Source organism: Scleropages formosus, chromosome 10 (assembly GCF_900964775.1).
Source record: "Scleropages formosus chromosome 10, fSclFor1.1, whole genome shotgun sequence".
Lineage (NCBI taxonomy): Eukaryota > Metazoa > Chordata > Actinopteri > Osteoglossiformes > Osteoglossidae > Scleropages > Scleropages formosus.
In genome coordinates, this window is record NC_041815.1 from 13047114 (window position 1) to 13119202 (window position 72089).

The window sequence follows — 72089 nt, forward strand, 5'->3', positions numbered from 1 at the left end:
TGCCGCACGTGTGACACATGCTGTTCCATGGATTGGGAATAGATCAGAATATCATCTTGGTAGACCAGAACACCATGATTCACCAGGTCTCTTAGGAGATGGTTAACAAAGGCCTGAAACACACTGGGCGCATTAGAAAGACCGAAAGGCATAACCAAGTACTCGTAGTGACCAAGGGTGGTACTGAAGGCGGGCTTCCACTCGTCACCCTCTCAGATCCTGATTAAGTTATAAACACTTCGAAGGTCCAACTTCGTGAATCACTTGGCACAGTGGACGTGTTCTAGAGCGGCTGTGATTAGAGGCAATGGGTGTGGGTACCGGACAGTTATACGGTTCAACCCCCTATAGTCTATACAGGGATGGAGGCCACCGCCTTTCTTCTCAATTAAAAAGAACCCAGCTGCAGCAGGAGAGGTGGACGGACGCATTATACCTGCGGCCAGTGCCTCGGTTATGTATTGCTGCATGGCCTCTTGTTCAGGCAGAGACAGGGGGTAGACCCAGCCTCGAGGGGGGGGGTGGGTTGTAGTCCCCGGGACAAGGTCAATGGCACAGTCCCAGAGTCGGTGCGGATGTGGTGAGGCGGTAGTACGGAGGCCTGCTCCTTCCTAAAGACCTCCACCAGGTCTTGATATTCCCTCGGGACGTTCACCTGCTGGGGAGAGTTCGAACACTCGACAGAGGTGGCTCTGCATGGCAACCACAAACAGTTCTCATCACACTGAGGTCCCCAAGCCACCAGTTCCCCTGTACTCCATCGGAAGATGGGGTCATGCAGGGCGAGCCATGGAAAACCGAGAATAACTGGTACCTCGGGCAAAGCGATGAGATAGAACTGCAGATTTTCTTTGTGGCAGGCCTCCACCTCCAAGTGCAAGGGCTCGGTCCAGGTATTGACGAACCCTTGTCCCAGTGGCTGCCCATTGAGCATGCTGACTCTCAGCCGGACATTCCACCAGCGCCGGGGAATGCTGTTTTTATTCACAAAGCCTGCGTCCATGAAACAGCCCTCAGCTCCCGAATCAACGAGGGCGTGTGTCGTAGCAGTGCGTTCCCCCCAGGACAAGACTATGGGAACTGTGAGACAGTTACACCGCAATGTCCTATTCACCTTAGGCTCTGAGCGGGCCGGACAGTCGGCACAGAAATGTCTGGAGCTCCTAAAATAGAGATATAAACGGTCCCGGAGTCTGCGCTGTCATTCTTCAGGGGTGATTTGTCCGTGCCCGACCTGCATGGGCTCCAACTCAGCTCGGTTAGTGGAGGACCCTTCCATGGCCGGCTTCGGACGAGGGCTTCGATCCTGTGTGAGATTGTCCGGCATCGCCACCGTCTTGATAAAGCGATCGAGCATCCAGTTTTCTCCACTAAAGGCCAGCTCCCTTTTCAACCCGGGGTTCAAGCCGTGATGGAACTGGGCTAATAGAGCAGTTTTGATCCAGCCACTCCACTCAGCCAAGGTCCGGAATTCAACCGCATAGTCAGCAACACACCGGTCGCCTTGACTGTGCTCTATGAGGCGTTCACTGGCGATCTGGTCTTTGTTAGGAAGCCCAAACATCACTTGGAAGCGTGCCTTGAAATCCTGGTAGGAGCCCTTGGAACAGCTCCCCCATGCGGCAGTGGCCCAATCCAGAACTCAGCCAGTCAGGAGAGAGGGAGATCATGTAAGTAATCCGGCTCTGGTCAGAGTGATAAACCTGTGGCAGACTGACGAAGATGAGTTCACACTGCATAAGGAACCAAGAACAACAAGACGGGGTGCCATCATACCTTACCGGAGTTGCCAGCCACGTATTTTGTTCTGGAAGCCGGGGGGGGGGGGTTGGTGGTCATTCCAGGCCAGTTCTGGTGGTAGCATCAGTATCCCCCATTCGTGTAAAGCGCTTAAGCGCTTACCAGATCCTGAAAGGCTTCCTTCAGGTGGTTTAATGTGTCTGACCGTGTGTTACCAGCAATGCCCTCTGGGAGGCAAATGCATGCTGGAAGCGCTCTTGCTCCGCTGGGTCCGAAGCTGGGAACCTTCTGTTATGTTTTCCTCTTGGAACTCAGACGCCTGGCCCAAGTACGGGGCTCACAATGTTTTAATCAAGGAAAATACAAAACTCATCAAAAAACAGGCAGGGGTCACCAAGGCACGAATGTAGGCAAAAGGAGAATCCTGTAGGCAGGAGGTCGAAGAGATACCAGGAGGACTTGAAGAGACGGGAGACGGGTTCGGGAACAAGGGTAAGGAGATTGGGAAACAGGGGTGAGAAGGAGAGCACATGCAATACACAGATGACTAGCAAGGCTGAACTAAGGCTTTGCGTCTTGTTGCGCTCTGAGCTCACACTTATGCGGGTGTCCCATGATCCACTGCCAGTGTTCCTTGTTGCGTGGACATGGAGGGTGTAACAGTTGTTAAATACAGTTTTGTACAACCCCAATTCCAAAAAAATGGGACAGTATGAAAAAAGATAATGAAAACAAAAAGAGGTGATTTGTAAATTTACTTAGATTTGTTCTCAAACAAAAACTAAAAAGATAAGGTATTTCATGTTTTACCTAATCAGCTGCATTGTTTTTTGAAGATATACGCTTATTCTGAAATCGTCTGCAACACGTTCCAAAAAAATTGGAACAGTCGAGTGTTTACCTCTTTAACATTATAATGTCTTTCACACACACACACACACATTTTCAGAACCACTTGTCCCATACAGGGTCGCGGGGAACCGGTGCCAGTCCGTTGCAAGGCACCCCAAGCGGGACTCGAACCCTAGACCCACCAGAGAGCAGGACTGTGGTCCAACCCACTGTGCCACTGCGCCTCCCCTCTAATGTCTTTCAGTAACACTTATTAATGATTTGGGCACTGAAGACACCAGTTGGTTAAGTTTAGCAAGTAGAATTTTGCCCCATTCATCCATTATGTAGGTCTTCGGCTACAGTTGTACAGGACTTTCGTTGACGTATTTTGTGCTTCATAATGTGCAGCACACTCTCAGTCGGAGACATGTCAGGAGTGCAGGCAGGCCAATCTAGTTCTAGTACTCTGCTTAAGAAGCCATGCACTTCTAATCCAAGAAGAATGTGCTTTGGCATTGTCCTGCTGGAAAATGTAGGGACGTCCCTGGAAAAAAATGGCATCGGGATGGCATCGGGATGGTTTGTATTTTTCTACATTAATGGTGCCCTCATAGATACAAAATTTACCCATACCATGAGCACTGACACATCCCCATATCATGACATGCACTGGCTTCTGAACTGCTGATAGCAGCTTGGATGGCCCTTTTCCTCTTTGGCCCAGAGAACATGACAGCTGTTTTTTTCCAAACCTATTTGAATTTCTGACTTGTCAGACCACAAACATGAGTGTACTGCGGTACTCTCTGCCTAAGATGACACCGAGCCCAGAGAAGCCAGCGGTGCTTCTAGGATTTATGGCTTCTGCTTTGCAAAAAACTGCCAGAAACACAAATACGTACTCTTCATTCTGACTCAAGATGTTATCCAGGACATAGAGCTCCCAGTTCCAAGCCAGTCCTTCAAAGTTGAACTCTTGTTTACTCTTGTCTTTAACCAGAGAGCCAGCAGTCTACCAAGGGAATACAGAACAGCAGATTTAAGCAGCAGGAGGTCAGACTTGTTGGAGTTTCAGGAACCTGAAAGTGAAGAAGGCTTTGGTTTTGGACTGTATGACCTACAGCATTCAACAGTGGAACCTGGAATGTAAAACACTTTTGCCATTTTTTTATTTCTCTCTGTACGAAAAAGAAAACGCATCATGCTCTTTGTATGATTTATTTCTTGTGAATTATATAGATTGCAAGATCAGATATAAAAGGAATCCTGGGCTGCCTTTTCAGAATCATTAATATTATCAATCAATAATCATTTCAAAACATAATTATTACTTAGATCAGTAAAGTTTTTAACTTTTTATAGTGTTTAATATGTATGTATCATGTATATCAATGTTTGGGTACATGGCACTTAAAAGTAGCGGAGAAAGTTCTGCTGTATACCTGTAGTTAAAACTTGAACATGCACAGCTGTTTGTGCTTTATGATTTACATTTTGAAATAATGCTTCTCTTCAATACATGAAATAAAGTTACTGCTAGATACTAATTGAAACATTTACTTTCTCCCATTTTCTAGGTGTTTTTGAAAGTGCCACACTGTGCAGCAAGATGTCGGAATATGCAGCAAGAAATATCTCTCACACGGACTTCATACTAAGTGGCTTCTCTGGATCCAGAGAGTGGAAACAACTTCTCTTCATCCCATTTTTCCTCTTGTTTGTAATGTCAGTCACTGCAAACTCCATGATTATATTTATAATCTTATCGCACAGGGCTCTGCATTCTCCAATGTACCTGCTGATTTGTGTGATGGCTTTTGTTGATTTGGTTATACCAATATTCTTTGTTCCAAATATGCTTCTTAATCTCCTGTTTAACTGGAACCATATTTCTCTGATGGGTTGCCTGGTTCAGATGTTCTGCATTCTCTTTTTTCAAACAGTGCAGACTACTATCTTGCTGTGGATGGCCCTGGATCGTTTCTACGCCATCTGCACTCCACTACATTACAATGAACACATGAGATTCTCTGCATTCCTGAAATTTGTTATTATATTGTTGCTCAGAAATGCAGTTTTCATTTCAGCAATAGTTGGCCTGGCTCGATCTTTGTCATACTGCCAGTCCAATGAGATTAAGCACTGCTTCTGTGAACACATGGCATTGGTCACCCTTGCATGTGGTCCCATATATGTTAACAGTGTTGTAGGACTATGTGCTGCTTTCTTCACCTTAGCAGCTGATGTCCTTTTTATTGTGTTTTCCTATGTTAGAATATTTGTCTCTCTGTTTAAATCAGGCAGACCTAGTCAAAAAGCACTCAGTACATGCATCACTCATATTATTGTCATGTTTGTGGGTTTAATTTTTGCCTTAACATCGTTCCTTTCCTACAGAATAAAAAATGACATGTCATCAAACAGTCATATGACGATCAGCACAATGTATTTGCTTTTGCCTGCCTGTTTAAATCCAATAATTTATGGTATCAGGACAAAAGAAATAAGACAGCAAGTAATAAAAGTAATGAAGTGTGGAAAAAAGTCCCCATAAGACTCAAGTAAGCCAGCTGAAATAAAAAGATACTGATTTACAAACATGTATCTTAACTGTATTTCTTAAATATCTTTTTAAGATGCACATGTTTGGTTGGTTATTACATACTGTTAACTTGAAATGTTCTCATGAGAGAAATAATCTTAAAAATGATTTAAATGTATTTCTTGCATAAGTCAATGGATCAAAACAATAAAGCAAGCTGTGACACATCCTGAAAAAATAGTTTTGCCATTTTTGTCATATTTCTGGGAACTTTCCATTTTTTCAACAAAACAGAAAAAAATACAACACATCATTAAACATCACAGTGTTAAATAATGGTTACAACACCAGCTCATTCTGTTGCACAGATGATTAAGCAAAATAGTAAGAATGTTATATTGTAAAATACAATACAGGCAATCAATAATACACAGAGCAGTCAGGAAACTTAAGTCAATAGCTTTCATAAATTGAAGTTCATGAACTACGGGTAATTTTACACGGTGCTGTTTGGTCGAGGAGGCATGCTGTGCAGCAATGATCAGGTCTGTCAGCAGCATGTATGGAGATGAGCTGACCATCCTTTTTCCTCTGTCTGTTGTGGCTTAAGTTTGTAGCTCTTACACAAGGTTGTCAAGACGAAGGCTGATGGAGTTATTTAATAGGCTTATTAATATGTACTAGTAGTTGAATGCAAAGGTTGCTGCTTTGAGGGTACTTAGCCAAAATTGCTCTAGTAAAATTTTGTTGTTGTATAAATGGGTAAATAGTTGTAGGCTGCTTTGGAGAAAAGTGTCACACAAATGAATAAATGTAAATGTAGTTATGCGGCATTTTAAGACGAGATACGGATTAACGCACATCTCAGTTGTGCTCAGGCAGGACAATCCACATGCTGGATAGTTTCCCTGGTGATGAAGGAGGCATAGTATCAGGCAAAGGAGCAATTTTTGGGTACATTGCTTAGGAACGCTGGCTCTTTCATTCATTCATGTCAGACATGTTCGAAAAAAAGGAGGACAGGCAGATTGAATTGGAAGACAAGGTGCCACTATTATTCCCCACCTCTAACTCCAAATTACTTGCCATGTTTAAAGGATCCTTCGCAGTCACACAGTGAGTAAGGGATGTAGATTATGAGGTCAATAAGAATGACAGGGTAATAGTTGGATCATCTCACTTCGTTAAAAATCAGTATAGCTGAATTCACACATTCCTTGCAATGCCTAACTTGGACAAAGTCGAACATGGAATACTGGCTTTCCTCTCAGCACAAGCATGATTTACTGACATTCTGGAATAAGCAAAAACAGAATTCTAGTGTGTTAAGTCTCGCATTTTACTTCGATTTCTAAAACACTTGCATCTGCACTGGACTATGCATCTTGTTTAATATGGTTCAAATCTCAACGTAGGTGCAAAAATAGGCAAGTGGGAGAAGTCATGACCACGTATGTCTTATCCTCTATCTCCCCACCACAACCCCACATTATTGAAAGGTTACACGCTAAATCTCAGTGTCAATTTTTTTCTCTGTCAAACACATTTCAGATAAAGAAACCAAAGTGACATGGCTGAAGAAATTCATCAAAACAACTTGTCTTTCTACCTGGTAGGGAGCATTAGATTTCTATCACATAACATCAGCATTGACATTGCAACAGACATTAACATCTTTTTAGGTATAGGTATACTGTACATAATTTTTCCTGATACTGTGAACCCCATTATTTGAGTCTGGACCAAGGAAATAAGGAATGTCATTCTAAAAATGTTCAAGGTGAGGTCACATAAAATGAAAAATATAAATGTGTCAACAGTGAAAGTTTAATCTTGGTGCATCAGCAACTTTTCCCAATGAAAAGCTTCAACTGATAACACACACACACACACACACACACAGAACCACTTGTCCCATACGGGGAGCCAGAGCCTAACCCGGCAACACGGGGCGTAAGGCTAGAGTGGGAGGGGACACACCCAGGACAGGACGCCAGTCCACCTCAAGGCACCCCAAGCGGGACTCAAACCCCAGACCCACTGGAGAGCACAACCCACTCCAACCCACTGCCCCACTGCGCCACTGCACCACCACACCACCGCACCCCCTCTTCAACTGATTACACAATGAATATAATCTTACAGCACAGTTGAAAGTTCAGTAGGAGCTGCGAAAGAAGTTAGTCAGATTTCCACAGTATATTAAAAGAATTCATTCTTTTACAATGGCTGGTCATTTGAAATATACAGTATAAAGAAAAAACACGAATATTAATAAAAAAACATGAATTTTCAGGAGGAAAACATTTTCCAATGCTGAATGTGAATTATTATGTGATCATATATTAGAAAACGTTGACAAAATTAGCTAGAGCAGAAACTCACTCGCATTAAATCAATGCCTTTACATTTGTACAAATTTTATTTGAAGGCCACAGCAAGTAGCGCTGCTGTCTCACAGCGCCTCGGTGGTGTGAGGGGACGTGGGTTCGATCCCTGCTCAGTCTGTGTGGAGTTTGCATGTCCCCCCCTGTCTGCATGGGTTCCCTCCTACTGTCCAAAGACATGATGTTCAGGTTCTCCATAGTGTGAGAGTAACACAGAGAGAGTATGTTCCACTGGTGTATGGAGGAGTGACCCATTGTTAGTATTGTATCTAGCAGTGTAAGTAACCTTGGTGAATAAGGTGTGTGGCCTGATAACACTACATAGAGTTCACTGGAAGTCACTTTGGAGAAAAGCATCTGCTAAATAAATGTAATGTATTATGATATGGCTTTGGCTTTAATTTCAGCTGTAGGCCTAAGTCTGAATAACACCTGTATTTTGCAAGGTGAACCATCAGAAGAAACATCTGTTGTGAAAAGTCAAAAGTTTCAACTCAAGCTCAATTTTCTTTCAAGCTAAAGTACCATCTTCTGGTGAAATAGTCTGAAGAAAAAAGATATTTTTTATAACACAAACATATTTTTAGCTCGTTTTAAGAACTTGTTTAAAGCCCATCATGTAAACTTAAAAATGGCATTTTATTTTAATGTATAATATAACAATGAAGTCTGAAACCATTGCTCAACTTCCAGGCATGCAGGGCCTTTCTGAGAGCAAAACTGTCCGCTGTCGATGAATAGGATGATGGTCCTGTGTTTCTGTCTGAAGCTCCTCTTCTAGGGAATACCATAGGTAATAAAAAGGGAAATCTTAGGGACTCAATGCACAGCACACAACAGGTACGTAATGAGGACCAGTGATAAACAAGGATGTGTCCTAATCACTTCTTGCACCACTGTTAACACAATTAGGCTGCAACTTTTAAATGACCAGCAGAAGGAGAAACAACACTCATGGGCAATCTTTGAGGGCAGAAAACTACTTCCATCAAAACACACACACACACACACACATTTTCAGAACCGCTTGTCCCATACGGGGTCACGGGGAACCGGAGCCTACCCGGCAACACAGGGCGTAAGGCCAGAGGGGGAGGGGACACACCCAGGACGGGACGCCAGTCCGTCGCAAGGCACCCCAAGCGGGACATGAACCCCAGACCCACCGGAGAGCAGGACTGCGGTCCAACCCACTGCGCCACCGCACCCCCTTCCATCAAAACACCTGAGCCTAATTTTCTAAAACCCTTATACATTAATCAGGGAACACTTGTTAAAGGGAGTACCAACTTGGGAAAAACGAAACAACCCAGGAAATCAGGACAATACACACAGAAACACAGATCAGGTTCTTCTTTTCATGCAGCTGTAAGTGTGATCGGTGCTCAGTAATTTTATGGCTTTTAACAGTGTCATAAGAGTTGTGTACAGACTAATACCAAAGTGATTTTACTGCGTAAAACTGCTGCCAATTGTTACAACAAGTGGCAAATTTCCAAAGATATAAATATTTCCCAGTTTCCTGCTTTCAGCTGTATTTTCTTCACTTTTCCCTTCATTTTGTTCAATGCATTTTTGTTGTGTAACAAATGTCACCAGTGATTACAATGCTAGCTAGTTTTTGTCAATAAAACAAAATAAAACAGGAATGTAGGACTTGCTCCACACGTGTCAATCAATAATGAGACAGAAAAACTGCCTGTTTGCAAGATGATTCTCTCAACAGTGAGCATTAAACAAAACCAGAGATAATGCCTTTTTATTTTCACCTACTTTCTACTGGTTGTAATCTTAATGTATCTCAAAGTCCATTTACATATTACAATGAGCCTTTCAAAGTATACTTGTAGCTGCAGAAAGATTTACAGAACTTAATCAGATCTATAAATGAATTCATCTAGTTGATGCTATTCTCCAGAGTAATAAGCTGGTGGGAGGTACCACATGAGCAGAGGTTGTCTGAAAACTGTTTTAGAGGACTGCGTGGGAAGTGGTTTTTGGTTTTTTACAGGTTCACATGAAAGGGTTCTCTTGGTTTAACTAAATCTTCATTATAATTATTACAGCTGCTGTTGAATGTAACTTTTGGAAACATGGGGGCAGTTGATAGTGTAGTGTAATACGTTGCTCCGTTTGGATATGAAGGATGCGGAATCAAATCCTGAGTACTGGTGTAGTATACATGACTGGATTTAAATTTAGATTCTCTGTATGCCTTTATAAGGGCGGTGGTGCAGTGGGTTGGAGCGGGTCCTGCCTTCCGGTGGGTCTGGGGTTCAAGTCCTGCTTGGGGTGCCTTGCGACGGACTGGCGTCCCATCCTGGGTGTGTCCCCTCCCTCTCCGGCCTTACGCCCTGTGTTGCCAGGTAGGCTCCAGTTCCCCACGACCCCGTATGGGACAAGCGGTTCAGAAAGTGTGTGTGTGCGTGCCTTTATGTGTACGGATAATTAAAACTTCAAAAGTGCAATATAATGCAGACAATTTTAAAGTGAGAGCAAGTAGTAAAGATTTTCAGGTTTTTCCAAGCTCCCATTACTCTTTTGAAGACGGCAACTGTCATGACCACACCCGCACTTCAACCAGTAGTACCTGGCTCTGATTAAGCACCTGGCACCTTCAATCAGAGCAATCAGCTACAAAAGACACTTCTCAGCCTCTTCCCAGTTGTGGAATCTCTTTGAGACTACTGTCCTCTCTGTGCTCATAGCACTCACCATGGTCCATGTCCTGTTCCCCTTCGTCCTCGACTCCCGTTCTTCGTTCCTTGGCTCCTGACCATTCACCTTGTTTCTCGACTTGATCCACGGCTCTTCGCTTTCACCCTAATCACCAATCAACCGACCATTCACCTGTCCTTGATAATAAGAACAAGTCTCTCCACTTGGCCTTAAATGAACGATCCTGCAGTTGGGTCCTGCCTTCCCCATGTCCTTTGCTGTGCAGGACAGTAGCAACATCAAAATCACTGTTGTTAAAATCAGCATTAAATGTGTCTTGTACCAAATGTCTCACATTATACAGCTATTTTTACATACACGACAACTTGTATTTGGCATTGCAAACAGAGGAGGCTGAACCCCAGTGCAGTGCCAAAATTCCACCAGCATGTTGATTTCGCAGTCCATGGCACAAACACCTTAGAGCTTGTTTACACAAACAGTCACGGTGCTTACAAGGCTTTTTGAACACACAGACTGGAAGATGTTCAGAAAGGGTACTACATACCATAATATCACGGACTTGAGGAATACACAGAATCAGTGACTGGCTACATCAGCAAGTGCAAAAATGATGTGACTTCCTTGAAGACAATCGCCACACGTGCAAACCAGAAACTGCGGGTGACTGTTGAGGTGCGGTTGCTGTTGAAAACCCGAGACGCTGCCGTCAGGTCCGGCGACAAGGCAGCCTACTGCAAGGCTAGGGCCAATCCGTCTCGGGCTGTCAAAGAAGCGAAGCGCAACTACGCAGGAAAAATCTCCTGTCACTTCCTAAATTCCAAGGACACAAAGCGCATGTAGCAAGGCATTCAGGCCATGACAGACTACAAAGTTACATCACTTGTCTGTGATGGTGACGGCTCGCTCCCAGCCGTGTTGAGTGTTTTCTACACACGGTTTGAAGCTCAGAACAACATGCCAGCAGGTGAGACCACCCCAACTCCCACCAACCAGGTACTTTGTCTGTCTGCAGTAGACATCAGGAAGACTCTGTCCAGAGTTAACTCACGGAAAACTGCAGGTCCTGACAACATAACTGGCCAGGTACTCAGGGAATGTGCTGTTTAGCTTGCAGATGTCTTCACGGACATCTTCAACATTTCCCTGACCCAAGCAGTTGTCACTGTGTGGTTCAAGACGACCACCGTCATCCCTGTGCCGAAGAAATCATCTGTGTCCAGCCTGAATGACTAACAGCCGGTTGCACTCATACCTATCACCATGAAATGTTTTGAGCAGCTTGTCATGAAACACATAACGTGTGGTCTTCCCACCACACTGGACCCATTTCAGTATGCCTACCATCCCAACCGTTCAACGGAGGACGCCGTACCTGCTACTATCCACCTTTTTCTGACCTATCTGGACAAAAAGGACAACTATGTAAGGATGCTGTTCATAGACTTCAGTTCAGCATTCAACACAATCATCCAGTCCATCAGGATCGGCATCTCCACCTCCAGCACCGCCACACTGAACACCGGCACTCCCCAGGGCTGTGTACTCAGTCCACTGCTGTTTACCCTGCTGACTCATGACTGTGCTGTGCAGTAAAGTTCAAATCATATCATCAAGTTTGCTGATGACACTATAGTTGTGGGCCTCATAAGCAACAATGATGAGTCAGCATACAGAGAGGAGGTGAATCAGTTCTCAGAATGGTGTAGAGACAGCAATCTATCTCTTAATGTGGATAAGACTAAAGATGATTGTCAACTTCAGGAAAACCCGAGTAGACCTCTCACCACTGCACATCAACGGACCAACTCACATGATGGCGCCGCGGATGGCCGCCTCGGTGTGGAGCTCCACAGTTGTTTTACTGTTTTTGTTAGTTTGCCCTGTCTTTAGTTATACTCCGATAATCAGTTTTACCAGGGAAGAACTGCTGAACATTCGGCAGTACACACCACCCGACATTTTACTGGTTTTCGACTATTCTGACGTTTTGCTGGACATTGTAGTCGGAAGTGCAGCTGCGCTACTCAAGCGCTCCAAGCGTGGAAAGCGAGCCGGCGCGCTTGTCAAGCTCCGAAAGCGCGGCTTTAGAACAGCGCTGCCTAGTATTCATCTGGCGAACCTCCGCTCCTTACCCAACAAAATGGACGAACTTTTCCTCCTGTCCCAAAGAAACAAGGACTTTTTCAACTCTGCTGCTCTGTGCTTCACGGAAACCTGGCTGAATGAAGCCATCCCGGACAGCGCGCTACATCTGCCGGGCTTCCAGCTGTTCAGAGCGGATCGCGACGCGGAATCAGCGGGGAAATCACGTGGCGGTGGGACATGCTTCTACATCAACGAAAGGTGGTGTACAGATGTAACAGCGTTGAAGAAGATGTGCTGTCCCGACCTAGAAGCGCTCTTCATCAACTGCAAGCCTTTTTACTCGCCGCGGGAGTTTTCCTCGTTCATCCTCGTAAGTGTTTACATTCCACCGCAAGCGTGTGTGAACGCAGCGCTGCAACAGCTGGGTGACCAGATCACTGACACAGAGCAACAACACCCGGACTCTGTTATAATCATTCTCGCGGACTTTAATAAAGCAAATCTCTCCCGTGAACTGCCAAAATACAGACAGCATATTACATGTCCCACCAGAGACAGTAATATTTTGGACCACTGCTACACCACAGTAAAGGATGCATATCACTCTGTTCCACGGGCAGCTTTGGGGCTCTCTGATCACTGCCTGGTTCATCTTATACCGACCTACAGGCAGAAACTGAAATCAGCTAAACCTGTAATAAGGACTGTTAAAAGATGGACTGGGGAAGCTGAGCAGGACTTACAAGCCTGCTTCGAGTGCACTGATTGGAATGTTTTTGAGGCTGCTGCTAGCGATCTAGATGAGCTCACAGACTCTGTAACATCATATGTCAGTTTCTGTGAGGATATGTGCATCCCTACCAGGACTCGTTTAACATACAACAATGACAAACCGTGGTTCACTGCAAAACTCAGACAGCTTCGTCAGGCCAAAGAAGACGCCTACAAGAACGGGGACAGAGTCTTGTATAAACAGGCCAAAAATACACTGGCAAAAGAGATCAGAGTGGCTAAGAGAAACTACTCTGAAAAGCTGAAGAAACAGTTTTCAGCCAACGATCCTGCGTCGGTGTGGAAAGGCATGAAAGACATCACAAATTACAAGACACCACCCCCCGGCACCGTGTCAACTCAACAACTAGCCGACGATTTGAATGAGTTTTATTGCAGGTTTGATAAACCCTGTCTCACACCCCACACCCATTCAGACCCTCTCTCCACGAATCAATTAACACCTCCAGTAACCCCCACCTTCCCCTCTCCTGCACCTTTGATCTGCGAAGAGGAGGTGCGTCGGGTCTTCGTCAAACAGAAGACAAGGAAAGCACCAGGCCCAGACGGCGTCTCACCGGCCTGCCTAATAACCTGTGCTGACCAGCTGGCCCCTATCTTCACAAAGATCTTCAACAGATCACTGGAGATGTGTGAAGTTCCTTCCTGCTTCAAACGCTCCACCATCATCCCCATCCCAAAGAAACCCAAAATCACAGGACTTAATGACTACAGACCTGTCGCCCTAACGTCTGTGGTCATGAAGTCACTTGAAAAACTGGTGTTGGACTACCTGAAAGACATCACTGGACCCTTGCTGGACCCCCTGCAGTTTGCTTACCGAGCAAACAGGTCTGTGGATGATGCAGTCAACATGGGACTGCACTACATTCTACAACATCTGGACAAACCAGGGACTTATGCGAGAATCCTGTTCGTGGACTTCAGCTCAGCCTTCAACACCATCATCCCACACCTCCTCCTGTCCAAATTAACCCAACTCTCTGTGCCCACCTCCATCTGTCAGTGGATCACCAACTTTCTGACAGACAGGCAGGAGATACTGAGGCTGGGAAGATTCTCATCCAATACTCGCACAACCAGTACTGGATGTGTGCTCTCCCCACTGCTCTTCTCCCTGTACACCAACGACTGCACCGCAAAAGACCCCTCTGTCAAACTCCTGAAGTTTGCAGACGACACCACACTCATCGGCCTCATCCGGGATGGCGACGAGTCTGCTTACAGACAGGAGGTCCAAGAGCTGGCTGTCTGGTGCAGTCATAACAACCTGGAGCTGAACACGCTCAAAACAGTGGAGATGATCGTAGACTTCAGGAGAAACACCTCAGCATTATCCCCACTCACCATCATGAACAGCACTGTGGCAACAGTGGAGTCATTCAGGTTCCTGGGCACCACCATCTCACAGGACCTGAAGTGGGAGCTCCACATAGACTCCATTGTGAAGAAGGCCCAGCAGAGGTTGTACTTCCTTCGTCAGCTGAGGAAGTTCAACCTGCCACAGGAGCTACTGCTGCAATTCTACTCTGCAGTCATTGAGTCCGTCCTCTGCACCTCTATAACTGTCTGGTTCGGCTCAGCTACGAAGTCAGACATCAGAAGACTGCAGCGGATAGTTCAGACTGCTGGAAGAATCATCGGCACATCCCCCCCAGCTCTCCAAGAACTGCACTCGTCCAGAGTCAGTAAAAGGGCGAGCAAAATCATTCTAGACCCCTCACATCCAGGCCACTTCCTCTTCGAACCCTTGCCATCTGGCCGGCGCTACAGAGCACTGTGCACCAGGACAGCCAGGCATAAGAAAAGTTTCTTTCCTCAGGCCATCTACCTCATGAACACCTAAATCTCTCCCCTAGAGAGTAAACCGTGCAATACATAATGCTATTTATATTTATAACACGTGCTGCATAGACGGTCTAAGCCATTTTAGATTAGCTCAGACCAACCTCAGGGAAGGTGTTGCAGTGGTTTTTGAGGTTTGCAAACTTTTACCGCTGTTTTATTTGGGGTTTCAGCTCAATTGTGGCCCCACCCACCTTCTGCTTTGTGGAAAGAGAATCCGGTCCGCATGGTCCCCAGAAGCCCTCGATGCCTTCCGGGAGTTAAAGACCTCCTTCACAACAGCTCTGGTGCTCTAGCACTCTGACCCAACTCTACCCTTCATAGTGGAAGTAGACATCTTGGTTAATGGGATGGCGGTGGTCCTCTTCTAGCAACAGGGAACCCCACGGAAGCTTCACTCATGTGCTTGTTTTTTGCAAAAGCTGTCACACGCCGAATGCAATTATGACATCAGGAACCAGGAACTGTTAGCCATTAAGCTGGTCCTGGAGGAGTGGCGGCACTGACCGAAGGGGGCCACTCACCCGTTCTTGATCCTAAAAGATCACTGCAATTTTCAATTCTTGCGGATGGCCTGCAGGCTAAACCCCAGACAGGCACGATGGGCACTGTTCTTCAAGAGGTTTAGGTTCACGGTGTCCTATTGACCTGGTTTCAGTGATATTCAGGCTGACACCCTCTCCTGAATTCATGACAGGGATCTGGTAACTGCTGCACCAGAACCCATCTTGCCAGAATCTTGCTTCATTACTCCCGTGCAGTGGCAATTCCTACTGGAACTTCCAGTTGCTCAGGACAAGGAGCCAGGACCCAAGGAATCCCTAGCAGGACTGGACTATGTCCCGGCGAGAATGTGGTCTCAGACGAATGAACAATCCTGCACCTGGGTCCACTCTCCAATGCGCCGATGTGCCAGCGTCACACACACATATTCTCAGTCGGATACAGGTCAGGAGTGCAGGCAAGCCAGTCTAGTATCCCTGCTCTCTGCTTATGCAGCCATGTACTTGTAATCCAGGCAGAATGCGGTTTGGCGATGTCCTGCTGGAAAATGCAGGGATGTACCTGGAAAAGGCAACGTCTGGATGCCCATGTATGCTTTTACAAATTTACACTTATTTATTTAGCAGGTGGGGGTGCGGTGGCGCAGTGGGTTGGACTGCAGTCCTACTCTCCGGTGGGTCTGGGGTTCGAGTCCCGCTTGGGGTGCCTTGTGACGGACTGGCGTCCCGTCCTGGGTGCATCCCCTTCCCCCTCCGGCCTTACGCCCTGTGTTGCCGGGTAGGCTCCGGTTCCCCGTGACCCTGTAAGGGACAAGCGGTTCTGAAAATGTGTGTGTGTGTGTGTGTGTGTGTATTTAGCAGGTGCTTTTCTAAAAAAAAAAGAGACTTCTAGTGAACTCCATGTAATGTTATCAGCCCAAACACCTCATTCACCAAGGTGACTTACACTGCTAGGTACACTACTTACAATGGATCACTCATTGATACATCAGTGGAACATACTTTCTTTGTGTCACTCACACATTATGGGGGAGCCTGAAGAGCATGTCTTTGGACTATGGGAGGAAACTCACGCAGACAAGAGGAGAACATGCAAACTCCACACAGACTGAGCAGAGATTGAACCCATGCCCGTTCGCACCACCCAGGCACTGTGAGACAGCAGCACTACTCACTATGCCACCCAATTTCTAATGATTCTATATTAATGGTGCTCTCACAGATGTATAAGTTACCTATGCCATGGGCACTGACACACCCCGATACCATGACAGACACTGACTTTTGGACCTGATACTGATAACAGCTTGGATGGTCCTTTTCTTCTTTTGTCCGGAGATCACGACGGCTGTTTTTTTCCAGAAACTATTTAAAAAGTTGGCTCTTCACACAACAAAACACGAATTCCCTCTGCTACTATTCATCTCAGATGAGACCGAGCCCAGATAAGTTGGTGGCACTTCTAGGCAGTGTTGATGTATGGCTTCTGCCTTGCATGGTCAAGCCTTAACTTGCATCTGTGGTTGCAGCAATGAACTGTGTTGACTGACAAAGGTTTAAAGAAGTATTCCTGAGGCCATGCCATGATCTATTACATATGCATGACCGTTTTTTTAAGACAGTGACACCTAAGGGATTGGAAATCAGGAGCATTCAGAAAGAGTTTTGAGCCTTGCCCTTTGTGCACCAAGATTTGATTGGATTCCTTGAATCTTTTCATTATGTTGTGCACTGTAGAGGATGAAATGCCCAAAATACTATCAATTTGTCTTTGGGGAATATTGGAGAAAATTTGGGGAATACTGACACATCTGTTGGCAAACTGATGACCCTTGACCTACCCTTGCTCTTCAAGGACCAAGCCATTTTTGTAGTCTCCTTATTTACAGTAACATGATTGCCTCATCCATTTAACATCACCTTGTTAATTAATTGTGTCACATCATTATTAGTCCTGAACAACTCATGTACCATTTTTTTTGGAATTTGTTGCAGGCATCAATTTCAGAATAAACATATATGTTAAAAAACAATGCAGCTGATTAAGTACTACATGAAATACCTTGTCTTTATACTGTTTTTGTCTGTATACAGGTCAAAGTAAATTTTTATATATATATATATATATATAGTAGGGGGGCGCGGTGGCGCAGTGGGTTGGACCACAGCCCTGCTCTCCGGTGGGTCTGGGGTTCGAGTTCCGCTTGGGGTGCCTTGCGACGGACTGGCGTCCCATCCTGGGTGTGTCCCCTCCCTCTCCAGCCTTGCACCCTGTGTTACCGGGTAGGCTCCGGTTCCCTGTGACCCCGTATGGGACAAGCGGTTCAGAAAATGTGTGTGTGTGTGTGTGTGTATCTATATGTATATCTATACATATATATATATATATATGAATAATGCAAAATTATTTTTTTTATTTAAAAAAATGTTAGCATTTTTCCATAGGTTCCCAGTTTTTTTGGAATGGGAGTTGTATATTCTTAGTTAAATGTATGTCAGATGAAGAAATACAGCTTAAAAAGTCACCATAAACACAAGTACATGTTCTTCTTTCTCACTCAAGATATCACCCAGTACATAGAGCTCCCAGGTTCAAGCCAGTTCTTGAGAGCTGAACTCTTGTTTACTCTTGTCTTTAATCAGAGAGCCAGCACTCTACCAAGGGAATACAGAACTGTAGATTTAAGCAGCAGGAGGTCGGACTTCTTGATGTACCTGATTGTTTGGAGCGCTTTGGCTTTGAATTGCGAGACACACAGCTTTCAACGGTGGAACCTGGAATGTAGAAGAGTTCTGCTATTTTCTATTTCTCTCTGTACGAAATAGAAGATGCTTAATGTTCTTAATATGATTTTTTTTTTTTAGGAAAATATATAGAAATTGTAAGATAATATATTAAAAATCCTTGGTTGTTTTTTTCCAAATGATTAATATTACATATTAATAAATATTTTAAAATGCATCATTATATCTTAGATCAATATATTTTTCAGTTTTTATAGTGTTTAATATGTCTGTATCACGTATATTGATGTTAGGGTACATGACACTCAAAAGCAGTGTAGAAAATTCTGTTGAATGCATGGACTGGGTGGCATGGTAGCACAGCAAGTAGTGCTGCTGACTCACGTTGCCTGGGTGGTGCAAGAGAACAGGAGTTTGACCCCTGCTCAGTCTGTGGGTAGCTTGCATGTTCCCCCCTGTCTGCATGGGTTTCTTCCCACAGACCAAGGACATGCTCTTCATGTTCCACCATAGTGTATGTGAGTGATGCAGAGAGAGTGTTTTCCATTGATGTATGAATGAGTGACCTGTTGTAAGTAGTGTATCTAGCAGTGTTAAGTCACCTTGGTGAATAAGGTGTATGGCCTGATAATACTACATAGAGTTCTTTGGAAGTCACTTTGTAGAGAATTGTCTGCTAAATAAATGTAAAAGTAGCAAAAACTTGAACATGCACAGCTGTTTGTGCTTTATGATTTATATTTTGAAATAATGCTTTTTTGAATACATTAAATAAAGTAACTGCTAGATACTAATTGAAACATTTACTTTCTCCCTTTATCTAGGTGTTTTTGAAAGTGCCACACTGTGCAGCAAGATGTCGGAATATGCAGCAAGAAATATCTCTCACACGGACTTCATATTAAATGGCTTCTCTGGATCCAGAGAGTGGAAACAACTTCTCTTCATCCCATTTTTCCTCTTGTTTGTAATGTCAATCACTGCAAACTCCATGATTATATTTATAATCTTATCTCACAGGGCTCTGCATTCTCCAATGTACATGCTAATTTGTGTGATGGCTTTTGTCGATCTGGTTATACCAATATTCTGTGTTCCAAATATGCTTCTTAATCTCCTGTTTAACTGGAACCATATATCTCTGATTGGTTGCCTGGTTCAGATGTTCTGCATTCACTTTTTTGGGTCAGTGCAGACTACTATCTTGCTGTGGATGGCCCTGGATCGTTTCTACGCCATCTGCACTCCACTCCATTACAATGAACACATGAGATTCTCTGCATTCCTGAAATTTGTAATTATACCTATGCTCAGAAATGCAGTTTTCATTTCAGCAATAGTTGGCCTAGCTCGATCTTTGTCATACTGCCAGTCCAACGAGATTAAGCACTACTTCTGTGAACACATGGCACTGGTCACCCTGGCATGTGGTCCCATATATGTTAACAATGTTGTAGGACTGTGTACTATGTTCTTCATCCCAGCAGCTGATGTCCTTTTTATTGTGTTTTCCTATGTTAGAATATTTGTCTCTCTTTTTAAGTCAGGCAAATCTAGCCAAAAAGCACTCAGTACATGCATCACTCATATTGTTGTCATGTTCATGAATGTAATTTTGGCCCTAACATCATTTCTTTCCTACAGAATAAAAAATGAGATGTCATCAAACAGTCATATGGTGATCAGTGCAATGTATTTGCTGATGCCTGCCTGTTTAAATCCAATAATTTATGGTATCAGGACAAAAGAAATAAGACAGCAAGTAATAAAAGTAATGAAGTGTGGAAAAAGGTTCACACAGCACTGAAGTAAGACAGTTTATTTAAAAAATATTGCCTTGCAAACATGTGTCTTAACTGTGTATTTTTTTTTAAATATCTTTTTAAGATGCACATGTTTGGTTGGCTTATTAAATACTGTTAACTTGGAGTTTTCACAAAGATAATCTTAAAATCATTTAAGTATATTTTTTTGCAGAAGTCAATGGGTCAAAACCATAAACCAAGCTGTGATACATTCTGAGAGAAATATTTTGCCATTTTTGTTATATATTTGGTGACTTAATGATGGTGATTTTTTTTCATTAAAAAAGATGCCATGCAGTGATGATCATGTCTGTCACCAGCATGTGTAGGGAGATGAGTTAACCATCCTTTTTCCTCCGTCTGCTCGTAGCTTCAGTTTCTAGCTTTCATACAAGGTTGTCGAGGGGAAGGCTGATGGAGTTGTTTAATAGTCTTATTAATATGTACTTGCAGCTGAATGCAACAGTTGCTGGTTTGAAGCTCACCTCCAGCTGCAGCACTCTTGAGCAAGGTACTTAGCCTAAATTGCTCTAGTAAAGTTACCCTGTTGTAAAAATGGGTAGATAGTTGTAGGCTGCTTTGGAGAAAAGTGTAGCCTAAATGAATAAATGTAAATGTAGTTATGCTGGAGGGGGGTGCGGTGGCGCAGTGGGTTGGACCACAGTCCTGCTCTCCGGTGGGTCTGGGGTTCGAGTCCCGCTTGGAGTGCCTTGTGACGGACTGGCGTCCCGTCCTGGGTGTGTCCCCTCCCCCTCCAGCCTTGCGCCCTGAGTTGCCGGGTTAGGCTCCGGTTCCCCGTGACCCCGTATGGGACAAGCGGTTCTGAAAATGTGTGTGTGTGTGTGTAGTTATGCTGTATTTTAAGATGAGATACTGATTAACGCACATCTCAGTTGTGCTCAGGCAGGAAAATCCACATCCTGGATAGTTTCCCGGTGCTGAAGAAAGCACTCTGTTATAAAATTTGTTATTGATGAAAATGTATAAACGTATATGCATGCTGCATTATTGTCATGCCCCCATTGGCCAGCTCATCTGCGACACCTGCTGCCAATGAAGGGAACAAGAGATTAAAGGCTTCCCCAGAAGACCTTCAATGTGGAACCTCTGCAAAGAGCATCTGCTGTGCTTCCCCATCAATTGTGCGCCATGGTTCCTTGTGTCTGGTTTCTCCGGACCTTTTGCCTGTTTCCTCCGTCAACGATTCTTGTTTTTTCCCTTTGGACTCTGTTTGCTGATCACTTGACCCTCGCCTGTTTTTTTGACCACTCTTTTCTTGCCCAATTAATAAAAACTCAAGAAAACGAGCTCTGCTCTTGAGTCCTCCGCTCTATTCCACCCGGCCACAATGACAATCATAAGATCAGTATATTTTTGAATCTGAATGGCATTTTTTTGGATCATGGGAGGGTGTACAAACCCAGAGAAAACATGTTAAGCACTCACAGGCAGAACTTGGATTCTCTCATCCTGGAATCAAGATGCAACAGCTCTGCTATAAAACTGCAACAGGAAGTTCCTAGGTAACACTCACCACAGACAACTTCCTGTTTATTAAGTAAAGTACTCTTGAAGGGATACACTTTATCAGGCTATGCTGAAAACAAGAGTGTTAGTCTATACATGTTCTAGTGCTTCTCATTGTTTTGGAAAGCTGACTCTCTAAGGTCCTTTCGGGGTGTGTGTCCAGGTTAAATCTTGATCCTCAGTCTCAGAAGATCACTTGCAATTGCTGAAGTCTACCAGTGCCACAAGTAACTGTACAAGCTAACAGCCTTAAATATACCACACACACACCATCTGAAACCACTTGTCCCATACAGGGTCATGGGGAGCCGGAGCTTAACTCAGCGACACAGGGCATAAGGCTGGAGGGGGAGGGAACACACCCAGGACAGGACGCCAGTGCGTCACAAGGCCCCCCAAGCGGGACTCAAACCCCAGACCCACCGGAAAGCAGGACCTGATCCAACCTGCTGCACCACCGCATCCCCCTTTAAATACACCATTACAGTGCAAAATTAACAATGAAATTGTCCAGGTTCCTGCAAAAATCAGTATATACTCAGACATCATGGAAAGGAGCAATTTTTGGGTACATTGCTTAGGAACACTTGCTGTTTCATTCATTCGTGTCAGACATGTTTGAACAAAGGAGGACAGGCAGGTTGAATTGGAAGTTAAGATAATTAGAAAACAAAGTCCTACTATTATTCCTCACCTCTAACTCCAAATTACTTGTCAAGTTTAAAGGACTCTTTGCAGTCACACAGTGAGTAAGGGATGTAGAGTATGAGGTCAATTAGAACGACAGGTAATGTGTAAGAGTTGGGTCATCTCAGTTTGTTAAAATAGTAGTATGAGTAAATTCACACATTCCTTGCAATGCTTAACCTGGACAAAGTCAAACTTGGACCACTGGCACCAAACGTCACAGAATCTATCCCAGTCTTTTTTGATATCAGGCTGTATACAGCACATCAAGAGGACACAAGTTACCAGCAGAGATTCCTGATGTATTCTGTTCCCTCCCAAGACAAACCCATTTCAGTAAAACACCACATGTAACTCAAACCATGGATAGCGGTTTGTGGTCACCTCTATTGCCTTCACATCAACCAATAAAAAGTGGTGAAAGATAAATTGATAAAATGAGGAAGATGGGAGTCACAGAGGAATCGTGAAGTATGTGGAGTAGCCCTTTAGCACCTTTGCCTAAACCTGATGCCTTGGTTCCCCTTCTATGTTGATTACACAGAGACAAATGCAGCTCCAAAGTTCTGTCTTGTCAGGCCTTCCTGCAACTGTCATCAAACCTCTACAGCTGATACAGAACGCTGCTCCCCGAGTTGTGTTTGACTTGCCAAAACATTCCCATGTATCTCCTCTACTCGTTTCTCTGCACTGGTTTCCCATTGCTGCCCAGTCCAAAGACCCTGGCTCTGGCCTACAGATTCATCAGTAGAACGGCTCACTGCTATTTACAAGACTTGATCAACCGCTACACCCCAGTCAGATCACTTCGCTTGTTTGTTTCTACCCGCTTGGTGGTCCCACGCATGAAAGGCAAAGCATGGAGGTCCTCGGTTCTGGCTCTGTTGTGATGAAACGACCTCCCCCCTCACTCAGAACTGCTGAAACTCTGTCCACATTTAAAAAGGGTCTTAAACATCGCCTCTTCCAGACTCACATTTCCCATGATTTCTTAAGCTTATTTTAGGTGTAAATGTTCATTCACTATAACTTTATGATCATGCCCAGATAAACCTTTACACAGCCGCTACTCTTGTATGGTATGTAAATGTCTGTGTATCTCAAAAAAAAAAAAGTTCTGGGAGGGTGATCAGAAATCATTTATTCTGAGTTTTCTGTAGCTACTCACATGATGAACATTGGTGTATATAGTGGAAAGAAACAAAAACTTTACTTTAGAATTACATGTCTGCAACTATGTCTCTCTTTCTCCTTGTAATGCACAAATTGTATTTTTCTGAGGTACATCACTTTGGAGGATAGCGACTGCTGAATAAACAAATGTAAATCTAAATAATAAAAATAGCATTATAACAAGAAAAGGATTGGAAATTATTCATTTATTCATTTATCCATTCGTTCATTCAGTCCAGTTCTGATTGAATCAGTATCTCTAGTAATTCAGTTAAAGTGTGTTTAATTTGTTTTTAGTGTACTACTAGATAGCACAGGATACAAAATCTGTACTAATATTGTTCTCATACTTACACACTTATGAAACGTGTTTTGTATAGATATTCTTATAAAATAAAATTTTCTGAATTGCTGTCACACAATCAAGGATATGCTGTATAACCAAAAATTATCTAACTGAAGTTCTCTAGTTTCACTAATTAGGCACTGGCTACAGAATGGTGTGCTTTCCAAATCAGACTGTGGTCCAGCAGTTTTACCCTTAGGAATACTTTTGTGCAGCAGTATGAAAATTATTATGGTTGCTGTTGACATTGGAACTGAGTTCAAAAAGGTTTGGAGAACTCTCTCCTGCGAGACACTGTTAACAACTGACACCCCACACCACAGGGATTGTGCTTTGATTTCTTTGAACAAAAGTTTGGAAAACTAAACTGGACTGTCTGAGGTTTTCTTTAGTTTTTGTGAAAGTAGCATTAGACCCTGTATGAAGCTGAAACAGATTACATCCCAGAATTTCATAATTAACCATTATTTATGCATTTCTTATAAATAAGTTGATTGAAAAAGAATTAAATATGTATACATGTGTTAGGTTTTCTTAATAATGTGTTGTAAAGCGCAATGCATTTTTATTATTGTTAATCAAATAGGCAAACGCATCAACCATACTGTATACAAGTAAAAAATACAGGTATATATACAGGAATCATAAAATATGGTGTCATAATAGTTATGATATTAAAGGCTTGTGCATGAGAGTCAAAGCAAACAGTTAAAGGATTGTGGGAAGTCCTTAGGGAACATGACCACTATGCTATGTATAAATTAAGCTCTGTGGCAACACACAAATATTTCATGTTTTCAAGCACCCTTCGACAGGCACAGCGGATGAGAAACAGTGGAAGAAAGTAAAAGGAAATACCATCAACAGGTATGACGTGTGCTGGTTTGAACTAAAATATGATGAATGGTGTTACATGTTTTAGTTTGGCATTTTAGTTAAATTTATAAAACAATTGCATATGCACTGGACTATGCAACTTTTTTAATATGGTTTAAATCTCAACATAGGTGTGACAATGGACAAGTGGTAGATGTCATGATCACACGTCTTATCCCCTAACCTCCCACCACAACCCACATATTTGAAAAGTTACACCCTAAACCTCTGTGTCATATTTTTCTCTGTCAAACACATTTCAGGTCAAGAAACCAAAGTGACATGGCTGAAGAACTTCCTCAAGCCAACTTCTCACATACCAGGTTCATTTTTGAAGGATTTCCAGAACTCTACAAGTACAGGCGGTTGCTATTCTTGCCATTTTCTTTAATTTATATGCTGACCATATTTGGCAATTCATTAATAGTGATTGTCATTAAAAAAGGTCAGAATTTGCACAGCCCCATGTATTTACTTATGTCTTCCTTAGCCATTGTGAACATAATTGTCCCTACAGTGATTGTGCCAAATATGCTTTTAGGTTTTCTGTTTGACTGGAATGAAATCTCCTTGGAAGGATGCTTAACTCAGATGTTTCTCACTCACTTCTTTTCCTCCGTGGAGTCTACTGTCCTCCTGGCTATGGCCTTGGACCGACTAGTGGCCATTTGCAATCCATTGCGCTATGTGGAAATTGTGAACACTGCTGCGCTTGTAAAGTTTGTAGCCCTGACCTTGATAAGGAGCGGCTTGATCATGTCTATCTTAGTAGCTTTGGCCCGCTCTTTGACATTCTGTAGCTCAAACATCATCAGGCACAGCTACTGCGACCACATGGCCCTTGTCAGTCTGGCATGTGGAAATAAGGATAAGAATGACAGCATAGGCCTAGCAGTGATTGTTGTTTTTGTTGGCATTGACATTTCCATCATTGCCGTCTCATACATGCGGATTTTGAGCGTTGTTCTGCACGCTGCAGAAGCTGAGGACCGCTGGAAAGCATTCCACACCTGCAGTACTCACTTGCTTGTTATTATGTCTTTCTACCTGGTAGGGAGCGTTACATTTCTGTCACATAACATCGGCATTGATATTGCAACAGACATTAACACCTTTTTAGGTATACTGTACATAATTTTTCCTGCTACTGTAAACCCAATTATTTATGGAGTCCGGACCAAGGAAATAAGGAATGCCATTCTAAAAATATTCAAGGTGAGTTCTAATAAAGTGATAAATATAAATGTGTCAGCAGTGAAAGTTTAATCTACTCGACTGTATTTTGTACAGTAAAATCTTGTAATTCATGCCAACCTCCCTTTCAGATATTAGCTTCAGTTTCTTTGTTGCCGGCATTCAAAATATTTGCATGACATTGCAAGTACAAACAAAAACCATATACCATTAATCTGAAAAATATGCTGAGAAGAAATTGAAACATAAAAGGAATTATGCTTTATTCCCGCTTTTTCAGTTTCCTATGTCAGATAAAGTTTAAATTTTTAAAAAACAAAACATATAGGTTTCTCAAATAAGTAATTTTGGGTCTGCTGAGAGTCTGTTGACTCTCATACAATCACATCAAAACAGTTTGAGGATAAAGAGAATCTGTTGTAGTTTGAGAAAAGGTTCATCTCGACTGTGGTATGCTGTACCAGTGCGAACTGCTGCCTTAGATTTCCATCAATGACATCAAGCATTGTACCAATACTGGCTGAAGTTTAACCTCCTTCTCCTTATAGTGCATACACTGACTTCAGTTGAAGCCCTATCCAATACAATTACAACACATGATATCCCTAATTACCAATGTGGCCTAAACACCAAAGCACATATTAACTAAAACCAAATGGTACAGAGAAATGATTGCATTTTAATTTTTCATTAAGCTGAAACAATACCTAAAATTCCACTCTTTTACAAATGGGATATGAACCAACACATCCCTGGGCATCAGCAACTTTTCCCTATAAAAGCTTCAGCTGATGACACAATGAATACATTGTTACAGCACAGTTTAAAATTCAGTAGGAGCTGAGAATGAAGTTTGTCAGATTTTTACAGTATATTAAAAGAATTCATTCTTTTAAAATAGCCGGTTGTTTGAAATGTACAGTATAAAAACACATGAATGTTCATAAAAAAAATAAAATTTCCTGAAGAAAACATTTTCTAATGCTGAATGTGAATTAGTATGTGCTCATATGTTAGAAAACCTTAACAAAATTCGCTAGTGCTGAAATTCACTCACATTAAATCCATATCTTTACATTTGTAAAAAAAAAAAAAATTAAAATGTGGCTTTCATTTCACCTGTAAGGCTGAAATGACACATCTTTCATCAGATGAACCCTCAGAGGACACTTATTTTGTGAAAAGTCAATAGTTTTATCTCAAGATTAATTTTCTTCCCAAAGTACTCACTTGTACTGAAAGTCTCAAAAAAGATATATATTTTATATTTCATGTTTGATTAAAATAAAGTATATTTTCAGCTAATTTTAAGTACTTGTAGAAAATCCATGCTATAAACTTGAAAACAAATTATATTATGGATTTTAATGCTGTAATCTAAAATTTGTCATAAATGACTATCTTAATGAAATTATTTACCTAAAAACAAGAATTATTACATAGTACTTATTGCGTATACAGTATATTTTCACATTAATGAATAAAGTTATTTCACAGAAGCATCTTGTCCAGGGGTACGCTATCCTACATCCCCTGCTTCTTGCCTCACTGAGACCCTGCATTTCACCTGCATTTCCATGTCACGTCAGCTGAGTTGGAAGCAAGCGGTTACTCATAACATATGGGTGGATACATAGATATTTTAATTTTTTAATTCTTTCAGTGTAAGTGGCATTGACTTCTGTTCATTGTAATTGAATTTATGACAACCATGAAAATATACAATAAATTAATGCAATCTAAAAAAAAAAAACAGCAGTTTATTGTATTTTAATACTGTATAATATAACAATGAAGTCTGAAACCATTGCTCAGCTTCCAAGCATGCAGGGCCTTTCTGAGAGCAAAACTGTCCGCGGTCAATAAATAGGAGGATAGTCCTGTGTTTCTGTCTGAAGGCTCTCTTCTAGGGAATACCATAGGTAATAAAAAGGGAAACCTAAGGGACTCAATGTACAGCACGCAACAGATACGTTATGAGGACCAGTGATCAACAAGGATGTGTCCTAATCACTTCTTGCACCACTGTTAACACAATTAGGCTGCAACTTTTAAATGACCAGCAGAAGGAAAAACAACACTCATGGGTAATCCTTGAAAGCAGAAAACTAGTTCCATCAAAACACCTGAACCTAATTTTTTAAAACCCTTATACATTAATCAGGGAACACTTGTTAAAGAGAGTGCCAACTTGGGAAAAACGAAACAACTTTTTTACTGGCATTTATAAGTTCCAGATTCTCTCAGTGTCAGTACAATAACCATTTCTCACCATTTAATTAAATTTCTGTTGCTTAAATCAAAATATTAACAGTGTTAATTTTTCACAGAAAATTTTATTGGTGGAAAAATATTCAGAGACATCTAGTCGTGATGAAACAGGATAAAACAAACAGGCTTCGGATTCCATTTCAGTGGAAGTGAAATATACATTAAATTGAGTGGTCACATTTTGTACCACATTTCATTCCACAAATACCACATTTTGTATTGCTGCACAAAATCAAAAACCACCAAGGTGGTGCAGGGAGAAGCCCTGATGCCTCATCACTTGTAGGTTGTGAGTTCAGATCTGTCTTTTGTTTATGGATATCACCAAGGTTTTCTGGCTTCCTGCCACATTCCAAAAATATATTTCACATGGGTCTAAAATGTCCTTTATGTGTGGATGATATTACTATTAAAAGGGCTTTTCACAGGGTGTACATTGACTTACATATTCTGGTTCCTGGAATGGACTCTAAATCACCAAAGCCTAAAATGGCATAATCACACACACACACACACACACACACACACACACACACACACACACACACACGCACACGCACACGCACACGCACACGCACACACACACACACACACTTTCAGAACCGCTTGTCCCATACAGGGTCGCAGGGAACCGGAGCCTACCCAGTAACACAGGGCGTAAAGCCGGAGAGGGAGGGGGACACACCCAGGGCAGGACACCAGTCCATCACAAGGCACCCCAAGCAGGACTCGAACCCCAGACCCACCAGAGAGAAGGACCATGATCCAACCCACTGCGCCACCGCACCCCCCGAATGGCATAATCAGTTACTGAGAATAGATTAATGAACTTACAGTAGTACATTATATTTTCTATCAATTACATAATTATTAAATGTGAAATGATAATATAATAATTGTCACTGTTATGACACTGACATGGGGGATATGGTGGTGCAGTGGGTTGGACTGGGTCCTGCTCTCTGGTGGATCTGGGGTTCGAGTCCTACTTGGGGTGCCTTTTGACGGACTGGTATCCTGTCCTGGGTGTGTCCCCTCCCCTTCCAGCCTTATGCCCTTTGTTGCCGGGTTAGGCTCCGGCTCCCTGCGACCCCATATAGGACAAGCAGTTTCAGACAAGGTGTGTGTGTGTGTGTACAATTACATTATGTATTGTATAAAGAAAATATATCTGTTTACAATATGATGTCAGTACATAGTCTATAGGATGGCTGGTAGCAGAGTTATTTCTTTTGACCCAAAGGTCAGAGGTTTGAGTCTCACCTCCAGCTGTAGTACCCTTAAGCAAGGTTCTTAGCCTGAAATTGCTCCAGTGAAATTACCCAGCTGTATAAATAGGTAGATATTTGTGGCTACCTTAACATCTTAAGTCATCTTGCAGAAAAGTGTCAGTTAAAATACTAAATGTCACGTAAAAACGCAGGAGCACCAGACTCAAGCTGTAAGTGCTGTGGGAGCCAGATGAAATGAAGAGGGTTTTAAGGGCCTAGACTCCTATTCTGTTTAGGTACTCTTGCTTCTAGCTCAGCTGGCTTGACATGGAAATGCAGGTGACATTCACCCCAGAAAGAAAAAGGAAAGGAAAATACAATTAGAATTAATTAAACAAACCAAAAAATGTCTGTACCTATAAAAAATGTGTAACTCATACTTTTGCCACATACCATATATACCATAGTATATATACCTTAATGCACACACACACACACATTGAATGAAACCACTTGTCCCAAGCAGGGTCGTAGGGAGTCGGAGCCTAACCCGGCAACACACCCAGGATGGGACGCCAGTCTGTCACAAGTCACCCCAAACAGGACTTGACCCCCAGACCCACCAGCGAGCAGGATTAGGCCAAACCCACTGTGCCACCACACCCCCCTTAATATACACACACACACACACACACACACACTTTCAGAACCGCTTGTCCCTTACAGGGTCACGGGGAACCGGAGCCAACCCGGCAACACAGGGCGCAAGGCCAGAGGGGGAGGGGAGACACCCAGGACGGGACGCCAGTCTGCCGCAAGGCACCCCAAGTGGGACTCGAACCCCAGACCCACCAGCGAGCAGGACCCGGTCCAACCCACTGCGCCACCACGCCCCCCCCTTAATATACATAGTATAGTATATGTAGTACAGTATATATACTGTGTATATTAAGCCTTCACACAGCTGCTACTCCTGTATTGTACATAATTCTTGTTTGTGTACCTTAAAAAAATTTGTAGGAACATGATCAAGAATCGTCTATTCTGAGTTTTATGCACCTACTCGTGCGATGAACATCAGAGCATTTAGTGGAAAGAAACAAACTAACTTTACTTAAGAATCTCACCTCTGTAACTCTGTCTCCCTTTCTCTTAATGTAATGCACAAATTATATTTCTCTGAGATGCACATCGCTTTGGAGGAAAGTGTCTGCTAAATGAATAAATGTAAATGTAAATATGGACACTCACTGTGTGGAGATTCACTTATCCGGACTTGAAGTATTGTAGCACTCACTCTAGTATTATGACTCTGTTGCCATTTTCTGGATTTTTTGGGCCATAAGTACACCAAAACAACAACAAAATGCATCTGACCCCAGGAAGCTGAAGAATAAATTGTTAAAAGAGTTTATCTTTATTTCACTCTTTCCTTGTTACTGTCAAAATTGTCAGGAAACTTGTAGTCTATGTATATAAGATTTCAGCTGAATAGCACCCATAGAATGCTATAAATTTTAAATTGTGAAACATATTACTAAAGATTATTGTTTCATTCAAAAAATTTACTAGAGTTCAGAAGATTATTTTACTTTCTCCTACAACATATCTCATAGCAGCTGTCATTTGGGCCTAGAGATTTGGATCTTTGTTTGCTTCTGTGAAAAAAAAAAAAAAAATTAACTAGAGGACTTTCCCTTTACCAGGGGAATACAGAACAGTGGATTTAAGCAGCAGCAAGCCTGAGTTATTGAAGTTCTGCGAATGGGAATGTGAGGAGCATACTAATTTCAGATACCAAGCTGAACACTTTTCCATCTCAGTTTTTCACCAAGGAGTGACACACTGGAACATACAGTCATAAGTACTTTGCATATTCCTTTATTGTCTTTAATGTATTTCAAATTCAAACTGAAATGTAATCCACACACACACACACACACATTTTCAGAACCGCTTGTCCCATATGGGGTCACGGGGAACCGGAGCCTACCCGGCAACACAGGGCGTAAGGCTGGAGGGGGAGGGGACACACCCAGGACGGGACGCCAGTCCGTCGCAAGGCACCCCAAGCGGGACTCGAACCCCAGACCCACCGGAGAGCAGGACCGTAGTCCAACCCACCGCGCCACTGCGCCACCGCGCCAATGTAATCCATATTACCTAAAAAAATGCTGAAGATTTAAAATATGACAAATATTGCACGATATTACACAGAAATTGTTACTTAAGTATTTTTACAATTATATCATAAAAAAATACTCTAAGGGGGATAAACTTTATTAGCTTTTCAATGATGTGTTCTTGTGACTGAGTGCAAAAGCAGTTCATATGAAAAAGCTGCATAAATTTTTGTTAAATATTTCCAGTAGAAGTAGGGGGTGCGGTGGCGCAGTGGGTTGGACCGCAGTCCTGCTGTCCGGTGGGTCTGGGGTTCGAGTCCCACTTGGGGTGCCTTGCGGCGGACTGGCGTCCCGTCCTGGGTGTGTCCCCTTCCCCCTCTGGCCTTACGCCCTGTGTTGCCGGGTAGGCTCCGGTTCCCCGTGACCCCGTAAGGGGCAAGCGGTTCTGAAAATGTGTGTGTGTGTGTATTTCCAGTAGAAGCATTTTTCAAGCATTCCAGACAAAAATGGTGTCATATTTTTGTTGTGTATAGTGTACTTGTTTTGATTTAAATTAATAGAAAAAGAGTGTTATCTTATGTTTTAGTCATTTTACAGAGAACGAGAAAAAAAAACCCTGTTTCTTTCCTTATCCAGGTTTTGTTCAAGATAACAATTCAACATCATGCAAGAATACATTGTCAGAAATTTCTCCCACACAGACTTTGTCCTAATTGGTTTCTCAGGACCAAGAGAGTGGAGACAACTGCTCTTTACCACCTTTCTCTTCATGCTCTTGCTATCTTTAGCTGCAAACTTAATCCTTATGTTTACCATAATATCACACAAGACCTTGCATTCTCCAATGTATCTGCTGATATGTGCAATGTCTTTTGTTGACCTCAGTGTAATGATCTTCTGTGTTCCAAACATGCTCTTCAGCCTTCTACTGAACTGGAACCATATATCTCTCTTGGGTTGCTTGGTTCAGATGTTCTTTGTTCATATAGCTGGTGCCTTCCAGTCTACCATTTTGCTGTGGATGGCACTGGATTGATAGTTTGCCATCTGCACTCCACTCCACTAATGAGAACATATGAGGTTCTCCACTTTCCTGAAGTTAATTAATATCCAACCCACTGCACCACATACACACTTTCAGAACCGCTTGCCCCATAAGGGGTCATGGGGAACCGGAGCCTACCCAGCAACACAGGGCATAAGGCCAAAGGGGACACACCCAGGATGGGACACCAGTCCACCACAAGGCACCCCAAGCGGGACTCGAACCCCAGACCCACCAGGGAGCAGGACTGTGGTCCAACCCACTGCACCACCACACCACCCAGCACACCACATACATATATGTATATGTATATATATACACACACACACACACACACACACACACACACACACACACACACACACACACTTTTAGAACCGCTCATCCCATACAGGGTCACGGGGAACACAGGGGCGTAAGGCCAGAGGGGGAGGGGACACACCCAGGACAGGAACCCCAGACCCACCGAACAGCAGGACTGTGGCCCAACCCACTGCGCCACTGCGCCACCGCACCCCCCATATATACAAAACAAGACCATATACATATATAACATCTAATTATATTTTGAAATGATTATTGATTGATAATATTAATGATTCTGAAAAGGCAGCCCAGGATTCCTTTTATATCTGATCTTGCAATCTCTATAATTCACAAGAAATAAATCATATAAAGAGCATTATGCATTTTCTTTTTCATACAGACAGAAATAAAAAAATGGCAAAAGTGTTTTACATTCCAGGTTCCACTGTTGAATGCTGTAGGTCCTACAGTCCAAAACCAAAGCCTTCTTCACTTTCAGGTTCCTGAAACTCCAACAAGTCTGACCTCCTGCTGCTTAAATCTGCTGTTCTGTATTCCCTTGGTAGACTGCTGGCTCTCTGGTTAAAGACAAGAGTAAACAAGAGTTCAACTTTGAAGGACTGGCTTGGAACTGGGAGCTCTATGTCCTGGATAACATCTTGAGTCAGAATGAAGAGTACGTATTTGTGTTTCTGGCAGTTTTTTGCAAAGCAGAAGCCATAAATCCTAGAAGCACCGCTGGCTTCTCTGGGCTCGGTGTCATCTTAGGCAGAGAGTACCGCAGTACACTCATGTTTGTCGTCTGACAAGTCAGAAATTCAAATAGGTTTGGAAAAAAACAGCTGTCATGTTTTCTGGGCCAAAGAGGAAAAGGGCCATCCAAGCTGATATCAGCGGTTCGAAAGCCAGCGCATGTCACGATATGGGGATGTGTCGGTGCTCATGGTATGGGTAAATTTTGTATCTATGAGGGCACCATTAATGTAGAAAAATACAAACCATCCAGATGCCATCCTACCAGGATTTCAAGGCGCGGTTCCAAGTGGTGTTTGGGCTTCCTAACACAGACCAGGTCGCCAGTGAACGCCTCATAGAGCACAGTCAAGGCGACCGCTGTGTTGCTGACTATGCTGTCGAATTCCAGACCCTGGCTGAGTGGAGCGGCTGGAGCAAAACTGCTCTATTAGCCCAGTTCCATCACGGCTTGAACCCCGGGTTGAAAAGGGAGCTGGCCTTTAGTGGAGAAAACTGGATGCTCGATCGCTTTATCAAGACGGTGGCGATGCTGGACAATCTCACACAGGATCGAAGCCCTCGTCCGAAGCCGGCCATGGAAGGGTCCTCCACTAACCGAGCTGAGTTGGAGCCCATGCAGGTCGGGCACGGACAAATCACCCCTGAAGAATGACAGCGCAGACTCCGGGACCGTTTATATCTCTATTTTAGGAGCTCCAGACATTTCTGTGCCGACTGTCCGGCCCGCTCAGAGCCTAAGGTGAATAGGACATTGCGGTGTAACTGTCTCACAGTTCCCATAGTCTTGTCCTGGGGGGAACGCACTGTTACGACACACGCTCTCGTTGATTCGGGAGCTGAGGGCTGTTTCATGGACGCAGGCTTTGTGAATAAAAACAGCATTCCCCAGCGCTGGTGGAATGTCCGGCTGAGAGTGAGCACGCTCGATAGGCAGCCACTGGTACAAGGGTTCGTCAATACCTGGACCGAGCCCTTGCACTTGGAGGTGGGGGCCTGCCACAAAGAAAATCTGCAGTTCTACCTCATCGCTTTGCCCGAGATACCAGTAATTCTCAGTTTTCCATGGCTCACCCTGCATGACCCCGTCTTCCGATGGAGTACAGGGGAACTGGTGGCTTGGGGACCTCAGTGTGATGAGAACTGTTTGTGGTTGCCATGCAGAGCCACCTCTGTCGAGTGTTCAAACTCTCCCCAGCAAGTGAACATCCCGAGGGAATATCAAGACCTGGTGGAGGTCTTTAGGAAGGAGCAGGCCTCCATACTACTGCCGCACTACATCCGCACCGACCCTGGGACTGTGCCATTGACCTCCTCCCGGGGGGTCCTCTCAATGCGGAGGAGCAGCGGCTCTACTCCGAGCTCCTCCTGGGTGACTAAGCTCCTCACCTTATCCCTAAGGGTGCGCCCAGCCACTCTGCGGAGGAAACTCATTTTTGCCACTTGTATCCGCGATCTCATTCTTTCGGTCATGATCCAGAGTTCATGACCATACGTGAGGGTAGGAACGAAGATCGACCGGTAAATTAAGAGCTTCGCCTTACGACTCAGCTCCTTCTCTGTCACAACAGACCAGTACAATGTTCGCATTACTGCAGACGCCGCACCGATCCGTCCGTCAACCTGCCGCTCCATTTTTCCCTCACTCGTGAACAAGACCCCGAGATACTTAAACTCCTCCACTTGAGGGAGCAACGCCCCCCTAACCCGGAGGGGGCAATCCACCTTTTTCCGACTGAGAACCATGGCCTCGGATTTGGAGGTGCTGATTCTCATCCCCGCCGCTTCGCACTCGGCTGCAAACCTCCCCAGTGCACGCTGTAAGTCTTGATTCGATGAAGCCAACAGGACCACATCGTCTGCAAAAAGCAGAGACGAGATCCTGCGGTCACCAAAACAGACACCCTCCGTTCCCTGGCTACGCCTAGAAATTCTGTCCATGAAGATAATGAGCAGAATCGGTGACAAAGGGCAGCCCTGGCGGAGTCCAACATGCATCAGGAACAGGTCTGACTTACTGCCGGCAATGCGAACCAAGCTCCTGCTCCGGTCATACAGGGAATGAACACCCTGTAGCAACGAGCCCCATAATCCGAAAGTACCTCCCACAGGATGCCACGAGGGACACGGTCGAATGCCTTCTCCAGGTCCACAAAACACATATGGACTGGTTGGGCAAACTCCCATGAACCCTCCAACACCCTAGTGAGGGTATAGAGCTGGTCCAGTGTTCCACGGCCAGGGCGAAAACCGCATTGCTCCTCCTGGATCTGAGGTTCGACTATCGGTCGGATTCCCCTTTCCAGTACCCCGGCATAGACTTTCCCAGGGAGGCTAAGGAGTGTGATCCCCCTGTAGTTGGAACACAACCTCCGGTCCCCCTTCTTAAAAAGAGGGACCACCACCCCGGTCTGCCAGTCCAGAGGCACCATTTCCGAGCTCCACGCAGTGCTGCAGAGGCGTGTCAACCAAGACAGCCCCACAACATCCAGAGACTTGAGAAACTTGGAGTGGATCTCATCCACCCCAGGAGCCTTGCCACCGAGGAGTTTTTTGACAACCTCAGCAACTTCAGCCAGGGTAATGGATGAGTCCCCCTCCGAGTCCCCAGCCTCAGCTTCCTCTACGGAAGGCGTGTCGGAGGGATTGAGAAGATCCTCAAAGTACTCCTTCCACCGCCCGAGGACATCGTCAGTTGAGGTCAGCAGCGCACCACTTCCACTGTAAACAGTGTTGGCAGAACACTGCTTCCCCCTTCTGAGTCGCCGGACGGTTTGCGAGAATCTCTTTGAGGCCGACCGAAAGTCTTCCTCCATGGCCTCACCGAACTCCTCCCAGGCCCGAGTTTTTGCTGTGGCGACTGCCAGAGCCGCGTTCCGTCTGGCCCGCCAGTACCCATCAGCTGCTTCAGGAGTCCCATGTGCCAGCCAGGCCCGATAGAACTCCTTCTTCAGCTTGACGCCATCCCTTACCTCCGCTGTCCACCACCCTGTTCGGGGATTCCCGCCGCGACAGGCGCCGGAGACCTTATGGCCGCAGCTCCGAACTGCCGCCCCGACAATGGAGGCGTGGAACATAGTGCATTCAGACTCAATGTCCCCAGTCTCTCTCGGGACCTGGTTGAAGCTCTGTCGGAGGTGGGAGTTGAAGACCTCTCTGACAGGGGCCTCCGCCAAACGTTCCCAACAGACCCTCACTATGTGTTTGGGCCTGCCAGGTCTGTCCAGCTGTTTCCCCCACCATCGAATCCAACTCACCACCAGGTGGTGATCAGTTGACAGCTCAGCCCCTCTCTTCACTCTAGTGTCCAAGATATATGACCGAAGATCAGAAGAAACGACTACAAAGTTGATCATCGACCTCTGACCTAGGGTGTCCTGGTGCCAAGTGCACTGATGGACATCCTTATGCATGAACGTGGTGTTTGTTATGGACAAACCGTGACTAGCACAGAAATCCAATAACAACTCACAGCTCGGGTTCAGATCAGGGAGGCCGTTCCTCCCAATTACGCCCCTCCAGGGGTCACTTTCGCTGCCCACATGGGCGTTGACGTCCCCCAGTAGAACGACAGAGTCCCCAGTGGGAGCGCTTTCCAGAATGCCCCCCAGGGAGTCTAAAAAGGCCGGATACTCCACACTGCCGCTAGGCGCATAAGCACAAACGACTGTGAGAGACTGTCCCCTGATCCAAAGGTGCAGGGAGACGACCCTCTCCTTCACCGGGGTAGACTCCAACACATGGCGGCTGAACTGGGGGGCTATTAATAAGCCCACAGCCGCCCGCCGCCTCTCACCCTGGGCAACACCAGAATAGTGGAGAGTCCACCCTTGGTCGAAAAGAGTGGTTCCAGAACCCAAGCTGCGAGTGGAAGTGAGCCTGGCTATATCTAGACGGTATCTCTCAACCTCGTGCACTAGCTCAGGCTCCTTCCCCGCCAGTGAGGTGACATTCCAAGTCCCAAAAGCCAGAGTTGGCGCTCGAGGTTTAGGTTGGCCGGGCACTCGGCCCCGACCACTGCCCAAATCACAATGCACCGGCCCCTTACGGCCTCTCTGGCAGGTGGTGAGCTCACCGAAGAACGGCTCCATGTCTTGGCTTCGGGCTGAGCCCAGCCAGGCCCCGTGGGCATAGACCTGGCCACCAGGCGATCGCATGCGAGCCCCTCCCCAGGCCTGGCTCCAGGGTGGGGCCCCGGTGACCCCATACCGGGCGGGGTAAACGAGAACCTTGATTTAATAGTTATAAGGGAGTTTTGAACCGCGCTTTGTCTCGTCTGTCACCCAGGACCTGTTTGCTCTGGGAGATCCTACCAGGGGCATATAGACTTCAATTAAGCACCTGACTTCAACTGGAGCACTTGTCTACAAAAACCCCCACTCGACCACTTCCCAGTTGCAGCATATTACTTGAGACAACTGTCCCCACTGTCCTTTCTAACCTACCTCACCTTTTCCAACTCCTGTTTCTCATCATTCCCCAGTTCCGTTCCATGTCTTTTTAGTAACGACCACCCGCCTTGCCCCCCAACCATGACTTCAGATCCTCCTCTCCGCTCAGTTCACCGATTGACCAGCCATATGTCTGTCCTTGACCTGTCCCTGACCATGAGATCACGTCTAATCCTTTGGTACTGAATAAATGATTGTGCACTTGGGTTCAGCCTCCTTTATTCGCCATAACAATCTGCCGATCGATCGACCCCGAACAACTCTGGACCATTCTTGTGCCTAGTCCATTTGATAAATGAATGAGCCTGCAGCTGTGTCCGTTGCTTTTTCCGGACCCCCGTTATGACAATAGATTTGAACTTTTTATTTAGCAGATGTTTTTTTCCAAATTGATTTCCAATGAACTCTATGTTATATTTTCACTCCACACACCTTATTCACCAAGGTGATTTACACTGCTAGATAAATTACTTACAATGTAAAATAAATTTAAATCCAGTCATGTTTAAGATAATCCCTCTATGCTGCTGGGTGCAATTAATTGCTGTAATACCCTCTCCTTCTATTGCACTCTCACACTTTACCTCAAAGCAAGTTACAATGTTAAGCTACTTAAACTTATTTACCCATTTATACAGCTGGTTAATGTTTACAAGAGCAATGGAGGGTAAGTACCTTGCTCAGCTACACTACACCCGTACACAGGATTTGAATTTGCAACCTTTATAGCCAAAGACAGCAGCATTTTCCACTACATTATCAACTGCCCCCATGTGTCGAAAAGTTACAACAGATTTAGTTAAACCAAAAGAGCCCTTTCACGTGAAGCCGCAAAAAAAAAAAAAAAGAAAAGAAAAAGCACCCAAAAAACATTCCCCAAGCAGTCCTCTCCAGCAGTTTTCAGACCAGCTGCTTCAATGTCCATCATGAAGTTCACTCAAGGGGCTGCAGCTGATTGTCATTAATTAGTCTGAGGCAGGGGGATTTGAAGAGCTTTCCATCAATACAACTCCATCTCTGCCCGTGTGCTGCCTTCCACCAGCTTATACTTTGGAGAAAAGCATCATATAGATGAATTCATTTAAAGATCTAGTTAAGTTCTGTAAATTTTTTTGCAGCTACAAGTATACTTTGAAAAGCTCATTGTAATACCTATATGGACTTTGAGATACATTAAGATTACAACAAGTATACACACACACATTTACTGAACCGCTTGTCCCATATGGGGTCGCGGGGAACCGGAGCCTACCTGGTAACACAGGGCGTAAGGCCGGAGGGGGAGTGGACACACCCAGGACGGGACGCCAGTCCGTCACAAGGTACCCCAAGCGGGACTCGAACCCCAGTCCCACCGGAGAGCAGGACCCGGTCCAACCCACTGCGCCACCGCGCCCCCTACAACAAGTATAAAGTAGGTGAAAATAAAAACGCTTTATCTCCGGTTTTGTTTAATGCTGAATGTTGAGAGAGTCATATTACCAACACGCAGAGATTTTGTCTCATTATTGATTGACATGTGTGGAGCAGGTCCTACATTCATGTTTTAATTTGTTTTATTGACATCAACAAGCTAGCATTGTAATCACTGGTGACATTTGTTACACAACAAAAATGCATTGAACAAAATGAAGGGAAAAGTGAAGAACATACAGCTGAAAGCGGTAGACTGGGAAATATTTATATCTTTGGAAATTTGCCACTTGTTGTAACAATTGGCAGCAATTTTACACAGTAAATTTCTTTGGTATTCGTCTGCACAACTCTTATGACACTGTTAAAAGCCATAAAATTACTCAGCACCGATCACATTTAGAGCTGCATGAAAAGAAGAACCTGATCTGTGTTTCTGTGTGTATTTCATGGGTTGTTTCCTTTTTCCCAAGTTGGCACTCTCTTCAACAAGTGTTCCCTGATTAATGTATAAGGGTTTTGAAAAATTAGACTCAAGTGTTTTGATGGAAGTAGCTCTCTGCCCTCAAGGATTGCCCATGAGTGTTGTTTCTCCTTCTGTTGGTCATTTAAAAGTTGCAGCCTAATTGTGTTAACAGTGGTGCAAGAAGTAATTAGGACACATCCTTGTTTATCACTGGTCCTCATTACGTATCTGTTGCGTGCTGTACATTGAGTCCCTTAGATTTCCCTTTTTATTACCTATGGTATTCCCTAGAAGAGGAGCTTCAGACAGAAACACAGGACCATCGTTCTATTTATTGACCGCAGACAGTTTTGCTCTCAGAAAGGCCCTGCATGCTTAGAAGTTGAGCAATGGTTTCAGACTTCGTTGTTATATTATTCGTTAAAATAAACTGCCATTTTAAAGTTTACATGATGGACTTTGAACAACTTCTTAAAACAAGCTAAAAATATGTTTGTGTTATAAAAAATATCTTTTTTTCCAGACTCTTTCACCAGAAGTTGGTACTTCAGCTTGAAAGAAAATTAATCTTGAGTTGAAACTTTTGACTTTTCACAATAGATGTTTCTTCTGATGGTTCACCTTGCAAAATACAGGTGTCATTCAGACTTAGGCCTACAGCTGAAATTAAAGCCAAAGGCATATTGTAATACATTACATTTATTTAGCAGATGCTTTTCTCCAAAGTGACTTCCAATGAACTCTATGTAGTGTTATCAGCAGTCCACACACCAAGGTGACTTACACTGCTAGCTACAATACTAACAATGGGTCACTCCTCCATACACCAGTGGAACATACTCTCTCTGTGTTACTCTCACACTATGGAGAACCTGAACATCATGTCTTTGGACAGTAGGAGGGAACCCATGCAGACGGGGGGGACATGCAAACTCCACACAGACTGAGCAGGGATCGAACCCACGTCCCCTCACACCACCGAGGCGCTGTGAGACAGCAGTGCTACTTGCTGTGCCACCCAAATAAAATTTGTACAAATGTAAAGGCATTGATTTAATGCAAGTGACTTTCTACTCTTGCTAATTTTGACACGGTTTTCTAACATATGACCACAAAATAATTCACATTCATCATTAGAAAATGTTTTCCTCATCAAAATTCATGTTTTTTTATTAACATTTGTGTTTTTTCTTTATACTGCGTGTTTCAAATGACCAGCCATTGTAAAAGAATGAATTCTTTTAAAATGCTGTGCAAATGTGACTAACTTCTTTCGCAGCTCCTACTGAATTTTAAACTGTGCTGTAAGATTATATTCATTGTGTAATCAGTTGAAGAGGGGGTGCGGTGGCGCAGTGGGGCATTGGGGCAGTGGGTTGGAGTGGGTTGTGCTCTCCAGTGGGTCTGGGGTTTGAGTCCCGCTTGGGGTGCCTTGAGGTGGACTGGCGTCCTGTCCTGGGTGTGTCCCCTCCCACTCTAGCCTTACGCTCCGTGTTGCCGGGTTAGGCTCTGGCTCCCCGTATGGGACAGACAGTGTGTGTGTGTGTGTGTGTGTTATCAGTTGAAGATTTTCATTGGGAAAAGTTGCTGATGCACCAAGATTAAACTTTCACTGCTGACACATTTATATTTTTCACTTTATGTGACCTCACCTTGAACATTTTTAGAATGACATTCCTTATTTCCTTGGTCCAGACTCAAATAATGGGGTTCACAGTAGCAGGAATAATTGTGGACAGTATACCTAAAAAGATGTTAATGTCTGTTGCAATGTCAATGCTGATGTTATGTGACAGAAATGTAATGCTCCAAACCAGGGTATCTTTATCTGAAACGTGTTTGACAGAGAAAAAATTGACACTGAGATTTAGCGTGTAACCTTTCAATAATGTGGGGTTGTGGTGGGGAGATAGAGGATAAGACATACGTGGTCATGACTTCTCCCACCTGCCTATTTTTGCACCTACGTTGAGATTTAAACCATATTAAACAAGATGCATAGTCCAGTGCAGATGCAAGTGTTTTAGAAATCAAAGTAAAATGCGAGACTTAACACACTAGAATTCTGTTTTTGCTTATTCCAGAATGTCAGTAAATCATGCTTGTGCTGAGAGGAAAGCCAGTATTCCATGTTCGACTTTGTCCAAGTTAGGCATTGCAAGGAATGTGTGAATTCAGCTATACTGATTTTTTAACGAAGTGAGATGATCCAACTATTACCCTGTCATTCTTATTGACCTCATAATCTACATCCCTTACTCACTGTGTGACTGCGAAGGATCCTTTAAACATGGCAAGTAATCTGGAGTTAGAGGTGGGGAATAATAGTGGCACCTTGTCTTCCAATTCAATCTGCCTGTCCTCCTTTTTTCGAACATGTCTGACATGAATGAATGAAAGAGCCAGCGTTCCTAAGCAATGCACCCAAAAATTGCTCCTTTGCCTGATACTATGCCTCCTTCATCATCAGGGAACTATCCAGTATGTGGATTGTCCTGCCTGAGCACAACTGAGATGTGTGTTAATCCGTATCTCGTCTTAAAATGCCGCATAACTACATTTACATTTATTCATTTATGTGACACTTTTCTCCAAAGCAGCCTACAACTATTTACCCATTTATACAACAACAAAATTTTACTAGAGCAATTTTGGCTAAGTACCCTCAAAGCAGCAACCTTTGCATTCAACTACTAGTACATATTAATAAGCCTATTAAATAACTCCATCAGCCTTCGTCTTGACAACCTTGTGTAAGAGCTACAAACTTAAGCCACAACAGACAGAGGAAAAAGGATGGTCAGCTCATCTCCATACATGCTGCTGACAGACCTGGTTATCACTGCACAGCATGCGTCCTCGACCAGACAGCACAGTGTATATTATGTAGTAAAAATAGTATTAATTCATGAAATTCAATTTATGAAAGGTATGGACTTAAGTTTGCTGACTGCTTTGTGTATTATTGATTGCCTGTATTGTTTTTTAGAATATAATATTCTTACTACGGGGGGTACAGTGGCGCAGTGGGTTGGACCACAGTCCTGCTCTCCGGTGGGTCTGGGGTTCGAGTCCCGCTTGGGGTGCCTTGTGGTGGACTGGCGTCCCATCCTGGGTGTGTCCCCTCCCCCTCTGGCCTTATGCCCCGTGTTATTGGGTTGGCTCCGGTTCCCCGTGTGGGACAAGCAGTTATGAAAATGTGTGTGTGTGTCTATTTTGCTGAATCATTTGTGCAACAGAATGATCTGGTGTTGTAACCACTAACAGTGACGCATAAGGATATGTTCTGTTTTTTTTTTCTGTTTTGTTGAAAAAATTAAAAGTTCCCAGAAATATGACACAAATGGCAAAACTATTTTTTCAGGATGTATCACAGCTTGCTTTATTGTTTTGATCTATTGACTTCTGCAAGAAATACATTTAAATCATTTTTAAGATTATTTCTCTCATGAGGAAATTTCAAGTTAACAGTATTTAATAGGCAACCAAAGATGTGCATCTTGAAAAGATATTTAAAAAATACAGTTAAGATACATGTTTGTAATTCAATATTTTTTATTTCAACTGGCTTACTTGAGTCTTATGGGGACTTTTTCCACACTTCATTGCTTTTATTACTTGCTGTCTTATTTCTTTTGTCCTGATACCATAAATTATTGGATTTAAACAGGCAGGCACAAGCAAATACATTGTGCTGATCACCATATGACTATTGAAGGACATGTCATTTTTTATTCTGTAGGAAAGAAATGATGTTAAGGCAAAAATTACACCCACAAACATGACAATAATATGAGTGATGCATGTACTGAATGCTTTTTGACTAGGTCTGCCTGATTTAAACAGAGAGACAAATATTCTAACATAGGAAACAACAATAAAAAGGACATCAGCTGCTAAGGTGAAGAAAGCGCAACATAGTCCTACAACATTGTTAACATATATGGGACCACATGCAAGGGTGACCAGTGCCATGTGTTCACAGAAGCAGTGCTTAATCTCGTTGGACTGGCAGTATGACAAAGATCGAGCCAGGCCAACTATTGCTGAAATGAAAACTGCATTTCTGAGCATCGGTATAATTACAAATTTCAGGAATGCAGAGAATCTCATGTGTTCATTGTAATGGAGTGGAGTGCAGATGGCGTAGAAACGATCCAGGGCCATCCACAGCAAGATAGTAGTCTGCACTGACCCAAAAAAGTGAATGCAGAACATCTGAACCAGGCAACCCATCAGAGATATATGGTTCCAGTTAAACAGGAGATTAAGAAACATATTTGGAACAACGAATATTGGTATAACCAAATCAACAAAAGCCATCACACAAATCAGCAGGTACATTGGAGAATGCAGAGCCCTGTGCGATAAGATTATAAATATAATCATGGAGTTTGCAGTGACTGACATTACAAACAAGAGGAAAAATGGGATGAAGAGAAGTTGTTTCCACTCTCTGGATCCAGAGAAGCCACTTAGTATGAAGTCCGTGTGAGAGATATTTCTTGCTGCATATTCCGACATCTTGCTGCAGTGTGGCACTTTCAAAAACACCTTGAGAAAGCGAGAAAAGTACATTTTAAAATTTGTTTCTACAAGTTACTTTGTTCATGTGTTGAATAAAAGTATTATTTCAAATGTAAATCATAAAGCACAAACAGCTGTGCACATTCAAGTTTTAACTACAGGAATACAGCAGAACTTTCTACAGTGCTTTTGACTGTCATCTACCCAAACATCGATATACATGATACATACATATTAAACACTGTAATAAGTTAAAAACTATACTGATCTAAGTTATAATTATGTTTTGAAATAATTATTGAATAATAATATTAATGATTTTGAAAAGGCAGCCCCTGATTCATTTTATATATGAACTCACAATCTCTATAAATTTTATTCAAAAGAAATAAATCACATAAAGAGCATTATGCATTTTCTTTTTCGTACAGACAGATATTCAAAAATGGCAAAAGAGTTTTATATTCCAGGTTCCACTGTTGAAAGCTGTAGGTCCTGCAGTGCAAAACCAAAGCCTTCTTCACTTTCAGGTACCCGGTACTCCACAACATCCGACCTCCTGCTACTTAAATCTGCTGTTCTGTATTCCCTTGGCAGACTGCTGGCTCTCTGGTTAAAGACAAGAGTAAACAAGAGTTCAGCTCTCAAGGACTGGCTTGGACCTGGGAGCTCTATGTCCTGGACAACATCATGAGTGAGAACTAAGAATATGTAATTGTGTTTCTGGCAGTTTTTTGCAAAGCAGAAGCCATAAATCCTCACAATCCGTTGTAGGGTCTTGTGGTCAGAAGCTGTGCAGTTCTCGTACCATACAGTGAGACAGCTGCTCAGGATGCTCTCTATTGTTCCTCTGTAGAAGGTGGTGACGATGGGAGGGGGGAGTTTGGCTGTATTCATCCTCCGTAGGAAGTGGAGGCATTGCTGGGCCTTCTTAGCTAGGCAGGTGGTGTTTAGAGTCCAGGAGAGGTCCTCCGTCATGTGCACCCTAAGAAACTTGTAGCTTTTTACTCTCCTCACAGTTGGTCCGTTGATGTGCAGTGGTGAGAGGTCTACTCGGGTCTTCCTTAAGTTGACAGTCATCTTTAGTCTGATCCACATTAAGAGATAGATTGCTGTCTCCACACCATTCTGCGAACTGATTCACGTCCTCTCTGTATGCTGACTCATCATTGTTGCTTATGAGGCCCACAACTATAGTGTCATCAGTAAACTTGATGATATGATTCGAACTTTACTGCACAGCACAGTCATGAGTCAGCAGGGTAAACAGCAGTGGACTGAGTACACAGCCCTGGGGAGTGCCGGTGTTCAGTGTGGCGATGCTGGAGGTGGAGATGCCGATCCTGATGGACTGGATGATTGTGCTGAATGCTCAACTGAAGTCTATGAACAGCATCCTTACATAGTTGTCCTTTTTGTCCAGATAGGTCAGAAAAAGGTGGATAGTAGCAGATACGGCGTCCTCCATTGAACGGTTGGGATGGTAGGCATACTGAAATGGGTCCAGTGTGGTGGGAAGACCCCACGTTATGTGTTTCATGACAAGCTGCTCAAAACATTTCATGGTGATAAGTATGAGTGCAACTGGCTGTTAGTCATTCAGGCTGGACACAGATGATTTCTTCGGCACAGGGATGACGGTGGTCGTCTTGAACCACACAGTGACAACTGCTTGGGTCAGGGAAATGTTGAAGATGTCCGTGAAGACATCTGCAAGCTAAACAGCACATTCCCTGAGTACCTGGCCAGTTATGTTGTCAGGACCTGCAGTTTTCCGTGAGTTAACTCTGGACAGAGTCTTCCTGATGTCTACTGCAGACAGACAAAGTACCTGGTTGGTGGGAGTTGGGGTGGTCTCACCTGCTGGCATGTTGTTCTGAGCTTCAAACCGTGTGTAGAAAACACTCAACACGGCTGGGAGCGAGGCATCACCATCACAGACAAGTGATGTAACTTTGTAGTGTGTCATTGTCACAGACTGAGCTGTGACAGGCAAGTTGGTTGCAAGGAATCAGTAAGATGCCGGCAAAGTACCATCAATGAAATGCTGAACCTTGTTGCTGTTGCCTGTCACATGCATTTTACCTTGTATTGTTATATTGCTTGTTCTGGTTTAGTATTCCATTTAACACTTTTTGTTTGAACTAGATTGGGTGCTGGGAAAGGCCTACCGGTATCTGTCTGTTTGTCATTAACTAATAATATTTCTTTTATAAAGGTATGGCAGGTATATGCAACTGGTTGTGGAGAGTGAATGTATTTATTGTTTTTAGAAAATCATTTCTGTAGACTTTTTCCTTACCATGTAGCTGTCTGGTATTCTGTTGTGTTTGGTGCCTTGTGTTGTAAACCAGATGGCGTGAGCTATTTGGGGTATATCTAGGTGGGAGTCCTTGGGCACAACCAACTAGGCAGGGGTGTTTTATTGTGTAGTGTGATAAATGTTTTTATAAGTTGTAACGTAGGGATATTTATAGTAGAAAATGTTTTGTATTGTTTGTATGTTTTAGTATTTATGTTGGATGTAATTTTTGGGGAAATGTACTTTGGAATAGTTGAGGCTGTTATGGTATAACCAGAAGGGCGGAGTTATTGCTATATAAGTTTATATTAGGGCACTAGTGGAGAGGGTGAATTGATGCAAACTTATGTAGACACTCTCATGCAGTAAACAGGAAAGCTATGCATTAATGTTGATACAAGGGGTTAAGCCCATGGCTCATAGGCCTCATGTTCTTTGTAACTTAATGTTTGTTTTGTACTTGGTTGGGGGTTAATGTGTTTTGAGGAATACTTTTTAGTAAAAGAAAATAAACCTTTTTGGTCCAACTACTTCAACTCTCCACTGCTGCTTCCATCCGTCGTCCATACCCTCACAGTCATGGCTTGAATGCCTTGCTACATGCGCTTTGTGTCCTTGGAATTTAGGAAGTGACAGGAGATTTTTCCTGCGTAGTTGCGCTTCGCTTCTTTGACAGCCCGAGACGGATTGGCCCTAGCCTTGCAGTAGGCTGCCTTGTCGCCGGACCTGACGGCAGCGTCTCGGGTTTTCAACAGCAACCGCACCTCAACAGTCACCTGCAGTTTTTGGTTTGCACGTGTGGCGATTGTCTTCAAGGAAGTCACATCATCTTTGCACTTACTGATGTAGCCAGTCACTGATTCTGTGTATTCCTCAAGTCCGTGATATTATGGTATGTAGTACCCTTTCTGAACATCTTCCAGTCTGTGTGTTCAAAAAGCCTTGTAAGCACCGTGACTGTTTGTGTAAACAAGCTCTAAGGTGTTTGTGCCATGGACTGCGAAATCAACATGCTGGTGGAATTTTGGCACTGCACTGGGGTTCAGCCTCCTCTGTTTGCAATGCCAAATACAAGTTGTCATGTATGTAAAAATAGCTGTATAATGTGAGACATTTGGTACAAGACACATTTAATGCTGATTTTAACAAGTGATTTTGATGTTGTTACTGTCCTGCAGAGCAAAGGATATGGGGAAGGCAGGACCCAACTGCAGGATCGTTCATTTAAGGCCAAGTGGAGAGACTTGTTCTTATTATCAAGGACAGGTGAATGGTCGGTTGATTGGTGATTAGGGTGAAAGCGAAGAGCCGTGGATCAAGTCGAGAAACAAGGTGAATGGTCAGGAGCCAAGGAACGAAGAACGGGAGTTGAGGACGAAGGGGAACAGGACATGGACCATGGTGAGTGCTATGAGCACAGAGAGGACAGTAGTCTCAAAGAGATTCCACAACTGGGAAGAGGCTGAGAAGTGTCTTTTGTAGCTGATTGCTCTGATTGAAGGTGCCAGGTGCTTAATCAGAGCCAGGTACTACTGGTTGAAGTGCGGGTGTGGTCATGACAGTTGCCGTCTTCAAAAGAGTAAGGGGAGCTTGGAAAAACCTGAAAATCTTTACTACTTTAAAATTGTCTGCATTATATTGCACTTTTGAAGTTTTAATTATCCGTACACATAAAGGCACGCACACACACACTTTCTGAACCGCTTGTCCCATACGGGGTCGTGGGGAACTGGAGCCTACCTGGCAACACAGGGCGTAAGGCCAGAGAGGGAGGAGACACACCCAGGATGGGACGCCAGTCCGTCGCAAGGCACCCCAAGCAGGACTCCAACCCCAGACCCACCGGAAGGCAGGACCCGCTCCAACCCACTGCACCACCGCCCTTATAAAGGCATACAGAGAATCTAAATTTAAATCCAGTCATGTATACTACACCAGTACTCAGGATTTGATTCCGCATCCTGCATAACCAAAGGCAGCAACATATTACACTACACTATCAACTGTCCCTATGTTTCTAAAAGTTACATTCAACAGCAGCTGTAATAATTATAACCAAGATTTAGTTAAACCAAGAGAACCCTTTCATGTGAACCTGTAAAAAACCAAAAACCACTTCCCACGCAGTCCTCTAAAACAGTTTTCAGACAACCTCTGCTCATATGGTGCCTCCCACCAGCTTATTACTCTGGAGAATAGCATCAACTAGATGAATTCATTTATAGATCTGGTTAAGTTCTGTAAATCTCTTTGCAGCTACAAGTATACTTTGAAAGGCTCATTGTAATATGTAAATGGACTTTGAGATACATTAAGATTACAACCAGTAGAAAGTAGGTGAAAATAAAAAGGCATTATCTCTGGTTTTGTTTAATGCTCACTGTTGAGAGAATCATCTTGCAAACAGGCAGTTTTTCTGTCTCATTATTGATTGACACGTGTGGAGCAAGTCCTATATTCATGTTTTATTGACATTAACCACCTAGCATTGTAATCACTGGTGACATTTGTTACACAACAAAAATACATTGAGCAAAATGAAGGGAAAAGTGAAGAAAATACAACTGAAAGCAGTAAACTGGGAAATATTTATATCTTTGGAAATTTGCCACATGTTGTAACAATTGGCAGCAATTTTACACAGTAAAATCTCTTTGGTACTAGTCTGTACACAACTCTTATGACACTGTTAAAAGCCATAAAGTTACTGAACACCCATCACACTTAGAGCTGCATGAAAAGAAGAACCTGATCTGTGTTTCTGTGTGTATTTCCTGGGTTGTTTCCTTTTTCCCAAGTTGCCACTCTCTTCAACAAGTGTTCCCTGATTAATGTATAAGGGTTTTAGAAAATTAGGCTCAGGTGTTTTGATAGAAGTAGTTTTCTGCCCTCAAAGATTGCCCATGAGTGTTGTTTCTCCTTCTGCTGGTCATTTAAAAGTCGCAGCCTAATTGTGTTAACAGTGGTGCAAGAAGTAATTAGGACACATCCTTGTTTATCACTGGTCCTCATTACGTGCCTGTTGCGTGCTGTACATTGAGTCCCTTAGATTTCCCTTTTTATTACCTGTGGTAGTCCCTAGAAGAGGGGCTTCAGACAGAAACACAGGACCATCATCCTATTCATCGACAGCGGACAGTTTTGCTCTCAGAAAGGCCCTGCATGCCTGGAAGATGAGCAATGGTTTCAGGCTTCATTGATATATGATACACTACAATAAACTGCCATTTTAAAGTTTACATGATGGGCTTTGAACAAGTACCTAAAACTAGCTGAAAATATTTTTGTGTTACGAAAAATATGTTTTCTTCAGACTCTTTCACCAGAAGATAGTACTTCAGCTTGAAAGAAAATTAATCTTGAGTTGAAACTTTTGACTTTTCACAACAGATGTTTCTTCTGATGGTTCACCTTGCAAAATACAGGTGTCATTCATACTTAGGCCTATAGCTGAAATTAAAGCCAAAGCCATATTGTAATATATTACATTTATTTAGCAGATGCTTTTCTCCAAAGTGACTTCCAGTGAACTCTATGTAGTGTTATCAGCCCACACAACTTATTCACCAAGGTTACTTACACTGCTAGATACAATACTAACAATGGGTCACTCCTCCATACACCAGTGGAACACACTCTCCCTGTGTTACTCACACACTATGGGGAACCTGAACATCATGTCTGTGGACCGTGGAAGGAAACCCACGCAGACAGGGCGAACATGCAAACTCCGCACAGACTCTACTCACACCACTGAGGCGCTGTGAGACAGCAGTGCTACTTGCTGTGACCTTCAAATAAAATTTGTACATGTACAAAATTTGCTTTATTTATTCAATTTTATTTGTACAAATGTAAAGGCATTGATTTAATGAGAGTGAGTTTCTGCTCTAGCTAATTTTGTCAAGGTTTTCTAACATATGACCACATAATAATTCACATTCAACATTAGAAAACGTTTTCCTCATGAAAATTCTTTTTTTTCTTAACTTTTGTGTTCTTTTTCATACTGCATGTTTCAAATGACCAGCTATTTTAAAAGAATGAATTCTTTTAATATACTGTGGAAACCTGACTAACTTCAGTCTCACCTCCTAGTGAATTTTAAACTGTGCTGTAACAATGTATTCATTGTGTCATCATTTGAAGCCTTTTATAGGGAAAAGTTGCTGATGCCTTGGGATGTGTTGGTTCATATCCCATTTGTAAAAGAGTGGAATTTTAGGTATTGTTTTAGCTTAATGAAAAATTAAAATGCAATCATTTCTCTGTACCATTTGGTTTTAGTTAATATGTGCTCTGGTGTTTAGGCCACGTTTTGTAATTAGGGATATCATGTGTTGTAATTGTATTGGATAGGGCTTCAACTAAAGTCAGTGTATGCACTGTAAGGAGAAGGAGGTTAAACTTCAGCCAGTATTGGTACAATGCTTGATGTCATTGATGGAAATCTAAGACAATAGTTCACACTGGTAGCGCATACCACAGTCGAGATGAACCTTTTCTCAAACTACAACAGATTCTCTTTATCCTAAAACTATTTTGATGTGACTGGGGGAAAGGTGGAATAAAGCATAATTCCTTCTATGTTTCAATTTCTTCTCAGCATATTTTTCAGATTAATAGCATATGGCTTTTGTTTGTACTTGCAATGTCATACAAATATTTTGAATGCTGGCAACAAAGAAACTGAAGCTAATATCTGAAAGGGAGGTTGGCATGAATTACAAGATTTTACTGTACAAAATACAGTCGAGTAGATTAAACTTTCACTGCTGACACATTTATATTTATCCCTTTATTTGACCTTACTTTGAACATTTTTAGAACGACATTCCGACATTCCTTATTTCCTTGGTCCAGACTCCATAAGTAATGGGGTTTACAGTAGCAGGAAAAATTATGTACAGTATACCTAAAAAGGTGTTAATGTCTGTTGCAATATCAATGCCGATGTTATGTGACAGAAATGTAACGCTCCCTACCAGGTAGAAAGACATAATAACAAGCAAGTGAGTACTGCAGGTGTGGAATGCTTTCCAGCGGTCCTCAACTTCTGCAGCGTGCAGAACAACGCTCAAAATCCGCATGTATGAGACGGCAATGATGGAAATGTCAATGCCAACAAAAACAACAATCACTGCCAGGCCTATGCTGTCATTCTTATCCTTATTTCCACATGCCAGACTGACAAGGGCCATGTGGCCGCAGTAGCTGTGCCTGATGATGTTTGAGCTACAGAATGTCAAAGAGCGGGCCAAAGCTACTAAGATAGACATGATCAAGCCGCTCCTTATCAAGGTCAGGGCTACAAACTTTACAAGCGCAGCAGTGTTCACAATTTCCACATAGCGCAATGGATTGCAAATGGCCACTAGTCGGTCCAAGGCCATAGCCAGGAGGACGGTAGACTCCACGGAGGAAAAGAAGCGAGTGAGAAACATCTGAGTTAAGCATCCTTCCAAGGAGATTTCATTCCAGTCAAACAGAAAACACACACACACACACACATTTTCATTTGGCACAATCACTGTAGGGACAATTATGTTCACAATGGCTAAGGAAGACATAAGTAAATACATGGGGCTGTGCAAATTCTGAGTTTTTAGTCACAATCACCCCTTCCTGGACTGGGGCCTTGGCGTGGCCGAAGGGCTTGCGTGATCTAGGGATCTCCAGAGCTATGTTGTCGAGAGCAGTATGCTCCTGGTAGGGTCTCCCAAGGCGAACAGGTCTGGAGTGAAGATCCAGACTAACACGATCGAAAAAAACCGCTATGGAAAATGGGAACAAAAGAACGTTTATCCTGCCAGGAGTAGGATTACCGGGACCTACCCCTGGAGCCAGGCCTGGGGGTAGTGTTCCTACGCGAGAGCCTGGTGGCCGGGCAGCCCAAGTAACCCAGCCGGGCTCAGCCTGAAAAGGCATCGTGGAGAGGTCATGTGGGCCCACCACCTGCAAGGTCCAGCATGGGGGTCAGGCGCAATGTATACCTAGCGGCAGGAAGGGGCGGGGTGGCGCATGGCGTCGCAGCCCCTCGCAACGAAAAATGGCTCTTGGTACGTGGAATGTCACCTCACTTTGGGGGAAGGAGCCGGAACTGGTGCGGGAGGTTGAGAAATACCAACTAGATATAGTTGGGCTCACCTCCACTCACAGTGTTGGCTCTGGAACCAAACTCCTCAATAGGGGGTGGTCCCTCTCCTACTCAGGAGTTGCACGGGGTGAGAGGCGCTGGGCGGGTGTGAGGATACTCACAAGTCCCCAGCTGGCTGCCATACAGTTGGAGTTTGCCCCGGTGGATGAGAGGATCGCCTCAATACGACTTAGGGTCACAAAGAGGAAAACTTTGACTGTTGCGTGTGCTTATTCACCAAACAGCAGTTTTGAGTATTCGGCCTTCTTGGAAAGGATGGGTGGGATTCTGGACATGGCCCCACCTACAGACTCCATAGTCCTGCTGGGGGACTTCAACACTCACGTTGGCAATGACTGGAAAATCTGGCGGGGGGGACAGGGAAGAGCGGGTTGCCCGATCTGAACCCGAATGGTGAAATGTTATTGGATTTCTGTGCTAGCCATGGTTTGTCCATAACAAACACCATGTTCAAACACAAGGATGCTCAGCAGAGCTCCTTGGGCTGAAGGTCAATGATCGACTTTGTAGTCGTTTCATCTGACTTGAGGCAACATGTTCTGGACACTGGAGTGAAGAGAGGTGCTGAGCTGTCAACCGATCACCATCTGGTGATGAGTTGGATCAGATGGCGGGGAAAACTGGTGGACAGACCCGGTAGACCCAGACGTTTAATAAGGGTGTGCTGGGAATGAGTGTTGGAGGACCTTGTCCGGAATGATTTTAACTCACACCTTCGGGAAAGCTTCTCCCATGTCCCGGAGGAGGTAGGGGACATGGAGTCTGAATGGACCCTGTTCAAAACCTCCATTGTGGAAGCAGCCAGGCACAGCTGTGGCCAAAAGCTTATTGGTGTCAGCCAGGGCGGCAACCCGAGAACCCGCTGGTGGACACCGGTGGTGAGGGAAGCCGTCAAGCTGAAGAAAGAGGCCTTTAGGGCCTAGTTGGCTCTGGGGACTCCTGACTCAGCAGACAGGTACCGGCAGGCGAAAAAGGCAGCGGCAGCTGTGGTTGCAGAAGCAAAATCCAGGGCATGGGAGGAGTTTGGAGAGGCCATGGAAAACGACTATCAGTCAGCTTTAACGAGGTTCTGGAGAACCATCTGGCAGCTCAGAAGGGGTCAGAGGAGTTTCGCTCAGGCTGTGTTCAGCAGGAGTGGAGAAACTCTGACCTCTGATGAGGACATTGTCGGGAGGTGGAAGGAGCACTTTGAAGAACTCCTAAACCCGAGTGATATGCATCCCTAACAGGAATCAGGGCCAGAGTCAATGTTGCATGGACCTCGGGGACAATGCCTTTGGACTGGTAGACTGGGGTGGTGGTCCCTATCTTTAAGAAAGGGGACCGAAGAGTGTCTGCCAACTATCGGGGTATCACACTTCTCAGCTTCCCTGGGAAAGTCTGTGCTGGGGTGCTGGAGAGGAAGCTCCGGCCGATAGTTGAACCTCAGATTGAAGAGGAACAATGCAGATTCCAACCTGGCGGTGGAACAGTGTAACCAGCTTTTTACCCTCTCACAGATAATTGAAGGGGCATGGGAGTTCGCTAATCCAGTCTACATGTGTTTTGTGGACTTGGAGAAGGCCTATGACCGTGTTCCCCCGGAAATTCTGTGGGAGGTGCTTAGGGAGTATGGGGTACCGGGGCCACTACTGCGGGCCATTCGGTCTCTGTACATACAGAGCGAAAGCTGTGTCTGCATACTCGGCATTAAGTCAAGCCTGTTCAATGTGGGTGTTGGACTCCGCCAAGGTTGTGTCTTGTCTCCACTCCTGTTTGTGGTTTTCATGGACAGGATATCAAGGCGCAGTCGAGGCCAGGAGGGTATTCTGTGTGGGAGTCGGAAGGTGACATCTCTGCTTTTTGCGGATGATGTTGTCCTTTTGGCAACGTCACATGGCTGCCTCCAACACGCACTGAAACGGCTTGCAGCCAAGTGTGAAGCGGTGGGGATGAGGATCAGCACCTCAAGGTCTGAGTCCATGGTTCTCTCACGGAAAAGGATGGTATGCCCCCTCAGGTTTTTGCCCCAGCTGGAGGAGTTCAAGTATCTTGGGGTCTTGTTCACGAGTGAGGGAAAAAGGGAGCGTGAGAGTGTGTTTAATAAGTGTTACTGAAAGACATTTTGATGTTACAGAGTGGTAAACACTCGACTGTTCCAATTTTTTTTGGAACGTGTTGCAGGCAATTTCAGAAGAAACGCATATCTTCATAAAACTATGCAGTTGATTTGTTAAAACAAATTCCTTGTCTTCATACTGTTTTTGTTTGAGTACAAATCAAAGTAAAGTTAATAATCGCTCAGTTTTGATTTCCTTAGCATTTTTCTTACTGTCCCAATTTTTTTTGGAATTTGGGCTGTACAAAAGTGCATTTAACAACAAAGACCTTTAAATTCTCTGAGGCAAGGTCAACACCTAATTATCCCTCAAAAGTGCATTACCATTGACTGCTTCATATATGGACCACACACACACACACACATTTTCAGAACCGCTTGTCCCATACGGGGTCACGGGGAACCGGAGCCGAACCCGGCAACTCAGGGCGTAAGGCCGGAGGGGGAGGGGACACACCCAGGACGGGACGCCAGTCCGTCGCAAGGCACCCCAAGCGGGACTCGAACCCCAGACCCACTGGAGAGCAGGACTGTGGTCCAATATATGGACCAATTTACATGAATTTAAATATTTCAAGTTTGCGTTGGTCAGCTATTGGTGTTATGTTCAGTCTTTTCTTTGAACTGCGACATTTGAAAGCAGTGCCTTCAGGATAGATTATTATACACTGCAAGAATATGATATGGTTATCAAAGCAAACAAGGGAGTTTATTTCATGAAACTGAGGTCTGACAGGCCTTTGATTTGGATCCCTCATGAGTTGGACAAGCAAGTGACCAGAGGTGGAGAAGCACAGAAGTTCTGGTAAGGTGTAGGGATTGACCAGGCTCTGCAGGTATTGGGTGCTGGTCCTTTGACCATTTTTGATTGTAACCAGTAGGCGGCAGGAAGCCAGTGTCTGGGGGCTGTGACAAATGTACTAGTTCTTGAGATAAGAGAACTGTAACTTGGGGTATCTGGTTTCAATAGTCTTTTTTTTTTCTGTAACTCTGAATTAGAGTCTGCACAAGAGAGGAGAACGAGGACAGTTTTAACCCCCTTGGGCTCTTGAGCTCCAGGGCAAGTCCCTTCTCACTGTCAAGCAAGGACTTAAAATGGGAGTCATGGCAACTGAATGTTAGTTTATGGTTGTTAGGTGTATATGTTATGGTGGCATAGCTACCAGCATAGTAAGTAGAGGTAGGTTTTACTGCATGTGTGCATGATATTTGGTAAAGGTATTGCGTTATGGTACATTCTGTATGTGTGTATATCCTGCAAGTCACAAAGACATACAGAAAGTCTTTGGCAGGTCAGTCACAACTTGTGCAACAGCTTTCTACATCAGTTGAAGAGGCGTGATGGCGCAGGGCGGAGACTAGAGAAGAGGGAGTCGAATAATCCAAGGGAGCTAGGTGTACCGTGATGTGAGACATTAACACATATAAAAATTCAAATGCAATGGAACAAACACTTTACACAATTTAACAATCCATGAAAAAGTTGAATTTTCATCACAGAAGCTCCATGTGACAGCAAGAAGAAATATACACAAACATGTTGTATTGTTAAAGAATTTCCAAGGAATGAAAAGCAGGATGAAGAGCTTGGTTAGTGTGAACTGATGAGAGTTTAACTGTTACAGAGCAGTGGCAAAAATAAATACATAGTTGACGTTTATTACAAGATCCACAAGCTTGACAATCAGAACACTAACTGGAAGGCATTGACCAAACGTGACCAAATGATGATAAAGGAATAGAGAATAGGTGTATGAACAATGACGTGAGCGATCAGACATAGAACACACACAAACAGGGACCTGGCGCCATCTAGTGAGGTCTCCTGACACCAAAGGCACACTGATGTCATTGGCAGTGTCCTAAAGATAACTGCGTTCTAATGACCACCAAAAAAGAAACTAACAGAAAAAAGTGTTCAGTTGGTTATTTAATAGAGGCAACTCGTAGTGTAGTGGTTAAATCTGCTGCCTTTGGATCCATGGTTGCTGGATTGAATGTCACCTACTACTGTAGTACCCTTGACCAAGGCACCCTACCCTAAATTGTTCCGCTTAAAAAAAAAATGTCTAGCCGTATAAATGGATAAATAATTGGAGAAAAGTGTCGGCAAAATAAATAATTGCAATTGAGCCAAGAAAAGTCAATAACCCCTTTAAAACCAGAGGTTAGTAATTACTACTGGAGGTAAAAATTCTAAGAATACACTAAAAAACTGACCTCATTGTAAATAACTGCAGAAAGCAAAAAAAATGCTTGCCGAGACCAGCATGGAACAATGTCGTATTTAAGAAAGTCGTCTCTAACGTCAGGGGGCGCGGTGGTGCAATGGGCTTGGTCGGGTCCCACTCTGGCAGGTCTGGGCTTCTAGTCCCCCATGGGGTACTTTGCGATGGGCTGGCATCCCATTCTGGGTGTGTCCTCTCATTAAGCTCCGGCTCACCGCAACCCCACTCGGGACAATTGCTTTCAAATAGTGTGTGTGCGCGCGTGTGTAATGTCAAAGTGAAACATACACAACTGAACGCAGAAAGATTGACCCAATCAATACTTTTTGTGCTGTAATTTCTCAACTGGATTGCAGTCTGGCCTTTGACGGGGCTACGCCATCACATTGCATTACCCATGTTGCTTTTTAAGCCACTCCAAAAGTGACTTTTGGTGTATGTTTATGGATTTCCCTTCCAGGTCTCAGCATTACTGCAAACTACAGCAACAACTGAGAGAAGCAAGAGCGACACCAACAAGGGAAAATAAATTCTATTCGGTTTTATGGCCTTCTCTTTCACTGGATTGACAATATATGCACTTTTCACACCAGGATGAGGCTGGACAACTTGCCAGATGAGGGAACACAGATCTGGTGACAAGGAGAGTCTAGGGCTTGTGAGATGATTCATGGGAGCGCACAGGTGAACTGGACTTGAAGAAACGTAATTACAGAAGAACAGGAATCACTATGCAACACAAATTAGAGGTGATTCAATAGAAGGCTGATCAACAATCTGTGAAATGAAATGAGCTTTTCAACCCTTTACAGGGCTGGGAATTGCGCTTTGAGTATACTGAGCTCCCCTGCACTGACAGAGCTAGGTGAACCCAGAATGGCATCCCTTGAATTTTTCATCTGTCATATTAACACCCAGTGATAGTGACACCTTTTTCATTGTGACTAACCATATTAGGTTTGTATAATACATAATACAGTACACACACACATTGTCTGAACCGCTTGTTCCATATGGGGTCACGGGGAGCCAGAGCCTAACCCAGAGCAAAAGGCTGGAGGAGGGGACACAACCAGGACAGGATGCCAGTCCATCGCAAGGCACCCCCAGCAGGTCTCGAACCTCAGACCCACCAAAGAGCAGGACCCGGTCCAACCCACATAATACAGTATTTATCCATTTTTACAGCTAGGTACTTTCTACAACCTCAATTCAGAGTAAACACACACACACACACCTTTTCAGAACCGCTTGTCCCATACGGGGTCACGGAGCCTACCCGGTAACACAGGGCGTAAGGCCAGAGGGAGAGGGGACACACCCAGGACGGGACGCCAGTCCATCACAAGGCACCCCAAGCGGGACTCAAACCCCAGATCCACTGGGGAGCAGGACTGTGGTCCAACCCACTGCGCCACCACGCCACCACACTCAGAGTAAATACCTTGTTCATAAATGGAGTCCAGACTTAATATATTGAGACTCACAGTCTTAATGTCACAAGGTGACAAACTCAGCAATATGAGGCCCTTGGAGCAGAACTGCTGCTCATCGAGATGAAGGTTTGCTCAGGTTAATGCTTATCGATCTGAATAAGTCTTCTGGAAATTATATATCTATCATAGACATATTTGACATACATCATGTTATAAACGATGTATTAACTGGCTGAACCTTCACGCAGCTCAAATAATTTACAACCAAATTTGCATGTTTTGTATTTCAACAAGGGGGTACGGTGGCGCAGTGGGTTGGACCACAGTCCTGCACTCCGGTGGGTCTGGGGTTCGAGTCCCGCTTGGGGTGCCTTGTGACGGACTGGCGTCCCGTCCTGGGTGTGTCCCCTCCCCCTCCAGCCTTACGCCCTGTGTTACCGGGTAGGCTCCGGTTCCCCGTGACCCCGTATGGGACAAGCAGTTCCGAAAATGTGTGTGTGTGTGTGTGTGTGTGTGTGTGTGTGTGTGTGTGTGTGTGTGTGTGTGTATTTCAACAACAGAATTATTTCAGTTATCTGTTTCTTCTAGTGTGGGTAGTCACATCTATATTATGTCACGCAAATTAACACAGACCACACATGATACTGTCACTACCACGCCCACACCGCAACCAGCAGCACCTGGCTTCAATTAAGCACCAGAGTTCAATAGTCCTTGTATAGACTGTCACGATTTCCATGAGATACAGGTAAAATACCCTCATCTCTTGCCACTGACCACAGTGGCCCTGGAACAGGTTCATGGAGCACGGGTTTTCACCAAGTTGGACCTATGCAGCGCAAATAACCTGATACATATTAAGGAGGGCAACGAGTGGAAGATGGCGTTTAGCACCGCACTGGGTCATTACAAGTATTTGGTAATGCTGTTCGGACTGGCAAATGCTCCCTCCATTTTTCAAGTTTTCATGAACCATGTTTTGGGTTGTTGAACAAATGCGCCCTTGTGTACCAGGATGACATACTGGTGTTCTCCCATTCTTCCTGCAGCAGAGCATGCGGAGCACATACGGCAGGTTCTTCGCCATCTGCTGGATAATAGCCTTTGTTAAGGGCAAAAAATGCATCACCCGCAAAATGTCAAAGAGCCAGCCAAAGCCACTAAGATGGACATGGACAAGCTGCTCCTTATTAAGATCAGGACTACAAACTTTGAGTGCAGCGGTGTTCACAATTTCCACATAGCACAATGGATTGAAAATGGCCACCAATGGCCATAAGCAGGAGGACGGTGGAGTCTGCGGAGGAAAAAAGTGAGTGAGAAACATTGGAGTTAAGGACCCTTCCATGGGAGATTTCATCCCAGTCAAACTGAAAACCTAAAAGCATATTTGGCACAATCACTGCAGGGACAACAATGTTCACAACGGCCAAAGATGATATATATGTAAGTACGGAAGGAAATAGATGGGACTGTGCAAATTCTGACTTTTTAATCACAATCACTATTAATAAATTGCCAAATAAAGCCAGAATATTTCTATTATATTTATAAATATTGTAATATATATAATATTACCATATATATATACTAGGGCAAAAAAATGAAGAAAATGGTAAGAAAAGCAACCGCCTGTACTTGTAGAGTTCTGGAAATCCTACAAAAATAAACCTGGTGTATGGGACAAGTTGGTTGGATGAAGTTTTTCAGCCATGTCACTTTGGTTTCTTGACCTGAAATGTGTTTGACAGAGAAAAATATGACACAGAGGTTTAGGGTGTAACTTTTCAGATATGTGTGGTTGTCAGGGGGTTAGGGGATAAGACATGCGTGGTCATGACTTCTCCCACCTGCCCATTGTTACACCAACATTGAGAGTTAAACCACATTAAACATGCTGCATAGTCCAGTGCATATGAAACTGTTTTATAAAACTAAGTAAAATGCCAAACTTAATACTCTAGCATTCTCTTTTTCCTTCTTACGGAATGTCAGTAAATCATGCTTGTGCTGAGAGGAAAGAAAATATTCCAGTTCAACTTTCAACAAGTCCATCAGCCTTCCTCTCAACAACCTTGTATAAAAGCTACACACTTAAGCCACAAGCACACACAGGATAAACAGATGCTCAACTCATCTCCATACACATGCTGCTGACAGACCTGGTCATTGCTGCACAGTATACCTCCTAGACCAGACAGCACAATGTAAATACACACAGATTTTCTGAACTGCTTGTCCCATACGGGGTCGCGGGGAACCGGAGCCTACCCGGCAACACAGGGCATAAGGCCGGAGGGGGAGGGGACACACCCAGGACAGGATGCCAGTGCGTTGCAAGGCACCCCAAGCGGGACTCGAACCCCAGACCCACTGGAGAGCAGGACCTGGTCCAATCCACTGCACCACCACACCCCCCTACAATGTAAATACACACACACACACATTTTCAGAACCGCTTGTCCCATACAGGGTCGCAGGGAACTGGAGCCTACCCAGCAACACAGGGCATAAGGCCAGAGGGGGAGGGGACACACCCAGGATGGGACGCCAGTCCGTCGCAAGGTACCCAAAGCGGGACTCAAACCCCAGACCCACCGGACAGCAGGACTGTGGTCCAACCCACTGCACCACCACACCCCCCACAATGTAAGTCATGTAGTAAAAATAGTATTAAGTCATGAAATTCAATTAATGACAGCTATGGACTTAAGTTTGCTAACTGCTCTGTGTATTGATTGCCTGTATTGTTTTTTACAATTTAATATTGTTACAATTTTGCTGAATCTATTGTGCAGCAGAATGATCTGGCGTTGTTACCATTAACAGTGATGCATAATGATACGTTGTTTTTTTTTCTGTCTTCTTGAAAAAATTAAAAGTCCCCAAAAATACGACAAAAATGGCAAAACTATTTTTTTCGGGATGTATCAGAGCTTGCTTTATTGCTATGATCCATTGACTTCTGCAAAAATTTAATTAAATGATTTTAAAATAATTTCACCCTTGAGAAAATTTGAAGTTAGCAATAGTTTGTATGCAAACCAAACGTGTCTCTTGAAAAATATTTTAAAAACACAGTTAAGATACATGTTTGTAAATCAGTAATTTTTATTTAAACTGTCTTACTTCAGTGCTACGTGGACATTTGTCCACATTTGCTTCTAATTGCTTTTATTACTTGCTGTCTTATTTCTTTTGTCCTGATACCATAAATTATTGGATTTAAACAGGTAGGCACAAGCAAATACATTGTACTGATCGCCATATGACTATTTGATGACATGTCATTCTTTATTCTGTAGGAAAGAAACGATGTTAAGGCCATAATTAAACCCACAAACATGACAATAATATGAGTGATGCATGTACTGAATGCTTTTTGACTGGATCTGCCTGATTTAAACAGAGAGACAAATATTCTAACATATGAAAGAGCAATTAAAAGGATATCAGCTGTTGAGATGAAAAAAACACCACATAGTCCTACAACACTGTTAACATATATGGGACCACATGCAAGGGTGACCAATGCCATGTGTTCACAGAAGCAGTGCTTAATCTCATTGGACTGGCAATATGACAAAGATCGAGCTAGGCCAACTATTGCTGAAATGAAAACTGCATTTCTGAGCATCGGTATAATTACAAATTTCAGGAATGCAGAGAATCTCATGTGTTCATTGTAATGGAGTGGAGTGCAGATGGCGTAGAAACGATCCAGGGCCATCCACAGCAAGATAGTAGTCTGCACTGATGTAAAGAAATGAATGCAGAACATCTGAACCAGGCAACCAATCAGAGATATATGGTTCCAGTTAAACAGGAGATTAAGAAGCATATTTGGAACAAAGGATATTGCTATAACCAGATCAACAAAAGCCATCACACAAATCAGCAGGTACATTGGAGAATGCAAAGCCCTGTGCGATAAGATTATAAATATAATCATGGAGTTTGCAGTGACTGACATTACAAACAAGAGGAAAAATGGGATGAAGAGAAGTTGTTTCCACTCTTTAGGTCCAGAGAAGCCACTTAGTATGAAGTCCGTGTGAGAGATATTTCTTGCTGCATATTCCGACATCTTGCTGCACAGTGTGGCACTTTGAAAAAAACCTAGAGAAAGCGAGAGAGTAAATGTTTAAATTAATTAGTATCTAGCAGTAACTTTTTTCGTCTATTGAAGAAAAGCATTATTTCAAAATGTGAATCATAAAGCACAAACAGCTGTGCACATTCAGGTTTTATCTACAGGTATACAACAGAACTTTCTCCGCTACTTTCAAGGGCCATGTACCCAAACATCGATATACATGATACATACATGTTAAACACTATAAAAAGTGAAAAATATACTGACCTAAGTTATAATTATGTTTGAAATAATTATTGATTGATAAAATTAATGATTTGGAAAAGGCAACCCAGGATTTATTTTTTTTATGATCTCACAATCTTTATATATTTAATTCAAAAGAACAAAATCATTTGAAAAGCTATATGCATTTTCTTTTTTGTACAGAGAGAAATAAAAAAAATGGCAAAAGTGTTTTACATTCCAGGTTCCAGTGTTTAAAGCTGTGGCTCCTGCAGTCCAAAACCAAAACCCTCTTCACAGTGACATACCTGATATTCCAGCAAGTCCGACCTCCTGCTGCTTAAATCTACAGTTCTGTATTCCCTTGGTAGAGTGCTAGCTAAAGACAAGAGTAAACAAGAGTTCAACTCTCTGGGCTCGGTGCCATCTGAGATGGACCGCAGCACAGGACACTTGTATTTTGTGGTCTGACGCGCGAACAATTCAAATTGTTTCTGGAAAAGAAAACCGTCATGTACTCCAGACCAAAGAGAAAAAAGGGTTATCCAAGCTGTTATCAGCATCAGGTCCAAAAGCCAGTGCCTGTCATGATACGGGGATTTGTCAGTGGCCCATGGCATGGGTGACTTGTAGATCTGTGAGAGCACCATTAATGCAGAGAGATATGAACAAAATTGTGGAACAACATATGCTGCCACCCAGAAGCCATTTTATCCAGGGGTGTCCCGACATTCTGCCCAGATTACAAGTGCATGTCTGCTTAAGCAGAGTACTGTAACTAGATTGGCCTGCCTGCACTCCTGACTTGTCTCCGATTGGGAATGTGTAGCAAATTCTGAAGCGCAAAATACGGTAAAGAAAGTCCTGTACCATTGCTTCACCGAAGACCTACATAATGGATGAAAGGGGGAAAATGATGCTTGCTTAACTTGCCCAAATACCTAAGTGTTGTTAAAAGATATGGTGACGTTACAAAGTGGTAAACACTCGACTGTTCCAATTCTTTTGGAACGTGCTGCAGGCAATTTCAGAAGAAATGCATATCTTCACAGCACTATGCAGCTGATATGTTAAATTCCTTGTCTTTATACCGCTTTTGTTTGAGTACAAATCAAAGTAAAGTTAATAATCGCTCGGTTTTGATTTCCTTAGCATTTTTCTTACTGTCCCAATTTTTTTTGGAATTTGGGCTGTACAAAAGTGCATTTAACAACAAAGACCTTTAAATTCTCTGAGGCAAGGTCAACACCTAATTATCCCTCAAAAGTGCATTACCATTGACTGCTTCATATATGGACCAATTTACATGAATTTAAATATTTCAAGTTTGCGTTGGTCAGCTATTGGTGTTATGTTCAGTCTTTTGTTTGAACTGCGACATTTGAAAGCAGTGCCTTCAGGATAGATTATTATACACTGCAAGAATATGATATGGTTATCAAAGCAAACAAGGGAGTTTATTTCATGAAACTGAGGTCTGACAGGCCTTTGATTTGGATCCCTCATGAGTTGGACAAGCAAGTGGCCAGAGGTGGAGAAGCACAGAAGTTCTGGTAAGGTGTAGGGATTGGCCAGGCTCTGCAGGTATTGGGTGCTGGTCCTTTGACCATTTTTGATTGTAACCAGTAGGCGGCAGGAAGCCAATGTCTGGGGGCTGTGACAAATGTACTAGTTCTTGAGATAAGAGAACTGTAACTTGGGGTATCTGGTTTCAATTATCTTTTTTTTCTGTAACTCTGAACTAGAGTCTGCACAAGGAATCAGAGAGAAGAGAATGAGGACAGTATTTAACCCCCTTGGGCTCTTGAGCTCCAGAGAAAGTCCCTTCTCACTGTCAAGCAAGGACTTAAAGAGGAGAATCATGGCAACTGAATGTTAGTTTATGTTTGTTAGGTGTATGTGTTATGGTGGCATTGCTACCAGCATAGTAAGTAGAGGTAGGTTTTACTGCATGTGTACATGATATTTGGTAAAGGTATTGCGTTATGGTACATTCTGTATGTGTGTATATCCTGCAAGTCACAAAGACATACAGAAAGTCTTTGGCAGGTCAGTCACAACTTGTGCAACAGCTTTCTACATCAGTTGAAGAGGCGTGATGGCGCAGGGCGGAGACTAGAGAAGAGGGAGTCGAATAATCCAAGGGAGCTAGGTGTACCGTGATGTGAGACATTAACACATATAAAAATTCAAATGCAATGGAACAAACACTTTACACAATTTAACAATCCATGAAAAAGTTGAATTTTCATCACGGAAGCTCCATGTGACAGCAAGAAGAAATATACACAAACATGTTGTATTGTTAAAGAATTTCCAAGGAATGAAAAGCAGGATGAAGAGCTTGGTTAGTGTGAACTGATGAGAGTTTAACTGTTACAGAGCAGTGGCAAAAATAAATACATAGTTGACGTTTATTACAAGATCCACAAGCTTGACAATCAGAACACTAACTGGAAGGCATTGACCAAACGTGACCAAATGATGATAAAGGAATAGAGAATAGGTGTATGAACAATGACGTGAGCGATCAGACATAGAACACACACAAACAGGGACCTGGCGCCATCTAGTGAGGTCTCCTGACACCAAAGGCACACTGATGTCATTGGCAGTGTCCTAAAGATAACTGCGTTCTAATGACCACCAAAAAAGAAACTAACAGAAAAAAGTGTTCAGTTGGTTATTTAATAGAGGCAACTCGTAGTGTAGTGGTTAAATCTGCTGCCTTTGGATCCATGGTTGCTGGATTGAATGTCACCTACTACTGTAGTACCCTTGACCAAGGCACCCTACCCTAAATTGTTCCGCTTAAAAAAAAAATGTCTAGCCGTATAAATGGATAAATAATTGGAGAAAAGTGTCGGCAAAATAAATAATTGCAATTGAGCCAAGAAAAGTCAATAACCCCTTTAAAACCAGAGGTTAGTAATTACTACTGGAGGTAAAAATTCTAAGAATACACTAAAAAACTGACCTCATTGTAAATAACTGCAGAAAGCAAAAAAAATGCTTGCCGAGACCAGCATGGAACAATGTCGTATTTAAGAAAGTCGTCTCTAACGTCAGGGGGCGCGGTGGTGCAATGGGCTTGGTCGGGTCCCACTCTGGCAGGTCTGGGCTTCTAGTCCCCCATGGGGTACTTTGCGATGGGCTGGCATCCCATTCTGGGTGTGTCCTCTCATTAAGCTCCGGCTCACCGCAACCCCACTCGGGACAATTGCTTTCAAATAGTGTGTGTGCGCGCGTGTGTAATGTCAAAGTGAAACATACACAACTGAACGCAGAAAGATTGACCCAATCAATACTTTTTGTGCTGTAATTTCTCAACTGGATTGCAGTCTGGCCTTTGACGGGGCTACGCCATCACATTGCATTACCCATGTTGCTTTTTAAGCCACTCCAAAAGTGACTTTTGGTGTATGTTTATGGATTTCCCTTCCAGGTCTCAGCATTACTGCAAACTACAGCAACAACTGAGAGAAGCAAGAGCGACACCAACAAGGGAAAATAAATTCTATTCGGTTTTATGGCCTTCTCTTTCACTGGATTGACAATATATGCACTTTTCACACCAGGATGAGGCTGGACAACTTGCCAGATGAGGGAACACAGATCTGGTGACAAGGAGAGTCTAGGGCTTGTGAGATGATTCATGGGAGCGCACAGGTGAACTGGACTTGAAGAAACGTAATTACAGAAGAACAGGAATCACTATGCAACACAAATTAGAGGTGATTCAATAGAAGGCTGATCAACAATCTGTGAAATGAAATGAGCTTTTCAACCCTTTACAGGGCTGGGAATTGCGCTTTGAGTATACTGAGCTCCCCTGCACTGACAGAGCTAGGTGAACCCAGAATGGCATCCCTTGAATTTTTCATCTGTCATATTAACACCCAGTGATAGTGACACCTTTTTCATTGTGACTAACCATATTAGGTTTGTATAATACATAATACAGTACACACACACATTGTCTGAACCGCTTGTTCCATATGGGGTCACGGGGAGCCAGAGCCTAACCCAGAGCAAAAGGCTGGAGGAGGGGACACAACCAGGACAGGATGCCAGTCCATCGCAAGGCACCCCCAGCAGGTCTCGAACCTCAGACCCACCAAAGAGCAGGACCCGGTCCAACCCACATAATACAGTATTTATCCATTTTTACAGCTAGGTACTTTCTACAACCTCAATTCAGAGTAAACACACACACACACACACCTTTTCAGAACCGCTTGTCCCATACGGGGTCACGGAGCCTACCCGGTAACACAGGGCGTAAGGCCAGAGGGAGAGGGGACACACCCAGGACGGGACGCCAGTCCATCACAAGGCACCCCAAGCGGGACTCAAACCCCAGATCCACTGGGGAGCAGGACTGTGGTCCAACCCACTGCGCCACCACGCCACCACACTCAGAGTAAATACCTTGTTCATAAATGGAGTCCAGACTTAATATATTGAGACTCACAGTCTTAATGTCACAAGGTGACAAACTCAGCAATATGAGGCCCTTGGAGCAGAACTGCTGCTCATCGAGATGAAGGTTTGCTCAGGTTAATGCTTATCGATCTGAATAAGTCTTCTGGAAATTATATATCTATCATAGACATATTTGACATACATCATGTTATAAACGATGTATTAACTGGCTGAACCTTCACGCAGCTCAAATAATTTACAACCAAATTTGCATGTTTTGTATTTCAACAAGGGGGTGCGGTGGCGCAGTGGGTTGGACCACAGTCCTGCACTCCGGTGGGTCTGGGGTTCGAATCCCGCTTGGGGTGCCTTGTGACGGACTGGCGTCCCGTCCTGGGTGTGTCCCCTCCCCCTCCAGCCTTACGCCCTGTGTTACCGGGTAGGCTCCGGTTCCCCGTGACCCCGTATGGGACAAGCAGTTCCGAAAATGTGTGTGTGTGTGTGTGTGTGTGTGTATTTCAACAACAGAATTATTTCAGTTATCTGTTTCTTCTAGTGTGGGTAGTCACATCTATATTATGTCACGCAAATTAACACAGACCACACATGATACTGTCACTACCACGCCCACACCGCAACCAGCAGCACCTGGCTTCAATTAAGCACCAGAGTTCAATAGTCCTTGTATAGACTGTCACGATTTCCATGAGATACAGGTAAAATACCCTCATCTCTTGCCACTGACCACAGTGGCCCTGGAACAGGTTCATGGAGCACGGGTTTTCACCAAGTTGGACCTATGCAGCGCAAATAACCTGATACATATTAAGGAGGGCAACGAGTGGAAGATGGCGTTTAGCACCGCACTGGGTCATTACAAGTATTTGGTAATGCTGTTCGGACTGGCAAATGCTCCCTCCATTTTTCAAGTTTTCATGAACCATGTTTTGGGTTGTTGAACAAATGCATCCTTGTGTACCAGGATGACATACTGGTGTTCTCCCATTCTTCCTGCAGCAGAGCATGCGGAGCACATACGGCAGGTTCTTCGCCATCTGCTGGATAATAGCCTTTGTTAAGGGCAAAAAATGCATCACTCGCAAAATGTCAAAGAGCCAGCCAAAGCCACTAAGATGGACATGGACAAGCTGCTCCTTATTAAGATCAGGACTACAAACTTTGAGTGCAGCGGTGTTCACAATTTCCACATAGCACAATGGATTGAAAATGGCCACCAATGGCCATAAGCAGGAGGACGGTGGAGTCTGCGGAGAAAAAAGTGAGTGAGAAACATTGGAGTTAAGGACCCTTCCATGGGAGATTTCATCCCAGTCAAACTGAAAACCTAAAAGCATATTTGGCACAATCACTGCAGGGACAACAATGTTCACAACGGCCAAAGATGATATATATGTAAGTACGGAAGGAAATAGATGGGACTGTGCAAATTCTGACTTTTTAATCACAATCACTATTAATAAATTGCCAAATAAAGCCAGAATATTTCTATTATATTTATAAATATTGTAATATATATAGGGGGGGTGCGGTGGTGCAGTGGGTTGGACCGCAGTCCTGCTCTCCGGTGGGTCTGGGGTTCGAGTCCCGCTTGGGGTGCCTTGCGGCGGACTGGCGTCCCGTCCTGGGTGCGTCCCCTTCCCCCTCCGGCCTTACGCCCTGTGTTGCCGGGTAGGCTCCGGTTCCCCGTGACCCCGTAAGGGACAAGCGGTTCTGAAAATGTGTGTGTGTGTGTGTGTAATATATATATAATATTACCATATATATATACTAGGGCAAAAAAATGAAGAAAATGGTAAGAAAAGCAACCGCCTGTACTTGTAGAATTCTGGAAATCCTACAAAAATAAACCTGGTGTATGGGACAAGTTGGTTGGATGAAGTTCTTCAGCAATGTCACTTTGGTTTCTTGACCTGAAATGTGTTTGACAGAGAAAAATATGACACAGAGGTTTAGGGTGTAACTTTTCAAATATGTGTGGTTGTCAGGGGGTTAGGGGATAAGACATGCGTGGTCATGACTTCTCCCACCTGCCCATTGTTACACCAACATTGAGAGTTAAACCACATTAAACATGCTGCATAGTCCAGTGCATATGAAACTGTTTTATAAAACTAAGTAAAATGCCAAACTTAATACTCTAGCATTCTCTTTTTCCTTCTTACGGAATGTCAGTAAATCATGCTTGTGCTGAGAGGAAAGAAAATATTCCAGTTCAACTTTCAACAAGTCCATCAGCCTTCCTCTCAACAACCTTGTATAAAAGCTACACACTTAAGCCACAAGCACACACAGGATAAACAGATGCTCAACTCATCTCCATACACATGCTGCTGACAGACCTGGTCATTGCTGCACAGTATACCTCCTAGACCAGACAGCACAATGTAAATACACACAGATTTTCTGAACTGCTTGTCCCATACGGGGTCGCGGGGAACCGGAGCCTACCCGGCAACACAGGGCATAAGGCCGGAGGGGGAGGGGACACACCCAGGACAGGATGCCAGTGCGTTGCAAGGCACCCCAAGCGGGACTCGAACCCCAGACCCACTGGAGAGCAGGACCTGGTCCAATCCACTGCACCACCACACCCCCCTACAATGTAAATACACACACACACACATTTTCAGAACCGCTTGTCCCATACAGGGTCGCAGGGAACTGGAGCCTACCCAGCAACACAGGGCATAAGGCCAGAGGGGGAGGGGACACACCCAGGATGGGACGCCAGTCCGTCGCAAGGTACCCAAAGCGGGACTCAAACCCCAGACCCACCGGACAGCAGGACTGTGGTCCAACCCACTGCACCACCACACCCCCCACAATGTAAGTCATGTAGTAAAAATAGTATTAAGTCATGAAATTCAATTAATGACAGCTATGGACTTAAGTTTGCTAACTGCTCTGTGTATTGATTGCCTGTATTGTTTTTTACAATTTAATATTGTTACAATTTTGCTGAATCTATTGTGCAGCAGAATGATCTGGCGTTGTTACCATTAACAGTGATGCATAATGATACGTTGTTTTTTTTTTCTGTCTTCTTGAAAAAATTAAAAGTCCCCAAAAATACGACAAAAATGGCAAAACTATTTTTTTCGGGATGTATCAGAGCTTGCTTTATTGCTATGATCCATTGACTTCTGCAAAAATTTAACTAAATGATTTTAAAATAATTTCACCCTTGAGAAAATTTGAAGTTAGCAATAGTTTGTATGCAAACCAAACGTGTCTCTTGAAAAATATTTTAAAAACACAGTTAAGATACATGTTTGTAAATCAGTAATTTTTATTTAAACTGTCTTACTTCAGTGCTACGTGGACATTTGTCCACATTTGCTTCCAATTGCTTTTATTACTTGCTGTCTTATTTCTTTTGTCCTGATACCATAAATTATTGGATTTAAACAGGTAGGCACAAGCAAATACATTGTACTGATCGCCATATGACTATTTGATGACATGTCATTCTTTATTCTGTAGGAAAGAAACGATGTTAAGGCCATAATTAAACCCACAAACATGACAATAATATGAGTGATGCATGTACTGAATGCTTTTTGACTAGATCTGCCTGATTTAAACAGAGAGACAAATATTCTAACATAGGAAACAACAATAAAAAGGACGTCAGCTGCTAAGATGAAAAAAACACCACATAGTCCTACAACACTGTTAACATACATGGGACCACATGCAAGGGTGACCAATGCCATGTGTTCACAGAAGCAGTGTTTAATTTCATTTGACTGGCAGTAGGACAAGGATCGAGCCAGGCCAACTATTGCTGAAATGAAAACTGCATTTCTGAGCATCGGTATAATTACAAATTTCAGGAATGCAGAGAATCTCATGTGTTCATTGTAATGGAGTGGAGTGCAGATGGCATAGAAACGATCCAGGGCCATCCACAGCAAAACAGTAGTCTGCACTGATGTAAAGAAATGAATGCAGAACATCTGAACCAGGCAACCCATCAGAGATATATGGTTCCAGTTAAACAGGAGATTAAGAAGCATATTTGGAACAAAGGATATTGCTATAACCAGATCAACAAAAGCCATCACACAAATCAGCAGGTACATTGGAGAATGCAGAGCCCTGTGCGATAAGATTATAAATATAATCATGGAGTTTGCAGTGACTGACATTACAAACAAGAGGAAAAATGGGATGAAGAGAAGTTGTTTCCACTCTTTAGGTCCAGAGAAGCCACTTAGTATGAAGTCCGTGTGAGAGATATTTCTTGCTGCATATTCCGACATCTTGCTGCACTGTGTGGCACTTTGAAAAAAACCTAGAGAAAGCGAGAGAGTAAATGTTTAAATTAATTAGTATCTAGCAGTAACTTTTTTCGTCTATTGAAGAAAAGCATTATTTCAAAATGTGAATCATAAAGCACAAACAGCTGTGCACATTCAAGCTTTATCTACAGGTATACAACAGAACTTTCTCCGCTACTTTCAAGGACCATGTACCCAAACATCGATATACATGATACATACATGTTAAACACTATAAAAAGTGAAAAATATACTGACCTAAGTTATAATTATGTTTGAAATAATTATTGATTGATAAAATTAATGATTTGGAAAAGGCAACCCAGGATTTATTTTTTTTATGATCTCACAATCTTTATATATTTAATTCAAAAGAACAAAATCATTTGAAAAGCTATATGCATTTTCTTTTTTGTACAGAGAGAAATAAAAAAAATGGCAAAAGTGTTTTACATTCCAGGTTCCAGTGTTTAAAGCTGTGGCTCCTGC

General features: G+C 43.6%; 7 protein-coding genes across 7 annotated transcripts; 3 read left to right on the forward strand and 4 right to left on the reverse strand.

The window, feature by feature from the left end:
- Positions 1–3654: 3654 nt before the first annotated feature.
- LOC114911679 (olfactory receptor 52D1-like) lies at positions 3655–5139 on the forward strand. Its single transcript, XM_029255804.1, has 2 exons — positions 3655–3720; positions 4152–5139. The coding sequence occupies exons 1-2, from the start codon at positions 3687–3689 to the stop codon at positions 5126–5128; spliced, it is 1011 nt and encodes a 336-aa protein (XP_029111637.1). The 5' UTR covers positions 3655–3686; the 3' UTR covers positions 5129–5139.
- A 13045-nt stretch (positions 5140–18184) lies between these two features.
- Positions 18185–19938, forward strand: LOC114911685 (olfactory receptor 52K1-like; the record flags this gene model as incomplete). Its single annotated transcript, XM_029255836.1, has 2 exons — positions 18185–18192; positions 18980–19938. A coding segment is annotated over exon 2 (927 nt), but the record flags the coding sequence as incomplete, so codon positions are not given.
- A 4913-nt stretch (positions 19939–24851) lies between these two features.
- On the forward strand, positions 24852–25835 carry LOC114911636 (olfactory receptor 51E2-like). Its single transcript, XM_029255572.1, has one exon. The coding sequence runs from the start codon at positions 24852–24854 to the stop codon at positions 25833–25835; it is 984 nt and encodes a 327-aa protein (XP_029111405.1).
- Positions 25836–34655: 8820 nt separating this feature from the next.
- LOC114911637 (olfactory receptor 52K1-like) lies at positions 34656–44326 on the reverse strand. Its single transcript, XM_029255573.1, has 2 exons — positions 43402–44326; positions 34656–34711 (listed from the first exon to the last, which is right to left on the reverse strand). Exons 1-2 carry the CDS (start codon positions 44324–44326, stop codon positions 34656–34658), a joined length of 981 nt encoding a protein of 326 aa, XP_029111406.1.
- Positions 44327–51454: 7128 nt separating this feature from the next.
- LOC114911638 (olfactory receptor 51E2-like) lies at positions 51455–60250 on the reverse strand (the record flags this gene model as incomplete). Its single annotated transcript, XM_029255574.1, has 4 exons — positions 51455–52228; positions 53101–53107; positions 60039–60087; positions 60151–60250. Coding segments are annotated over 4 exons (930 nt in total), but the record flags the coding sequence as incomplete, so codon positions are not given.
- Positions 60251–61686: 1436 nt separating this feature from the next.
- LOC114911639 (olfactory receptor 52K2-like) lies at positions 61687–62637 on the reverse strand. Its single transcript, XM_029255575.1, has one exon. It carries the CDS (start codon positions 62635–62637, stop codon positions 61687–61689), a length of 951 nt encoding a protein of 316 aa, XP_029111408.1.
- Positions 62638–68023: 5386 nt separating this feature from the next.
- LOC114911640 (olfactory receptor 52K1-like) lies at positions 68024–71582 on the reverse strand. The gene is made up of 3 exons (XM_029255576.1): positions 70668–71582; positions 69261–69289; positions 68024–68051 (listed from the first exon to the last, which is right to left on the reverse strand). The coding sequence occupies exons 1-3, from the start codon at positions 71580–71582 to the stop codon at positions 68024–68026; spliced, it is 972 nt and encodes a 323-aa protein (XP_029111409.1).
- Positions 71583–72089: the final 507 nt, after the last annotated feature.

Excerpts from the sequence above, each read along its gene's own strand:
- LOC114911637 (XM_029255573.1), bottom strand. The coding sequence starts at position 44,326 with ATGTCGGAATATGCAGCAAGAAATATCTCTCACACGGACTTCATACTA. Across the intron at positions 34,712-43,401 it reads AGTAATAAAAGCAATGAAGT|ACCTCCACCAGGTCTTGATA; the intron begins GTGGAAAAAGTC and ends TCCTTCCTAAAG.
- LOC114911639 (XM_029255575.1), bottom strand. The coding sequence starts at position 62,637 with ATGTCGGAATATGCAGCAAGAAATATCTCTCACACGGACTTCATACTA.
- LOC114911636 (XM_029255572.1), top strand. The coding sequence starts at position 24,852 with ATGGCTGAAGAACTTCCTCAAGCCAACTTCTCACATACCAGGTTCATT.
- LOC114911679 (XM_029255804.1), top strand. The coding sequence starts at position 3,687 with ATGACCTACAGCATTCAACAGTGGAACCTGGAAT. Across the intron at positions 3,721-4,151 it reads TCAACAGTGGAACCTGGAAT|GTGTTTTTGAAAGTGCCACA; the intron begins GTAAAACACTTT and ends CCCATTTTCTAG.
- LOC114911640 (XM_029255576.1), bottom strand. The coding sequence starts at position 71,582 with ATGTCGGAATATGCAGCAAGAAATATCTCTCACACGGACTTCATACTA. Across the intron at positions 69,290-70,667 it reads TAAGACAGCAAGTAATAAAA|ATATTTGAAAAGTTACACCC; the intron begins GCAATTGGAAGC and ends TGACAACCACAC. Across the intron at positions 68,052-69,260 it reads AAGTTACACCCTAAACCTCT|GGCCACTGTGGTCAGTGGCA; the intron begins GTGTCATATTTT and ends AACCTGTTCCAG.